The sequence below is a fragment of the Eretmochelys imbricata genome, chromosome 2 (genome assembly GCF_965152235.1).
Source record: "Eretmochelys imbricata isolate rEreImb1 chromosome 2, rEreImb1.hap1, whole genome shotgun sequence".
In the NCBI taxonomy this organism is placed as follows: domain Eukaryota; kingdom Metazoa; phylum Chordata; order Testudines; family Cheloniidae; genus Eretmochelys; species Eretmochelys imbricata.
In genome coordinates, this window is record NC_135573.1 from 67,546,326 (window position 1) to 67,618,414 (window position 72,089).

General features: G+C 44.1%; 1 protein-coding gene across 1 annotated transcript; it reads left to right on the top strand.

Annotated features, from left to right (window-relative positions):
* Nucleotides 1–6,083: 6,083 nt before the first annotated feature.
* Nucleotides 6,084–35,882, top strand: SDR16C5 (short chain dehydrogenase/reductase family 16C member 5). Its single transcript, XM_077808994.1, has 6 exons — nt 6,084–6,413; nt 15,389–15,520; nt 27,997–28,096; nt 30,184–30,328; nt 34,998–35,120; nt 35,753–35,882. Exons 1-6 carry the CDS (start codon nt 6,084–6,086, stop codon nt 35,880–35,882), a joined length of 960 nt encoding a protein of 319 aa, XP_077665120.1.
* The last annotated feature ends 36,207 nt before the right edge of the window (nt 35,883–72,089 follow it).

Below are 72,089 nucleotides of genomic sequence, written 5' to 3' on the forward strand. Positions count from 1 at the left end.
GACTCTACTCTCACTGCTATGGTGTTCAGAATACAAACATGTACTTTCCAAGCTCTCCTGGGCACCTCAGTCTTGGCTTCCCCAAGGTGCAACCAGGGTGTCATCTTTGACTTGGACCTCTCTCGATGGCCTCACAGCCAGGCTCTTTTTAAAACTTGTTAATTCTTTCTGAATAATCCCTCTAAAATACAGCCTTTGCAATCCATCCACACAGCTAAAATTATCATCCAAGCTCTCATCTTCTCCAGTCTCAATTAGTGCAATATCCTTCTCTCTAGCTTTAACAAATGTAGTCTTGCCCTACTCATATCCATTCAGAATGCTGCTGCAAAGATCATTTTCCTAGCCCATCACTTTGACCATATCAACCTTCCCTTTGAACCCCTCCATTGGCTCCTCCTTCTCTAATACATCTAATACAAACTCCTTATAATGACTTTCAGGTCCCTTCATAGTCTCCACCTTACCTATCGTCTCTCATTCACTACCAAACTGTCGATTCTCGCCTCCAATCAGCACATGATGCCAGCTTCCACTGCCCACTTGTTAAATTTTCAAACCAACATCTTCATACTTTCTCCCATGCTGCCCCACGTGCTTGGGAAGTGCTGCCCATAAACATCCACAAAACTAACTCATTACACTCCTTCAAAACGCTCCTGAAAACTCTCCGTTGCTGTGATGCCTATAAAAAATTGGCATTGGTTAAGCTGCGGGTGTGCTGATACCACTGCCTGACATGCTGACCAATATCACCTCATTGTTTCCGTGTTCTCCCTGGTCTGTCTGTATCTATGTTTCTTGTTTTATATTTAAATTGTAGGCCCCTTAAAACAGGAACCACGTTTTTGTTCTGTGCTTGTACAGGGCGTAATGCGGTAGCATCCTGAACCATGGTAGGGCCCCTAGGTGCTATAGTAATACAAATCAACAAATAAATACATTTGCAAGCGGCTACTCTCTATTCTGACTTGACTCAGAGCTGGGTGATGTGTAGGTACACTGTACTCACTCATTGTGGCAGCAGGCAGCCTTGTTACAGAAAGTCGGGCCTCCTATCATGTACCAAGATGGACAGGCCGGTAACCAGTACACCAGAGCTCACACTGCATTAGAGAGGGCTCCAAAGTGCTCACTCGTAGCTCCAGCAGCCAGACTCACTCTGAAAGGACACAGGAAGTCTCCAGACAATATTATATAATGCAACTGCAAGGCACAGGTCATCACAAATGCTGAAGAAATTAAGCAAACTCAGGGTTCACAACTTATTGCAGGCAGCCACTCCATGTAATGAACAATGGCATCCTTCTCATCGGATTAAGTATAACAACCTTGTTGGCAGATTCATGTGGAAAAGTAATAACTGGGTGCACTGGCAAAAGATGCCAGATTTGCTCACTGCCCCACTACAAAACTATACCCTTTGCCAATAACCTGGTCAGGAGAGCAAGCCTGTGACACGCTCAACCTGCAGCAGTGACTCCTGTCCTGTGGGGATGGGCAGGGCTCCCCTCTCTAAGCATTGGGACCAGGCACACAGGGTCACAGCACCACTCAGGTTTGGCCCAGAAGGACCTCCAGCATCACTGAGCCACATGTGAATGGCACTGCAGCCCCATGCACCAAGTCGCAGCACCTCGAGAGGACAGCCTGGCCCAGACCCACAGCACAGGAGCTCTTACTGTGCAGAGTGTGAGGCATACTTGTTCTCCAGCCCTACTCCACTCACCCCAAGGCCTCCTCTCCATCCGGGGATTAAGGGCAGAGCCCCCTCGGCAGTTTAGTAGAGTGCATCTATTGACTCAGGAGGCTTCGTCCACCCCAGTAAGATGTCTGTGCACCATACCGCTCCCATGGGAGCCCTGATGCAGCAAGATAGCATAGGAGGACTCCGCACCTCAGCTCAGGGATGCCTCTTTGCAGAGCAGTGTGGAGGATGGGATGAGGGTAGGGGCAATGCCTTGGTCCTGTCTGCCTTAAGTGCACCGCTGGGGGTAGCACAGTGTTGGCTAATACAACTCCTCAGAGCCACCGTCTAGCCCGCTGTAACTTTCTAATGGCAGCAAGACGCTGATGACCCTAGGGCTCCAGCCCCTTGCTGAGGAGCCCTCTCATTGCTACTCTTTTCAGGCACTATGCAGCCACCTGCGACAACGGCCAGGCACACAGCTGCCTCCTCAGAGTATGTCTACACTGCAACATAAGCCCATGCTTGATTCCAGGCTCAAGCCTAACCCCCCTTCTGTCTACACTGCAATTACACTCACCCAGAACTCGAACCCAAGGTCCCAGAACCCTGCAGGGCTGAGGCTCCGAGCTCAAGGTAAGCCATGATGCAGGGTCCAAGCCTTATTGCTCTGCACTGTAGATGCAGCTGCACCTGACTCAGGCCCCAGCAGTCAGTCAGAAGTATCCCAAAATTCCATGGGACAAGTTTCTTAGTCCTCTTTATCCCAACAATATTCAATCCACTCTATTTAAAACAGATGCCACCCTTCGCCTCCCACGCACCCACCCACCCCCGCCCCCCTTTGCAAACAGCAGCAGCTCAGGTCAGCATTAACCCAGTCGCTTCTGATCACAGATATGCAAGCTCACTGTCAGAGAGTCTCCTTGGTCTGCTGCCCAAACGAACCGAACAAGCCTTTTGCAAAGCAAGCTACTTCCTGGTAATGTGCAGGGCAAGCAGTGAGCTGTTTCTACAGTTCACTGCACACCTAGGGCTAGAGCAGCCATATTCGGGGGAGGAGGCACTAGAGACACTGGGATATGGTTACTTTGACTCACATCCGGGCATTACAGTATGGACACCAGAGCCTTAGGTTTGAGCACAAGTTGGAAAAGTGTTAAGGTAGGTTAAAATACAATGTAGATGCTTAAGCCCAGGTAGGGTGACCAGATAGCAAGTGTATAGACATTTTTTTCAGGGCAGGGGAAGGGAATAATAATTGCCTATATAAGACAAAGCCTCTAATACTGGGATCTTTGGTCACCCTAAGACCAGGGCTCCCTACCACAGGTCAGCGCTGACTCAAGTCCCACTAACCCTGCGCTTAAACTGCAGTGCAGACTCACCCAAAGTGGCCACTGACTCGCCCGCCTGGCTTTAAAACCACCCCCACCCCCGCTGCGGGAGATAGTTGGGGGAAGGGGAGCACAGGGGAAACTGCCCCCCCTTCCAGCCCCCACCCGCCCCTGCTCTCTGCCGCGGGCCCCTGGGTGCCCCCCGGCCGCTGCGGGCTGCAATCCCTGGCCAGGCGGCCCCGCTGGGTCACGGCTGCTGGCGGGCAGCGGGCCCGGGCGGGGCGGCCGCTTGAGGGCGGCGTGGCGGGGGCCGGGGAGCTATTTACCCCGCTGGCGCGCGCGGCGCCCGGCACTAGACGGAGCCCGCGCGCCGCAGGGAGCTGTCCGCGCGGTGAGTGGGGAGCGGAGCTACGCGGTCTGCGGGGCGGGGCGGTGCCGGGTCCCCTCGAGCCGTCCGGAGCCAGGCGGCGGCGGCGGCGGCTCCCCCAGTGGCGCTGCGCCGCCGCTTCGGGGCAGGCGTGTCCCCCCGCTCGCAGCCGCGCCGGCTCGCTGCGCCTCCCGGGATGGCGGGAGCCCGGGGCGCCGCGCGCGGGGCAGGGCACGGGGGGGGGGGAGCCGCCCGCCGGGGCTGCTGCCGCTGCTGCTGAGCGCGCCCGCGGAGGGGAGACTAAACGCGGGCGGGGGGAAATCAGCCCCTCCCGTCTGTCAGGGGGGTGGGCGGAGGAGCGGGCTCTGGGGACTTGTCCGCAGCGGATCTTAAAGGAGGGGGCAGGAAAACTTGATCTTTCCAGTGCTTTACAGTTGTGCATGCTGTTGGTGCCCAATGGGCACGTGCCCGCAAACGTGTGCTTTGTGGGATCTCCTGGGCTGGGAGGAAAATCGGCTGCAGGCTCTGGGAAGTACAATAGCTTCCTCAGCTGCGATTCTGTCAGAAGACAGTTAAAAGTGTGCAGGGGACTAATAAACACAGTGTACCTTTCAGTGGTACCTTTGAATGGTGTGCAGCGCTGCCTTGTACAAGGGAGATCTTCCGTCCCCCTCTCCCACCCCTTAAAGTACAGGCCTTAGAAAGGCAAAATCTGAAAAGTGCTTTTAGCCTTAGGTATAATAGCGGGCAGTCCCCTTAGATCTAGCTTTGGACTACTATTTTTGGTATGTTTCAGAGTAACAGCCCTGTTAGTCTGTATTCGCAAAATGAAAAGGAGTACTTGTGGCACCTTAGAGACTAACCAATTTATTTGAGCATAAGCTTTCGTGAGCTACAGCTCACTTCTGTAGCTGAGGAAAGCTCATGCTCAAATAAACTGGTTAGTCTCTAAGGTGCCACAAGTACTCCTTTATTTTTGATATAGATCCTCTGCCTGTCAACATTGGTAACAAAATCCGCATAAACCTTGGAGGGTTGAAAATTATTCACAAAAACTGTTGTACGTATTTAACGGCCACTGCAACAGATAGAAGAAAGAGGAGACTCAATACTGTACTTTTCTTATATATGTTGTCACTGTTTAGGTCTTGATGGTTTTAAAAAAGTATTGTTAGTACTCCTTTTTATAATGTCACAATATCTCATAGCTTGCTATACTGAGCTTTTTAATGGGATTTAAAAGGACAGAGACAAGTGATTTTTTCTTAGTTCATAATTCCCATTAAAATGGGAAATCTCCTTCCTTAGAGGTTTTTAAGGTCAGGCTTGACAAAGCCCTGGCTGGGATGATTTAACTGGGAATTGGTCCTGCTTCGAGCAGGGGGTTGGACTAGATGACCTTCAGGGGTCCCTTCCAACCCTGATATTCTATCATTCTATGATTCTATGAATGCACAGGTTTTTACAGTAAGGGTAATTAACTATTGGAATAATTTACCTAGGGACTGGGTGGATTCTTGATCACTGAGTCTTTAAATCTTGATGGGATATTTTTTTAAAAACATATGCTGTCATTCAAACAGAAATTATCTGCTGGGTGCAGTAATTGCTGGGTAAGATAGGGCTTGTCTTATGCAGGTCAAATTAGAAGATCATGATATTATGATGATCCTTTCTGGCCTTGTCATCTATGGGGGGAAAAAAGCTTATTTGCTGCTTTGTTCCACTTGACAAACATTATTTTCCATCACATCTTGAGTGATGCTGGAGAGGATGAGATTTCACCCATTTGTTCAAAGTAACTACAAAAATCCAAGATAGTTTTATCACAAACTAACTACATAGAACTGGCTTTTTACATACAGCAACTTCAGAAGTGAAATGTACCAAATTTATAACAGGTCCCTAGAATTAAGAGCCTACAATTTAAAGGCACAATAGATATGTACAGTAGAGAACAATGTAAAGGAAACAAAATGATGTGCTGTCATAATAAAATTGTAAGATTGTAATTCTATGCTGCTTAGGAGCATTGGTGCACTTTACCATAATATAAAACACTGGGTGTGATTTTTAAATCTAGGGCTCCTGGGTACCATGAAAATACAAATAGTAATATCAATGGAAAATTTGCAGTGTTTGAACAAATCATTATCTCCTGTGCTTTGAAACTGTGATTCACATTTTCTCTTGGGAGAAGGAAACTTTTTTAGCAGTCTATCTTCTGAGGTTAATGCAGTCTGAGTGTTTTGGTGGTTTTCACTCCATTTAAACAAACTACTCCTTTTAAACAAACTACTACGAAAACAATCTATTTTTTGGCAGAAATGTGAACAATTACACAAAATGTGTGTATACAAAAGCCCACATATGTATATAAAATGATATTACAGCCAATGGAAAATGGAGTGTTAAAACGAAGTGAATAGGAGACTTGTGGGATCTTGCTCCTCTGGCCTAAGCAGTCTTTAACAGCTGGCACTATTCCATGACTCCCTAGGAAAATACAATAAATATATCTAGCGATAAAATGCATTTTTGCAGAAAAGAATTGTGACCTATTAACTAACTAGATCCTTAGGGTACAAGCTAATTCTTTTTTTTTTTTAACCCTAATATCTCTGAAGTTTCAATGCAGCATTTTTGTTTTATCTTTTTAATCAGAAAAATTATCCTTCGTATCTGAAAAATCATGTGCAAGTTAAACAGCATCTTGGAGACCCTTGAATTCCTGATTTTATTAGGATATTACTACTTTGAGGCTTTCGTTCTGTTAATTTGTCCTCCATGTAAAAAGAATGTTGCTGGTGAAATAGTGCTTATTACAGGAGCTGCAAATGGGATTGGAAGGCAGATTGCCTTAAATTTTGCTCGTCTTGGGGCTACCCTGGTTTTCTGGGACATTGATGAAGAAGGTAACAAAGAGACGACTAAACTGGCCAAAGAAAATGGAGCCAAAGGAGTTTATGCCTACAGGTGTGACTGCAGCAATAGGGAAGAAGTCTACAGAGTGGCAGATCAGGTAATATTTTACGTTGTTTTTGTTTCCAGTATAATATTGTATCTGATTAAAAGATATCTCTTTCAAATAATTAGTTTTAGAAGCAGTAATGTTTAATAAAGAGGACTTACCACTTATGTCCATTTATTGCAATTTAACAAAAAAATTGAAGGTATTTTAAATGGAGCATAATCTATTTTTTGTAATAAAATAATTGGGTTTGATCTAATGTACTGTGGAGACTGAAATACTGTGAGTTTTCCCTCTAAAGGAAATTAGTTGCTTCAGATCAAAACCATGGTAAAGCATATGATAGTAGTTGACTTCACATGTTCATTGCTGAGACTCAAAATTTGCAAATGTTACTGAGAAACAGTAAAACAGAGTAAAGAGATTTTTCTGCTATTTGTCCATGTGATCAGTGAATTATAGTTAAATAAGGATGTCTTGGGATCTAACCATTTCAAAAAAGCAACTAGGAGGGTCTCATCCTAGTTTTCCTGATGTACAGTTTGACTTATTCTTCACTCAGCCTAAGCTGGAAAATAAGACATAATAGAACCTCACTACAAACTTAACTTTTGCTGCTCTGCTGCCCTATTTTAAGTAAACTAAAGCTTTATCTACACTACACAGTTTTGTCAACAAAAGTCAGATTTCATTGACAAAACAGTGGAGGTGTACACACTGCAGTGTTCCTTCTTCCAATGTAACTCTCCTGCTTTGCCAACAAAATAAAACTACCTCGATGAGAGGCGTAGAGCTTTCTGTGGCAAAGTTATATTGAGAGGGCTCCTTCGTTATGTCACTGTAAATGGCCTCCAGGAGGTGTCCCACAATGCCCATCCTGAAACTCTGGTCCAGAGTTTGAACTCCGCTGCCCTGCACCCAGGTATACAGGTTTCTGCCCTGCCCCTTTCAAAGTCCCAGGAATTTTTGAAATTCCACTTCCTGTTTGCTCAGTGTGGAGAGCTCACATTGCATCTGCCCAGCTGACCATGAGAGCTCCATGCAGCCAATGCTCTCACTCTTGGACCACACCTGAGTTGTTGGATCTGCTGGCACTGTGGGAAGAGGAGGCTGTGCAGTGCCAGCTCCACTCTAGCCATAGGAACTTCGGTACCTACAATCAGATTTCTCATGGCTTGTTGGATAAGGGCTATGCAGCAGTGCTGTGCGAAGATAAAGGAGCTGAGGCAGGTGTACCAGAAGGCCAGGGAGGCAAACCATCACTCTGATGCTGCACCAAAGACCTGCCACTTCTATAAGGAGCTGGATGCTATCTCTGGTGGCGACCACACCTCCACCACCAAGAGCCCCATGGATACTTAGGATGGGCTGGAGGCAGTGGACAGTGGACTCAACCCCAAGGATGAAGTTGTGGCTGAGGAGGTTGAGTTGGAGGACAACGTGGAGAACACGACAGGGTCGTCCAGTGGCATGGCAAGTCAGGACCTCTTTTCCATTCCAGAGGGATCTAGCCAGTCCCAGCAGTCCATCTCTGGCGTGCATGATGCAGGAGAGGAGAGCCCTGGTAAGTGATGTTTTTGAGTTGATGCTGCTCAGTTATGTGTGGTAGAGCTGTCCTTTGCTCTGTATAATCTAGAAGTGGGCGAAAGGATAGAAACATACAAGACTAGCTGTGTTTGAGTGTGCTCCACATTCCCCTGTGCAGCTAAGCAGCGCGGCGGAACAATGTGTTAATGCACACTGAGATTTCACGGGAATCTTCCAGAGAGATCTCTTGGAAACTTTCCTGGAGGCACTTGACAATCCTCTGCCGAAGGTTCCTTGGCAGAACTGCTTTGTTCCTTCCCCCATTGTAGGAAATTTTCCTACGCCAATCGGCAATCTCTTGTGCAGGTACCAAAGTGGCACGCAGGCAAGCAGCGTAGGGCCTGGGTCTGAAGTTGCTCTCATGCGGAATTTACAATATTGTCCCTAGTTGCATGCACTGATTCCCTTAAAAAAACATGTAGACCCTTTGCTCCATCTTGAATGCCCAACTCCCACCCAGGCCGAACTCACCATGTGTAAGGTGTTTGCCAAGATGTGTGCTTGCCAAGGGACAGTGGGAAAGTGATTCATATGTTAAGAGGTGTATTTTACTGTAATGATTCAATGCTGTGCATGAACTAACCGTCATGCTTCTGTATATTGTTTCTTGTGCTTCTGCAGATGTGGACTTCAGGGGAACCCACTGTACACTGGCAGAGCACCTCTGCCAGATAAGGAAGCAACCAAGGCGGAGCAAGGAGGACATGTTCCAAGAAGTGCTCCAATCCTCAGAGGCCGAAAAAGGAGAATGCAGGGAGTAGAGAGAGACCCTGAAGGAAAAATTTAAAATAGAAAGGCAGGACAGAAAGGAGAGTGAGGAGCGCATCATAAAGGGCCAGGAGTGGATGATAAAAGTGATAGAGGATCAAACAGAGAAGTCCCTAATCAAGCTCCAGGCCAAACACATGTGTGCTCACCCCACCTGCAGCCAATACAGAACTGCTTCCCATGCTCTCCAAACTCCTCCCATATATTCTTTGCAACTTCCCGGAACGTCTCAGTACCCCATTCACTCCACCCCTTCGGACAGCTTCCAAAGTGACAGCGGACTTACACACAGCTATGAGAGCCTACACTGCCCTGAATTGTCATCTCCCTTCCAACCAAGCCTTTTGTGTGTGTTGTTAATTGGTATTTAATAAAAACAAACTCTCTGAAAGATAACCAATCTTTATTTGTCTTCTACACGTGTGGTTGCTAGTGGTCGTAATACATAGTGGCTGTTTGATCTTTTGCTGACTACAAATCCCGGTTAGGAATCATCACAATTTCATGCAAGGCTGCAAGTTAACAGAGCATGGCAGAGTGCTGTATAGAAAGACACATCACTGGTGTTCATTATCAAAATGACAGGTTTCAGAGTAGCAGCCGTGTTAGTCTGTATTCGCAAAAAGAAAAGGAGTACTTGTGGCACCTTATCAAAATGTTGCCTCCAATACCAGCCTGATTTGAATAGCCCTGATTGTGCCCTTCTAGTAGCCCTGGTATCTGGCTGCTCAATTCAGCAGCAAGGCAATCCACCTCTGCGCTCCACCCCTGGGGGAACTTTTCACCCTTAGCCTCACAACTATTATGGAGCGTGCAGAAGGTTGCTATGACCATAGAAATGTTTTCCTCATTTATCCCTAACCTGCCATAAAGGCACGTTCCACAGTCATTCTGCACCTGTTCAGCCTGTTGTTGAAGTGCTCCTTGCTGCTGTCCAGTTTTCCTGTGTAAGGCTTCATGAGCCATGGAAGTAAGGGGTACGTTGGGTCTCCTGGGATCACTATGTCCTTTCAGCATCTCCCACTGGAATCTTCTGGTCTGGAAAGAAAGTCCCTGCTTGGAGCTTTCTGTACAGGCCAGTGTTCTTGAAGATTCGTGCGTCATGCTCCTTCTCGGACCACCCCGCGTTAATGTCAGTGAAACGCCAATGGTGATCCACAATTGCCTGCCACACCATAGACAAGTACCCCTTTCTATTGATGTATTCCGTTGCAAGATGGTCCAGGGCTGGAATTGGAATGTGTGTGCCATCTATCGCCCCTCCGCAGTTAGGGAATCCCATTGCCGCAAAGCCATCCACTATTTCACGCACATTGCCAAGAGTTGCAGTCATTCATAGCCAGATGCAATTAATGGCCCCGCACATTTACGTTAACACAGCCCCAACGGTCGACTTCCTGACTCCAAACTGATTTGTGACTGACCAGTAGTAGTCTGGAGTTGCCAGCTTCCACAAAATGATCGTCATGCACTTCTCTAGCAAGAGGGCAGCTCTCGTTTTGGTGTCCTTGCACTGCAGTGCTGGGGCAAGCTCCACATTCAGTTCCTGGAAGGTGGCTTTCCGCATCCAAAAGTTCTGCAGCCACTACTCGTTATCCCAGACATGCACAATGATGCAGTCCCACCACTCAGTGCTTGTTTCCCGAGCCCAGAAGCAACGGTCCACCATGTTCTGCTGCTCCGTGAATGCCAGAAGTAATCTGGTGTTTCTTTCCATGGCACACAGCAAGTCAGGCAACTCTGATTCCTGTTCAGAGTGGGAGCTCCTGATATACTGCATGACCATCCACAGTGTGTTCATAACAGTGATCACAATAGTAGAGAGCAGTGCGGGATTCATCCTTTCAGACCGAGAAATGCCATGAAACGCAGTCGGCTCCATTCGTCTCACATCAAGTTGGTTGATACACAACTACTCTCAACCATGCACATCGTAACTGGGACAATTTGACCAGCCCCAGTACCATGGCTTACTGTGTTAAGTAACATCCTCCTCCTCGCATCCATTGTGAGGATGCTAAATACAGAAAGGCTTGGGTTTGCACTGATCTTCACAACCAATCACTTTACGCAGACCTCTTCAACCTCCCAAGAGTGTGCATATTGTTGAGACACCTGTTGTGGGCCTACTTGACACTACTTTCTCTGTGATGTCAATGTGGAATGAAGAATGGTCTGCCATTGATGTCAGAAACCAGTCTCTTACAACTGACTTAACCATGTGTGTATCTGGCTTTGATTTGCCATTCTGCTCATGGGGCCTTCTGAACCAATTTTCAATAAGCCAGGGTCAATGTGCAGCCAGCCTTCACACCTGAGGCCAATGAGAGGATCCCACATGTGGCTGTGTCTAAAGACAGACAACGTCACACATCACTGATGACTGGATTTGATGGTGGTCTGACGGTTCTGCACTTCACTGATGAGGGCTGCTGCAAATTGGTTTGGCAAGCTCCACGTACAATAAGAAGATCCTTGGAATAAAATGAAATAATCAATTAATCAGAGGATTTAACTAAGTACAAATAAAAACTTTCTAGAATTTCTAAGGATTGATTAAGAATGTGGCTGTCTATTTGGTTATAAATCCCAACTAAAGAATTTTACCAACTTTAGTCAAATTTACAACTTGGTACCTGTTGGAATCTTAATACTGAAACTAATTTTTTATTTGTCTGAACCACATCCTCAAAGCCAATTGTAAAGATTTCTTTTTAGAATTCTGTTGCTATGGGGTGGCTAACGCTTTCCTCCTTCCACGCCGCAAAAGAGACATTATAGTACAGACTTTAACAGAACACTCTTCATAAGCAGAAGTTTGAGAACACTTGCTTACCAGAAATTACAGAATACAATTTCAAGCCAATGTAAGCCAGGACATTAAAACACAGAACACACTTCAATGAATGGTTTTATGAGACAACTTTTAGGGTTGTTTAGACCTGAAGAACTTACTTTCTGGCGTCGTCTCTGTTTAGACTTTTGGGGTATTTATACACCAGGTGCATGCATGGAGCCACACTTTCACACTCTAAAATGAAAGAATGTTAAAAAAAAAAAAAAAAAAAAAGCTGGGATCTCTACCAGCTAATAAATGCAAAAGACAAAAACAGGAAAAAAGGAAAACTAAGATACTTAAGATAAAAAAGGTGTTGTGAGCTCTTAAACCTTTGTAGTCTTCTGGACTTTCATAGAGTATGCAGCATTGTTGTAGCCATGTTGGTCCCAGGATATGAGAGCGACGAGGTGGGTAAGATCATGTCTTTTAATGGACCAACTTCTGTTGGTGGAAAAGACAAGCTTTTGAACTGCACAATGCTCTTTTTCTGGTGAAGATCTCTGTGCAGCTCAAAAGCTTGTCTCTTCCACCCACAGACGTTGGTCCATTTAAAAACACTACCTCATCCACTCTGTCTCTCTCATAGAGTATGCCGTCAAGGAACCAGACGATGATGTTACTGGCACAGCGCTTCTTGCTAGCAAACCTTCTTGTAGCGAGACTGGTCAAAGGCTGGCATGGCCTGTTCGTTGATGTCTTGACTTCTTCTCCCCAAGGTGGCTGGGTCTTGAGGATTCAGGAACATCAGTCTTCCCTCAGGTGGCTTGTTGACCCAAAAGGTAAAGGCTTCTCAGCCTTACCCTTGATTATTATGATTTGCAAACTTTGCTTACTTTGCCTTGCAGTGCCTGTCTCTAAGGCTGTCATAAACATAGAGTGCGAGACCTACCTTAGAGCCATGAAACTTGGTTCAATCAGGTTTAAATTAGGTTAGCCTGAGCTAGCATCTATATTGGGGAAAGTCCCACTTAAATCAGCAATTTAAAAAATATTCAGTGTTTCACATACCACAGATAATGTTAGACTGTGTCCTTCCCCCATGCTTCCCCCTCTCCTCCAAAAAAACCCAGAACACAAGACTACTTTTGAGGAAGCTGACATGGTCTTATTTAGGTGAAAAGGTCTTATGATGATATGGAATCACCAGGTTATGAAAAGTTCAACAAAAGTCCTATAAAATTAGCTGATTGTTGCTACAATCTATTTCAATCAGTCACTTAACATTCATCCTTCACAAAATTAAAAATAAGGTTAAACAACTAAGGATCAGTGGCGTCATTCTTCTTGCAAACAAGACAATTTACAGTAATCTTTCTATTTTGAAACTGGGCTGTATGTCAGACAACTTATCTTCTGGAATCTTCATCTTGAAGTTACTTTAAAACCTATCAGGATCAAACCATTTAAGAATACAATTTAAAAACTAATATAAAGTCTGAATTTCCATATACTCTATTTCTCTTGAGAAAGCATATACAAAAGTGGCAGTTAAGCTGGTATACGCAATCTTAACGTTAGCATTTTCTAACTGACTCCTGAATGTAGTGAGTGGAGTTGAGTGAATAATGTATTTTTTGGTTTGCTGGCAATTCTGAAAAAAAAATGTTTTTGTCAAATGACACTTTTCAGCAAATCAAAACATTAAAAAGAGTTGACACGTTTGGGTAATGTCACATTGAAATGTTTTGTTTCATTTTGACCCAAAAAATCCATTATGATTTGCAGGCATTTTGACAAAAGCAAAGTATGCAAAGCTGGATGAGGAGGTGATAGTGGTGTCTCCCTTTATAAGTTTTAGACCTGTGGTTAAAGCACTCACACGGAAGACCTGTGTTTGTTTCCCTGCTTCTGATGTGGAGAAGTGATTTGAACTTGGGTTTCCAGCACTACAGGAGAGTGCCTAGCCACTGGACTTTTCTGGTGTGGGGCTTTCTCAGTCTCTTCTGTTGAAGCTTTTCCACTTTTCCACTAAATAGTCATTGAGCAAGGACTTCAATTTGGGTCTCCCATATCCTACGTAAGTGCCGTAACTACCATGCTATAGGGTCATTCTCAGTCTCATTCCCTGGCCCAAACACTTTTGTATGACTATGAATGACACTCGATACTGTGAATGACAATGGATAGTCATTGGGCCAGGGAAAGTGAGTGAGTATGACTCTATAGCCTGGTATTTAGGACAGTCACCTAAGATGTGGGAGACCCAAGTTGAAGTCAGTGCTCCATGACTATTTAATTATTGATACTAAGGGCTTTCCTTCAAGTGCAGCTGCACCACTGTAGCACTTTAGTGGAGATGCTACTACACTGACAAGAGAGCTACTCCTGTCAGAATAGTTAATCCCCCTCCCTGAGAGGCAGTAGTAGGGTGACCAGATGTCCCGATTTTATAGGGACAGTCCCGATTTTTGGGTCTTTTTTTTATATAGGCTCCTATTACCCCCCATACCCTGTCCCGATTTTTCACATTTGCTGTCTGGTCACCCTAGGCAGTAGGTATGTCAAGGGGAGAAGCACTCCTATCAATATAGCACTGTCTACATGGGGGGTTAGGTCAGTATAACAACATTTCTCAAAGGTGTGGATTTTTCAGACCCCTGAGCGACATAGTTATATAGGTCTGTAGTCTAGACGTGGCCAAAGTGGAACAGCTTCAACAGGTGAGATTAAGAAAGCCCCATCGCCCAATGATTATGCAATGTGGGAGACCCAAGTGCAGATCCCTTCAACACATCACACAGGGTGTGGAATTGCAGCCAGATTTCCCACATCCTAGGTGAGTGGCCTAACTGCTAGGCTAAAGCTTATAAGGGAAACACCTCCTTTTCTAGCGAATTTGTCCGTGCTTTGCTTTTGTCAAAATGCCGAAAAATCAAAAGCATTTTTTCCAGGTCAAAACTAAACATTTTGTTTCAACATTATCAAAACATTGAGACTCTTTCAGCTCAGTTGAAACTATTTGGTGAACTTGACACAAATTTGGAAATAGTTTGGATCCACCCAAAACTGCATTTTTTTATGAATAAACTACTCATCTGAAAAATTTCATCCAATGCTAGTAACGATGTTGTTTGTTTTGTTGTCGTTTTTTAAAATGGAATATAAGAATAATCATATGCGCATAGTACACATTACCAGGTAAACTAATATACTGAAATTATTCCAGGTCCATATGAAATTTCCAACACATTGACTCTACCAGCTAAACATTACGGGATCAAGCACCTTGAATATTCTGCGTTCCTATGAGTATGGATTATTCTTAAAAGCACAGATTTAGGGCTTGTCTACATGTGCAACAATGTGTGCTAAAGGGGTGTAATTTCTAAAGTGTACTAACATGTTATGCACTAACTGGCCCATGTAGACCCTGCTGAAACAAATTATACATTCCCTACTGCACATTAATGTAGTGCTTAGTTCTCACCAGCAGGGTTTACATGGGCCAGTTAGTGTGCAACACTTTAGAAATCACACCCTTAAACTACAGGCAGAAATCTGTTCCTTGAAGAGTTTTTTCATACTCAAGTGTTAGAAGTTGGTTGATAAAATATCCTCAATTCCATTAACTCCTTTCTAGGCATGTACACTAATTGAAAAGTCATGTGTGAATCTGACAGTAATCCTCTGAGAGTGTAAACTCTTCAAGACAAGGGACTGTCTTTCTCCGTGTTTGTAAAACACCTATCAAATGTGGTCTGCTTCCACAGTATTGGTAATAAATAATAATGGCAAATATTCAGGAAGTACATAGAACAGATCACTATATGTTTTTATAAACATAAAGCATGAATATCATGTAATAGCTTGGTTTTCCCTTCTTTCCTTTCAGGTTAGAAAAGAAGTTGGGGATGTTAATATCCTAATCAATGATGCAGGCATAGCAAATGTGAAGACGTTTCTTGACCTTCCAGATGCTGATATGGAGAAAACTATAAGGGTGAACATCATGGCCCAGTTCTGGGTAATATATTTTTTCCATGGATAACTGTGAAAGGGCGCTAGCACCCAACTTCTTCAGAAGTGAGCAAAATGTGTTCAACTTAGGTTGTCTAGTATTCAGAAATTCCCGTTAGAAATGGAGCAATATTTGGTTTTGGTTCAACTTGTGACAAATGCCAGGCTGAAAAAGTACTAGCTTGCAAGCTCTGCTCCTCTATGAGGTATGAATTGACTAGGAGCAGGCACCCAAACTGTCCTCGCAAAAAATGATGTGCACTGACGTTAAAAGCAAAATCTGACAGTGCTCTTTGGTGTACATCTAAAGGCTTTGTATTGCTAAGTCAAGAAACAGAATCTCTCTATACTAGCTGTGACTGCAGTTAGTGATGATAGAATTCTATTTTTTTTTGTCTCTTTTCCTATTCTCACTTTTCATAAAACACAAGCCGTTATATATTTAAACTACACTTCCTACACCAGTATGCAGGACTGCACATCTGTAACTGGTATTTTCCTTTGCTTTCCATAGATTTCAAATAAAATTCTGGGGTATTTTTTTTCTGGTACCATCTGTCCTCAACAGCCAGTATTTGTACAGATCCTTTATTCTTAGGGTCTGAAAGCACTTTTCAATGGTTAATAGAGAATTGTCCCATTTTAGAGATTTGTGAAGTCAGAGAAAGGCACCAAGTGGTAAAGTCAGCTTTTGAAAAGTGTTGTCTAACTCTGGTGCATATTTTTAGAACTCTGGACATGACTTGCAAAACAGCTCAGCAGCCAGTAATTCCCACTGTGACATTTATGGCTGGATTGTTATCCATTGTGCTGAAAGATTTTTTTAAAATCTGGCCACTTATTTTGGTGTTTGAATGGGAGCTGATCTGTTTTGAAAATCTGACCCCTAATGCCTGATCTTCTGAGTTGCTGAGTGCTCACAATTTCCATTGACTTCAGCTGGAGTTTCTGAGTTTTCCAGAATCAGGCCATAGTGTGTCAAGCTGAGCACCCAAAAACTGAGGCACACATAATGAAACAGAATTGAACAAGTTAGCCTGAAGTGACTTGACTTTTGTTGGACAGGAAATCATTAGCCACAATTGACCGCATACAGTCTTGTAGCTGTAGTCATCCCATTTTTTTAAAAAAAAGACTGAAAACATAAGTGGCTTAACTGTGAACAAGGATGATGAGCTTGGGCTAAGACACTGAACTGAGACTTCGGGCAGTCTGGGTTAAATTCCTGGCTCTTTTACAGATGTCCTGTGTGAAATATTTAATGATAGTTTAATGTTCAATGCTTAATGAAAGTTAGCATTACTAAGAGATGTTTGAAGCAGCGTTCTGTCTTGTAGACAACAGGTTATTAGGGTACAGTCATTCACTTGCCCTAGGATCTGCCCCACTTCTCAGAGTTACATTCCCCCTGTCATAATTAATTCATGGTCACAAAGATGTGTGGGAATGAGTGGATATGTGAATGCTGAATAGCTATTAATTATATTTAAACAAATAGGACACATGTCTTGGTCATAAGCAGAAGTTTGCCTACCAGTTCCTTATCACATGGCACCTTCTTGCATCTTGTCTTCGAGAATATCTCTTTGTGATTATCAACAAATTGGTGCAAGACACATACATACCGAACTGGCGTCTTCTAGATGACTTCCAGATCAAGGTGCCAAGTCACTGATGCACAATGAACTACAGCTGACATGCTGGAACCCCTAATTGGACAAGAGTGTCCCTAGGGCTGAGTAGAGGAGTCACTGATCCAAAAGATGCTAACCATGCAGAAAGAAGGGAGAGGCTCTCTCACATCAACCCAACACCCAAAGTTGTATCATGCTTTGTTCCCTGGACCAGACATCCAAAGAAGAAGAGGTGAAAGACTCTGACCGCCAGCTAAGCCAAGCCTGAAATCTACAGCTAAGAAATATGAGACCAAACTTTTCTCACCACATGCAAAAGAACTCCAGGTTACATAGTTCCAAACTAAGACCACTCTTATGAGCTATTTGACAGGTTTCAGAGTAACAGCCGTGTTAGTCTGTATTCGCAAAAAGAAAAGGAGTACTTGTGGCACCTTAGAGACTAACCAATTTATTTGAGCATGAGCTTTCGTGTATGCATCCGATGAAGTGAGCTGTAGCTCACGAAAGCTCATGCTCAAATAAATTGGTTAGTCTCTAAGGTGCCACAAGTACTCCTTTTCTTCTTATGAGCTAAAGACTTTGAGAAGAAGGTATGAAAATCCTTCTGTAGAGCAATTCAAGGACACTCAAATCGCTCCAATGCACGCACATGTGTGTCGCAACTGCCTCTCAAAGTAGACACTAAACCCCTAAGTGTTATCTAAACATAAGGAGATCCTGGGTCATGGCAGTTTTAGAATGACACTGGTTTAAGTATGGGTCTCTAGAAAACTTTCTATATCTGTGTATGACTGCCAGAAAAATGCAGGTATTGTGTTCAAGTGGGGAGAGGAAATAGAGTAAATGAACAAACGCTTGATGTGATTTCTGTGAACACGAAGCTAAGCAGGAGAAAGCAACCAGAGAGAGAAGGCACTAAAAATCATTTTAAGAGCTGTACTTCCTCAAAATCAAGGCAAGAAATAGCCTCTGCCTTTAACGGACCCTTCGCTAAAGGGTTTAAATAAAAGGGAATAGCTTCTCCCATTAACCTTCCTGCTAAATCTTAACAGAATTGTTTTCCTTAACTTGTTCACTGGCAAAGCAGATAAATTGAACCATTGAATTACTGATTATGTTTTAATTATACCCTTAATTTGACTGTTGCATTATACCATAGTAAGTTAAGTTAGGAAAACTTTAACTTAAATTAGCTTGTGACATACGTCGCTTAAATTCATATTTGTTCTATAATTGCTTGCTTAGTCTTTTAATAAATTTATAAAAGGTGCACCAAACTGGTTTATTTCTCACAGCTTCAATCCAGAGTAACCTATATAGAGGTAAAAATAATTAAATGTTATTCCTGAGCCCCTCCTATATTTTAATTACTTAAAATAATACCCTATTTTCCCTATAATGGGAAGTTTCTTAACTTCTTTATACATCAGTTCCCAATAATAAAATAGGGATAGTAATACTTCATTTCCCCCTTGCTTTTGTATCTTACCTATTTAGATTGTAAGAGACAGATTTTCAAAGATTTTAGGAACAATAAGTGCCTAGTGAAATTTTCCAAAATAGCTAAGCAAGTTACATATGCTCCTAGTGGGCACTTAGCCACTTTTGAAAATTCCAGTAGTCATCTATTTGCACCTTTAGACACCTAAATACCTCTGAAAATCTAGTCCCAAGTTCTTTGGAGAGGGACTGTCTCTCACTATGAGTTTGAACAGTACCTAGCACAATGGGCCTTGGTCTTGACTGGGACCTGTAGGTGCTATTGTAATAAAAGTGATTAATAATAAAGTAATAATACGCAATTCATATTTTTCCATTACTTCTCTAACTTCCCGTTCTCTATATTTAATTCATTTGCAAATAAGATTTAATTAACTATCTTATTCCCAGTGCATCCCTGCCTCCTTAAAATTAGAAAACACCTTTAGAAGACATAGGCTCAGAACTTCCCTTACATTGGAGACACATTGTAATGTGAAAACCTACACAAAATACACTGCTATGGTGGCTTTGGGGCCACAAGCCAATCACCCCAGCACAGGGGATCCTCCAATGGCTTAGAATTGGTGTAACAGCTCCTACAGCAACCCATTCCTGCCCTGATGCACACCCTAACTGAGCCCTCTGGGAATGAATGAGGTCAATCAGTAACTTTACTTCCGAGTTCACTAGAACTGAAGCCATTTGCACTTCCCATCCAAGAGTTTTCTCTCATTCTAGGCCAATGATAATTATGACTTTGTCTGCATTAGAGCTGGAAGGTGTAAATTCCAGCTCGAGGAGACATACCCTTGCTAGCTCTGATGAAGCTAGCATCCTAAAAATAGAGTATAGCTGTGGTGGTGTGAGGAGCGGGATGAGCAAGCAGACTCACGCATGTACCTGTCTGAGATGCTAAACGTGCTCCAGGCAGCTCTCCCCTCCCACGTCTCACACCGCCATGGCTACGCTCTATTTTTAGCACACTGGCTCAATGAGAGCTAGCATGAGTATGTCTCAAGGTGGAATTTACACTTCCAGCTCAGCGAGAAGCTGCCACTGGGGGAAAGCATGCTCTATAGTTCCAAGCTTTTAGCCCTCCAGAGATAAAATGTTGACAGCAGTAGCTGAAATAATGTGGACAGTGAATGCCTTTGATAGAGAAGGTAATTGTAGTGGCTCTATGTGCATATAGAAAGGAAAAAGACACCAAGCAACTTCACAGATGTGCTAATATTGTTTTCAGTAGAGAACTCTCTCATCTCACAGCATTCTTCTGCCTGTAGAAACAAAGCAAAACACTCACTTATCCACCTTCAGTGTTTGGTTTCCAGTAATGAAAGATCCAGTTCTCTACAGAGCCTTATTGCAAACAATTCCTTCGCAGAATGTTTCTGCAGGTACCAGGTGGGGAAGAAAATATCTGGAGAATTTGGCCAATTGGGGCACTGGGATTTGGCAGATTAATATTCACAAGATTTTCTTCCACAGGGAAAAATCCTGGTCACTGCACAAAGCCTGAGTAATAGGAGAAGAAGCAGAGATTACTTTAAAGATTCTATGAGACCATCAAGGGTTGCCTCCTCCTCAGACCATGCAAACTCCTTACTCTGAGCCTCTTTTCCTCCACCCCTTTGTGCTGGACTTCAATAAGCCTCAACAGATCACAGCTTCCCAGCATGTAGGACTCGTGGATGTTCTGTGCTGGGTCCTATAATACTACTTCTCCCAATATATGCAGAGGGTCCACACTGATTTTGCAGCTGTCACTGACCTTCATGGCCCTGGAGAAGCTGAAGGAGAGGATTTGCCAAAGAGTGCTTACTTTACAAAGAAGAATGAGTAATAATTAGTAATTGCAAGTTTCAAAGCACTCTGTACCTATTTAACTTTGGCATGCTTGCTCTGACAGAGCACTTTTTATTTTGGTAATAGGTAATCCAACCTGCATCTTCCTGTGTTGGAAGCTAACTTTCATGTTTCAAAGTTCTGGAGAGGAGTCATGCAAAGTGTTCTGCTTTGTCTCCACCTGCTGGAAAATGGAGAAATGAAACAGGCCAGAGCGAACTGAATCTATTAGTGATTGTGGAAAATCATCTGTGACTACCAGGTTCCTCTATTTGATTGATATTTAAGGGCAAAATGGAAAACAGCTTTATTACACTTAAAAGCTTTTACTCAGAAGGTTGCTGCGACTGAGCTCTTCATGGGTAGGAAAATTATAGCCTCATATAGGTGAATGGCAGGCACCACTGATTTGGTCAACTTAACGTATCCTATCTACACACATCCACATTGTACATAATTTAAAAGCTTATTATGTCTACTTAAATATGAAGTATGATGTGGCTCTGTCAAGTGGTGCTGGTACCATAGCAACAAGGATACACAATGACACCATAAATGCAGTAAATTGACCAGTTTGAAATATTTGCATTCATTTCTGTTAGCTTTGTACAGATATAATTTGACATTTCTAGTCATCATTATCATCATGATATCTGTCAAGAATAAGTGGGTTACCACAGTTTTCATTGCCTTGGCAAGTATACAGTTCTGTGCAAGCAAGATTTTCTGACTACAGAGACAGTTGATTGTGCATCAAACCCTACTGGTATAGGCACAAATAAGGTCTTGTAGAAGCTCAGGTGCCTTTGAGCCCATGAAGAATACAGAAAGTAGTTAATCATCCACATTTTTCCATCCATGTTGCAATGTCAATCTGATATTCTATTTACCTATGTGTGAAGACATCCAAATCTTTATTTTGCCAAGATGCTCTTTTGAGATGCTCTTCAAAACTGTCCTCAAATGGTGAGGAGTTTGGCCTGTGACTTGTCCTTTTTTGATGGCTAGATTGAGGTGCAAGCAATTCAGGTCTCTGTGAGTCTTCTATCCTTTCTCACTCCAATCATATAGCACTGCTACCAAGTTCTTTAATGAAGAAATTGTCCATCACACTCTCCATATTTGGCATGATCTCTGAAGAAGTCAGCTTCCTTTGTTTTCACAGCATTAAACACAGATTCCGCCCCCCACCCCCCAAATACCCGTTAGGAATGACACAGTCACCTCCTGTTAATGCATGTAAAGCAGGAAGTATGTTGCAGAAGTCAGGAGTGTGTGCATCACAAACTGCATGCGCAGGTATGAAGTTACATTTGTCCGATGTGCTGGTAATGGTGCCTGTTTCAATCCACATATTATCCATGTGTTCCATTTTTGGAAAGTAGTGAACAGAAAGGTCCAAAACATCTGTGTCAGGTGACATCATTACTATGGTTCCTTTGACCCTAAGAGATCCAAAAGCTGTATTAAAACATACAGCATGAAGAGCATCCTTGTGTCCGCTTCCTCTTGAGTACTGTACAAACCTTGGGGCTTCTTTGATACCTCTACTTTGCTACTTCACCATTGGAAAAGCCGCCAGCAAGAAGGAGTGTTTGTGTTGTATATGTCTCTACACTCTCAGCTGCATTTTGAACCATACATTCACAGAGGAATTTTACAAGTGACTGCTTACTGGATGCCATGTTTAGAAACTTTTTCCATGGATGTACAGGGCATCCACCAATCACCTGATATTTCTTGCAGCCAACCTTAGATCCTGCCTGGTGCTGTTTTTCTGCAATTTTCACAGGGTTACTGTTGTCATATTGGTCAGACTTTGATTGCAGAACTGGCTTTGTCAAATCCTTTTAGGATCTGCCTCAAGTACTCAGCAGCCAGTTCATCACATGTGTGGAATTTGTCTCCAGCCATCATTTTGTATGACAGCCATAGCATCTCTGTACACTGTAGTTTCTCTGTTGCATGATCTTAGGTCATGGATTTTTTCAGCCTGAGCTTTCAGCTGATGTCCTAATTCAGTTTTGTATGTTATTCTCAGTGGTCTGTCAGCATGCAAGAGGGTCTTAGGCACAGGTCCCACTGAGGGACTAAGAACAGTTGCCATTGAAATATCATCTCTGCATCTTGCTAAGGACAGGGCTCTGCAGAAAATTTCTGGACTGATAGTTGCTGTGATTGTCCTTCCCTTACCAGACTTAAATTTGGTTTTCTTGGTCATGGCAGAAAATGTTTTGATGCCAGATTTCTTGACTGGGCTAAAGAAGCAGCATGTCCCATCAGAATCAAGTGCCCCTCTCACAAATCTCTCCATTTGTTCTTCACCAGCATCTGCTGTTTTCAGTAGAGTCGTATACATCTGATGTTACATATACTCCACTGGGTATGTTGATAAGGGCCTCTGGATGTGATTCAGGGTCAAATGGGTTTGTCATATTGTTGTGGATATGGTGGTGTGATGGAGTGCCTGCCCCGCACTGGCCCTGGGAGGGTTAAAACCAGCCTAGGGAGGCTGAGTGCAAGGCAGCCAAAGGAGTGGCTGCAGGGGAAACAGCTAATTAGGATGGCGACTGCGGACAATAAGGGCGACAGCTGGACTAGCCAATCAGGGCCCAGCTGGCCCATATGAAAGGAAGCTGCAGCCCAGAGTGAGGGAGTCTGCTGCAGGGAGCCCTAGGGAGATAACTGGCTTCCTAAAGGGCTCCTGGCAGGCTGCCAGGACTTATAGGCTTGAGGCCCTGGGAAAAGGGCAAAGGAATTGGAGCCAGAGGCAGGAGCGGAAGGAACTGGGGCTGTGGGGAAATGGTCCAAGGAATAGAGACAGTGAGCTGGAAGGAAGAGGCAGCAGGAAGCTGCTGTTTGCAGGGTTCCTGGGCCAGGGCCTCCCCACTAGATGATGAAGGAGCAGCCCAGCGGTGGACTGCCAAGCCGCTGCGAGGAGCAGCTGGACTATTATTAGAAGAGGCCCCCAGAAGGGGGGGAAACCGGATGGACACATGACCAGAGGGCTGTGCCACGAAGCAGACGCTGAGAGAAAGGAGAGAATGGGTCTGTAGAATAATGCAAGGATGGGAGAGCCACCACCACCCGAGGATGCACCCGCTGGGACTGAGCAAATTCCTGAAACGCCCAGCAGGAGGTGACAGTGTGGTGAGTTACCCCGTGACAGGTGGTAAAGTTGTAACATGCTCTTCACCCCTCTTCAATGCAGAGCAAGGACTTGTTGGTGGACTTTGTTTACTACTTTTGTTATGCCACTTCTTTCTCTCATAGTCTTTGTATATTCATAATATGAAGCTATGTATTGTCATCTCTAATACTGACCTATGCATAAGTCAATTAAAAGGCTAGTTTCTAGAATATTTCAAAGGCTAGTACTACATACATAGACAATTACAAATTAAAACCTTCTACAAGGCAGACTAGGAGCTATGCTGTATGTACAAAAGCTTACTAATGGTGAAGCATTAGGAATTTGCGTACATTTCTATCTATCCATTATGCAGTGCAGGCTATGGACACACAGTCTACTGATACTGGTGCAATATCTTCAATGTGGGAATGACCTGGCCAGCAAATTTTAATCAAAAATACTGCATAGAAGCTTTATAATCACTGGTGAGATGTTTTCACATCACATATTCTTAATTGTCAAAGTATTTCATGTTTGCAAATTGCAAAGTGTTGATATTCACCATTTTTGCCACATGCTAAACAGCTTCATCACTTCTGAAAAAAAAAATTTGCCCATGCAAAACCAATAAAAGTCTTTTATTAAATTGTCGTTTAGTAGGTTTGACCAATAAACGCCACAGTAAGGTGTTGAAATTAACTTAAACAGTAGTCATGTTGCAGTGTTTCTGGAACAGTGCAAAAAAATGACACTTTCTCATTCTGGGTACCATTGTTTCACCTGGCCTGCAGGCTTATGGCACCACTAACCGCTTCAGATCATACCTCATCTAAACGTACTGTGGCAAAGTCAGACCTCACAGCTATAAAAGAGTGGTCCTATTGGGATGCAGGAGATGGGCGGTCGGAAGCCCGCCCACTGCTAAAGCACCTCCCCCCAGCCTAAGGGGAAGTTCCACAGGACCTGGAAACCAAATGATTCTGGGGGACAACTAATGAAAAAACAGGGACAGGACTGAGATCAAAGGGTCAAACGAAGGGAACCGGACGGGGACACCGAGCAGAAAACCTCGCACAGCACCCACTGCTCCTCGAAGGCATCAAGGGAGCCAGCAGACGCCGCCCAGAGGAACTCTGCCCAGATGTGTGAAAGAACAGAGGATCGGAAATAGGCCCTACAGTCATAGGAGACCCCATCGACCAACCTTCTCTCTCTGGTTTTATAGATGGCCATTTTAGCCAGGGCTAGGAGGAGGCTGACCAGGGGGTCCCGTGGCTTTGTGGGGCCACGGATAGGGAGTGCATAGATAAGGAGGTGAGGGGAAAAGTGCAACCAGAAACATAACAAAATATTTTTGAGGAGCCGGAATAGGGGCTGCAACCTGGCGCACTCCAAGTAAACGTGCGCCAGGGTCTCCCTCACGCCGCAGAAGGGACAGGTGTCCGGGACAGGGGTAAACCGCACCAAGTACACGCCTGTGTTCACGGCCCCATGAAGGAGCCGCCAACTGATATCCCCGGCGGGCTTCGGAACCAGGGTGGAATATAAGCTGACCCACCAGGGCTCCTCACCCTCGAGAGGTGGCAGGAAGTCCCGCCACTTTGTGTCAGGGTGGGACACAAGGGTGACGAAGTGAAGGGTGTGGAGTGCGAGCATGTATAGATGTTTTCTTGGCGTAGTCTGGAAAAGAACCTGCTGCAAATCATGCAGCCAGCTCATGTTGAAGGTACAGAGGGGCCAGTTGGGTCCATGGGGTAGGGGCCCGATGAAAAGGTCCAGAGGGCCCGGGGTGGAGGGTGGGTGGGGCGTGCCCTCTCGCAGAACCCAGTTGAGGTAAACCCGAGCAGCAGGTGGTAAAGCGGCCCTCACCTCCTGAAGTATGCACCCGGGAGTATGAGGTCTGGAGAGCCCCATGCACTGAGCAAGCATCAGGGGATCCAGCCAGTCTCCCTGGTTGTGGTCCAGGAGGTCTCTGACTCTGGTGACTTCTGCCAGGACCAACCTCTGGCGCACCGAGGGGGACTCTGCCACCTGCACAGGGAGCTGGGAGTTGTGTAGCAGGGGCTCCACCAGGAGATCTGCTCCCTCGGTGGCCGCCATGGACCTGGTCGCCGAGAACAGTTTCCAGGTCCGGAGCAGCTCCTGGTAGAAGAACAGCAGCCAAGAGAGGATGGAGATAAAGGAGCTGTCAGTCGTATCAGAGCCCTCAGAAGCAGCGCAGGAAGGCGTGCGCCAGTGTGCTCCACGCCGAACTGCCTGCACCATAAAGGAGCCTCTGCAGGGCCTGGAGGCAGAAGACATGGACCTGAGTGCGTAGGCACTTCAGGCCCTGCCCTCCCTCCTCCAGGGGCAGGTGGAGGACCTCTACAGAGACCCAGTGCACTCCTGGCCAAAAGAACTCCAGAATCGCCGTCCGGTGGTTGGCCAGGAAATCCGGGGCCAGGGCGTTGAGCCAGTGCCAGAGCATGAACAGGACCAACTGATTGAGCACCAGCACCCTCCCTCGAAGGGAGAACCACCGGAGTAGTCCTGTCCATTTCCAGAGCCGCTCTGTCACCCTGCCTTCTAAACTATGCCAGTTCTCCAGCGGCTGGCCGGATGCGTGGCAGAAAGGTAAATGCCAAGATCGAGCAGAGGACCCACGCTCCACTGGATGGCCTGAAGCATGGGTGGGAAGGAGCTCGCCTGCCACCCGTCCCCAACCACCAGGCCAGAACTCTTGACCCACTTGACCCGAGCGGAGGAAGCTGCTGAGTAGACGCCCTGGCAAGTCTCCACCCGCACCAAGTCACCCGGGTCTTGGACCATGAGGAGCACGTCGTCGGCGTATGCTGACAGGACCAGCCGCAGCTCCGGCTCTCACAGCACCAACCCCATCAGTCTCCGACGGAGGAGACCAAGGAAGGGCTCGATCACCAGAGCATACAGCTGGCCAGAGAGGGGGCACCCCTGCCATACTCTGTGCCCAAAGCTGACCGGCTCGGTCAGGGTCCAGTTGAGCCTGACCAGACGCTCCGCGGAGGCATATAGCACCTGGAGAAAGCCAACAAACCAGGATCCAAAGCCTAACGCTCACAGAGTGCCCAGAAGATATCCATGATCCACCCTGTCGAACGCATTCTCCTGATCTAAGGACAGGAGGGCGAACGACAGACCATCCCTACACCCAAGCTCCAGAAGATCCCGGACCAGATAGAGGTTATCAAAGATGGTACAGCCCGGGTCGGTGTAGGTCTGGTCTGGGTGAATCACGTCCGTCAGCACGGACCCCAGCCGCAGCGAGATGGCTTTGGCTACGACTTTGTAGTCCATGCTGAGTAGCGAGACAGGACACCAATTCCGTAAGTCACGGAGGTCCCGCTTCTTCGGCAATAAGGCGAGCATGGCTCGCCTGCACGAGAGAGGGTGGAAGGCAGATATATCAGCCCTAGAAGGGTGAAGGCCCTTTTCCCTCTGATCTGAAAAGAAGTTCTTAGCTTAGCTAGAGATGCCTGAACCAGTTAAGGGCCTCTGGTGATCCTTAAAAAAAACCTCTTCTAGTGTGAGGGAGGGATGAGAAGCAAGCTGCAGGCGGACTAGTTGCAGCAGGGAGGCAAGGCTTCTCCTGGGTGGAAGACTGCTCCCCTCCCCATAGGTGAAAGACCCAAGTTAACTTCTGTTTGGGGAAGAACTATCAACGAGAAGTCAGCGTAGTGAGGCAATGCCACGGAGAGGGGGCAGGGAAAGGTATTTCTTTTTGCATTGTGAATTTGGTTTTTTGTTTTGCTCAGGAGAGCTCCTCTGGCCTACCCTGAAGTCCACCTTGTAAATACTGAAAAAAAACCCAAAGTGAGGAATTAAAAACTTGCCAGAGTGGCACTGATTTACACCAGGCCCCCACAGCCAGAGGGAGAAACACCAAGCCAGCTAAAGTGAAAGGTGTCTTGCCATAGTACATAAAATAAGTTTTCAAATGATGTGTAATGTGGGCCTGTTTAAGGTAGATACATTAAACTCCAAAAATATGGCCCTTTTTGAGAATTGCTGCATGGCTAACAGGCCTTCTCTGCCTGCGATTACCATCCTTTTGCCTCTGTCTGCCTGACAAGTTGGCTTCTAGCTCCCCCTAGTGGATCACTATGACTGGAGAAACCTAATTTAAAACACTCAGTGAGTCTTGCAAAGTCAAACCGGAAGGAAACACTAAGCGGATGAAATAAGAATAATCTCTGCGCTGACAAATCTCCATGATTTTAGGGGAAAGCTTACTCCTTGAAAAGTCCTTATCTTATATCTCCTAGTTTCAAAAATGAAGCTTTGAAAAGTAATTGAAGTTGTAAAACCTAATTATAGAATGAACTAATTTTAACTGATACCTAATTGTGTGGTTTCTTATGTGTTCCATAGACTTGCAAAGCCTTCCTTCCAGCTATGATTGCCTGTAACCGTGGACACTTGGTTAGTATCTCAAGTGGAACTGGACTTATTGGTGCCAATAAACTGACAGGTTAGTGTGCTGTAGAGCTATTCTGAATTAATGTAAATGTATACTCAGAGTTAACCATTTTACTTCTGAAATCTCATCCAGCTTTTTAAAGGAACGTTGTCTTAATCTATTATGCAAAGATAGTATAAACTCATGAAAAACCTGCAAGTATTTGTAAAAATTATGAGCAGACTGAAGGAGAGAACTATGATGATTATACCTGTTTAGCATAGACAAGCCCCCTGCAGGCGTCACGGACTGGAAAGAGCAGTATGCACCATAGCAAACAGATAATTCAATTATCACAGGGGACACAGCAGTGATCCCTTCAGGAACATTGCCTAATATTTCCCATTATCATTTTTTCTGACATTTTGCAAAGAGCTCTGTTGCCTTCATGGTTTGCAACTAGAACTTTATATTTAGTAGGGGGATGGTCCTGGTGTCATACAGGTGCCTTTTATGATCCCCGTGAAAATCCATTCTGATTCAATGAGTTATAAGCTGTTAAAATTCTCCATTTTCCTTTTGTGTTTTTCTCAGTAGAGCTTGCTATTAAAATTTCTGAACAAACCATCCACATGTTGTATGCTTCCCAACCTCTCACTTCTGCATTCCACACAGACAAAATGGATCATCCAGCTTGTCATATTTCCTCTCAAAATACCATTGTGCTAGCAGCCAGGATATTAGGAGCATGTCTTGCTTCTTCTACTGATTGGTGTTAATAATTCTGTATTCTTCCCAACTTCTATTAGGCAAGACCACATACTCCACTGAGAATCTGAGAATGTAATTATGTCTTTAACATGACAGTCCTAACTCTCAGCCACTTAGTTACACTTCCTGTCAGCATATCTGAGTAGTTAGATTTGGCAGAATCTTTCTGTCTATAAAATGGGGCTACTCCTGCACATGTAACACACTGTTTCAAAGAATAAGACTACACCCGCTGTCATTTATTAAAATTAGTCTTCTAGCACAAGTGGAGGGAAAGGAATATTACACTTGTGTATAATATAATATTTCTCCTTTTTATTCTTTAAAAAAAACTTGTTAAAAGAATGTTGTTAAAGTTGAAAAGACAAACACCAAAAGTTAGGAAAAGCCTGTATTAAGGATGTTTGTGGAACCTTAATGACATCCACATTGCAAGCCTGGGCAATAGATGGATGATGGAGCTGCCATTGGTAATGGAGGAAGATGACATGGGGAGGGATTAGTAGGAAAGATGAGAATTTCAGTTTTGGAAAGATCAAGTTTGACATGCAGAAGGACATCCAAGAGAAGATGTCTAAGACAACTAGAGCCACAAGACTGGACAAGAGTTAGTTAGATTTGAGAGTTCTTGCTACCAGAGGTTAATAATAATGGGAGTCTTGGGAGCAGATGAGTTTGCTGAGGATATATCCAGGGAAGAGAAGGAATTGGACATGAAAGAATTTAGGATGAAGAGACACCAAAGGAGATTCTGAGGGAGTAATGGGTGAGCTAGGGGAAGAATACACTAATGAGAACTTGGAAGAGAAAAAGTGTGGTTTGTTGGATGAAGAGTCTGAAGGGAATCCTCTTTTTTAAAGGCAGCATTGAGAAGGTAGTGCCTTTAGAGTTTAGCAAAGGAAATAGTTTCTGTTCCAGTGTAAGCTTCTTGGGGTAGTACTGGATCCAGGTGTTCTGAAACTAATAGGATGTTTGGTCTGTTATTTGCATGTAAATATCCAGGATGCTCTTTCCATGCATACCAGTGCTGTACCTGAGCTCCAGTAACAAACTGAAATGTTTCAATATCTCAGCGACTCTTGTCAGAGTATGTTGTCAGATTATAAGTCTTATGCCGTGAAAAACTAATGATCCAGTTGTGAAAACCTTATTCATGCTAGTGAGCTCTTTCTTTTATGAATAGATCCATTGAACTCACATCAATAAATGCTCACCAACATGAGTAAGGGTTGCACAACTGGGCCCTTTGACAAAATAGAAAGTAGCGTAACATAACTCATTATCATCAAAGTTTAAGTATTTTATTCTAAAAATTTAAATTCAGGCAGTAACCCTTGCTATGATGCTAATGATGTGTTTTGAATATTCCTTTTTTCTTCTCTTTACAGATTATAGTGCAAGTAAATTTGCAATAATTGGCTTTCTGGAGTCATTAGCTTTTGAGTTACAGGCTGCAGGAAAGAAAGGCATTAAAACCACCATCGTCTGTCCTTCTTTCGTAAATACAGAATTATCCACGGGTATTCGTGTCTCGTAAGTAAAACTTTTTATATTTTGCATATTAAGCAATTGCATGTGGAATACTAAAAATGGTTGGCTTTAGATCTAGCATTTGTCACCATTCAGGGCAACTGCCCTCTCAGTGGTCTAATTCTCCCTCAGTGGTCCAGCCAAGGGCACCCACTCTCATGCTTCCAGCTCCCCAGCTGTTGTATTTCTTGTGTGGAGATCCACATAGCTCTCTCTTCTGACCAAGGTATTTCCAAGCAGCACAGTTCCCTGCCTTCACTCTGTTATTCCCAGCACAGACAAGTTGCCCGAGGACACCTGTTCGTTTTCTCTTCAGAGACAGTTAACAGGTATAATTGCTACAGTAATAAGGTACCACACAGCACTTCCTGTGCATGCCTACTTTATTCTTAAGGTAAAACACTACAGAGAAAACACATTAAAATCAATACAGAACCTAGACGCATGCTAATAAGCTTACCAAATAATTCCCCCTGCTCCCCAATCCTAACATGGGCTCTGGCAGCAGCAGTCCTTCAACACCACATCCAGAGGTTTCCTTTGTGATCACAAGTTCATCACAGCTTGAGTTCAGAACAAGCACAGTTTTATGGGGCCTCAGTTTGCCCAGTCCTTCCAACCCCACCCTAAAGACTGGGGGCCTTCGTGGACCAGAGGTTCTGTCAATTTGTTGGCTCAGGCCCGAGCCAGTTGAAAACCAAGTTATTTATCCAAAAACCTTTTCTTTGTCTGTTGGTCCCTGGATAATCCATTTTGAACTAGTACATGTGAGCCTCTCAAGGGGAGTGGCTTCTCTGAAAATGTTATAGCCTGAGTGCATTTGCCTTATCAGCCCATGCTGTTCTCCTATTTACTCTTCCTATGGAAATACATACAATGCTACAATAACACATACACAATTGCATTTTTAATATAATGGACCCCAAAAGTATTAACGTAATTCAATATGATTTAAATTAATTCAATGAAATTCATTCAGGACATTGCAGGAAATTGTCAGTCTGTCACAGCGTGTATGAAAATATAATTAGTAAACAGTAGAAATCATTTTTTCAGTCTCCAGCCATTTTAAAGTTGGCTTTGTTTTTTAATACCATTTGTATGGCTTATAAGTGCACAAAGCCATGAATAATGAATCCACTTAAGCACACATAACCAGTAACTGATACGAGCACAGATGGCACAGAAATCTTACTGGCTGTGGACTCTTACTCAGAAATGCATTTCTTCAGCATGTGTGTGGTCCAGCTGACTTACCTGTAAAGAAGAGGGACATTGAGGTGCAGCACTAAGTGCATGAACCAAAGCCCAGTGACTTAAACTGGCTTTGGATAATGCCTGAACTGGACACTTCTTTCAGGCAGGTGAAAATTAGGCATGGTAGTGTGTTGATAACCGAAGGCTTGTCTACACAAGAAGTTAAGCTGAATTTAAAGTGCATTAGTTAAAGTGAATTATACCCATAGGTGGATGCTCTAATTAAGAAGTAAAGTGGCCTTTGTTCATTTCAGCTTATTTCACTTTTGCATGTGCCTGAGAAATGCAGAACACTAAACCTCGGTCTACACTTAAAACTGGTACTGGCCTAGCCATGTTAGTGAGAGGTGTGAAAAAGACACCTCTGGCAACGTAGCTCTGCCAATAAAACCCACAGTGTAAACACAGCTATGCCAACAGAAGAGTGCTTCTGTTGACAAAGCTAATGACGTTCAGGGAGGACGTTTTCCAATGCTGACAGAAAAATTCCTGTCAATGTACGTTGTGTCTACACTAGGGGGTTATGCTGGCATAGGCTCTTTAGCATAAACAAAGCCTTAGTGCCTGAACTCATGCCCAAACTTATATAGGAGTATGCAGGAAGACGAAGGGGGAATGTTGCATATAGAAGGGGAAGCTGAGTCTGTTCTAGGATATGGAGTAACCCATAGATGGCTCTGGGAAGTCTGCCATAAGTCAGAGCAGTCCTGGAGCTGTTCTAATTTACATCAGAGGCCATTCCAGCCCTCAGAGCAGCTCAAAATGTGAGAAATACACAGGTGGTTTAAAGCCAGCTTTGCCTCCCATCCTCCTGAGCTATGCCTTAGTGCTGCTTCTCTGGAAGGCGAAACACAGAACTTAGTCAAATTTATTTGAGTCACCCCTTAAAACATCTGTAATGGTCACTGAAGTCAAACATGTACTGGTTTATGATGTTCCTACACTAGAGAATATTGGCCTTGCAATCACTTTTCCAGCCCCCTAGCCACCTGTAACACATCATATGGCCACATACAATCGCTACCAATGGTGCACAGGTGCTCACACTATCATTGTGATTGCTCTTCCTCTGAGCAAGACTGACAACTATGTCATCCACCCTAATGGCACTGCACCATTGCAGTGCCAATGTAGACAAAAGCTCTGGTCTAGCAGCTTCAAGCAATGCAATTGTTCTTGGTTTTTCTGTGCACTACCACAATGGCTCTGCTCATCAGTCAGTAACCATTCGGACAGTTCAGTGTGCTGTCTGCATGCAGACCTAAGCAGCTGAAGTAGTACTTGGCAGGTCTGGGGCTCTGCCCAGTGTCCCCTCCAGGGCTCTCTTCCCAGCCCCCAGAGTAAAGAAGGATGCTGTCACAGGGTAACTGACCCCTGCAGGCTAAGTTGGTCCAACTTCCCGGTGTCAGAGCAGCTGTGGCCAGTAAAGCCAAAAAAAGGGGGTGCGGCTACACCTGGGCCTCTAAAGGCTGTCAGAGGACAGGAGGAGGGGGAGTAACTAGGAGAGAGGAACCACAGTGGAGTGAAGCTAACTCCTGTGGTAGCGGCCAGCTGCCCAGAAAGGATGCCCTGGAGCCGAGCTGCTGTTCCAGAAGAACAGAAGAGCTGGCTGAGAGCAATGCTAGTGAACAAGGAGTGGCTGAGAAGGGAGCTGGCTGGGACTGGGAAGCTGCAAGGAGGGGGATTACCAAAGACCCTGGGAGGGGAGCCCATGAAACCGTAGGGGATAAGGTGAGCGGTTTGACTTGTTTTTGTTTGTTTTACTTGCTTACGTTTGGACAATATACCTACTTCAAGGAGACTGGGCATGGCAGTGTATGCTTGGAAACTAGGGGAAAGCCCTGCCATGTCAGACACACAAACATTCCAGCAAGACCCTAGGTGGAGAGCTTCCCCATCATATTTGCAAGAGTGATGGCTCAGCAGGGTTTAGTCCCTGCCTCTGATGAAGCAGATAACTTGAAATCATCCACTGGAACAAATGAAAAATGTACAGGTCCGAATGTATGGTATATGCAATAGATAGATATAATTATGTAAGTGCCTAAGACTTGGTCTACACTTAAACTATATCAGCGTAGCTACATCAGTCACAGCTGGGGGGGGAAAAAATACACCCTGGACTGACACAGCTATGCCAACAAAACCACCAGAGTAGATGCAGCTATGTCAACAGCAGAGTGTTCTCTCAATGTAGCTACTGTTGTTTATGGAGGTGGTGTTCCTACACTGACTGAAAAACTCCTTCTCTCGGTGTTGGCTGTGTCTATGCTAGAGGGCTATGCCGACATAGCTATGCTGGCATACGATCCATAATGTAGACATAGTCTAATAATACCAGACACTGTGGGGTAGGTACAATTCACAAACCTTGTAATCCTGTGTGTGGACTCCATGCACTGTGTGCACTCAAACGCGGATGACTAGCTTGGATTTGGTAGCAAGATAGAGAGCCTTGCCTTATAGGTCACTATTTCAGATTCCATCTCAAAGTGACCCACATCAATTCAGTGGCCTACTTGAAATAAAATTTTCCTCTTGAATCAGCCTGTAGTGGACACCTGCTGGCATTACAAACTGCCCTCACTCAGGCAGGCAAGAAGCGTTGTTGGCAGATGAGGTGCTGAGGAAGTTATGCTACAGATAGTACTTAGATAAGACCAAATGAAAATCAGATCATAAAAGGCAACCAGTCTGATGTAGGGCCAAATTTTGTCACCTCTTTGTGTGCATGTGAGTGCATAAATTGCCCACACAGCTGCCCAGAGTTTATGGGTGCATTTGCACATACAGAGATCTGACAACTTAGCCACAAAAGAGCATTATTTGGTAAACATTTAACATGTAAACTATGGGTAAGACTCCCATTGACTTCAGTGGGCTCCAGCACGGGCCCTGTATGAATGCTATTTATTAGGTAAAATTTCACAGTTTTCGACAGTTTTTACTAATTATTTTACTTACAGGGGGACTCTAAAGCTAGATCTGCACTACAGGTGCTACAGCAGCAGAGCTATGGTGCTGCAGCTGTGCGGCTTTAGCTCCTTAGTGTAGGTGCTTCCTACAGCAATGGAAAGGGGTTTTCCATCACCAGTTAATCCACCGCTCTGAGAAGCAGTAACTAGGTCAATGCAAGCCCTATGGAAGGTCCGTATAGATCATCTACACTGGGGGTTAGGCCAGCTTACCTATGTTGCTCAGGGGTGCGAATCTTTCGCACTCCTGAGTGATGTAACTAGGTCAAAAATGTTAAGTGAAAACCTGGCCTAAGAATGGAGGATCTTTACTTTTTTTGCAAGAAGCAAAACTTTCCATTTGAAGTGGGAGGAAGAAGGGAAATTATCAGTTTTGATGTAAGTGATTCCAGGAGTAAAGTTTTACAGTTTTATAATAACTACATGTCCTATTTTACCAGGAGGCCACTTTTACTTCCTATTTTGGATGTAGAGTATGCAGGCAGGAAGATCGTGGATGCAATTCGAGAGGAGAAGTTTTATGTGTTCATGCCTCTGACCAATTGCCTTTCTTCTTTGAAAAAGTAAGAATGGGACTTCTTTCCCCTCCCCCACCCCCCAAATACCTGGTAGCTAAACAGAATGCAAAGCTAGTAAAAATGTGCAATAAGATATGATGCTGGGCTATCAATTTTCAGACTAGTTACCTACAGAACTATGAAGAAGGGGTGGTTTCAACTACTGCCTCCAACACACTTCTCAGATAAATATATACACAAGTAAAAGTTATTTCAAGGATTTTCACAAATTATAAGACAGTGTGATCTGCAGGAAGGCACTTGGGGCCATAAGTCAGGAACTCCCAAGTTCTAAAATTGCCTCTGACTAGCTCTGTGCTCTTGGTCAAATGGCTTAATCTCTCTCTTCTGTTTCCTCATCTGTAAACTTGGATTGTTAAATGTGGTGTGAAGACTAATGTTGGAAATGTAAAGTATTATATCATGGAAACATAGGGCTGGAAGGGACCTCAAGAGGTCATCTATACCATCCACCCATGCTGAGGCAGGACCAAGTATACCTAGACCATCCCTGACAGATATTTGATTTTATGTTTATATGTAGTATTAATTTATTATTTCCTTGTTAGTTAGAATTAGTGGGTGGATAGTTAAAAAATACTATCAAGACTAACTAGAAATGCTGTTTGTCTCCTCAGCTTTGTACCTAAGAAAGTGCTACTCCTTGCTGTAGAGTATGCTGGTATTTTCAACAATCTGGACGGTGTCAGAGACCGGAAGAGAAGGGACCAAAAGCACACTGCTCTGAAGATGTCAGATACCAGCTAATCAAAATTCATGTTTAACAGTTAATGGACATAATGGGTTATTTCTTCAGGTTTATTTCTTCCTTAGATCAATTCTCTTCTATATGATACTTTAGGTGTTTAAAGATGTCATACTTGTTCTGATAGCTGTCTGTTACTCAGTATTTTTTATCCTCAACTGTTCTCTCTTCTTTCCATCAGTACAGGCATATTCTCCACTCAACATATGTACGTAATTCATTAAAGCAAATAAAAGTTAATGTAGTGACCTGTCTCAGTACCATAGGTAATGGGTATCGAGGTCACAAATTAACATAGCTGTTACTTTTATGGGCTCTCACAGCGAAGAGATTGTGAGATTTAATGGACATGGAGAGATTGACCCAATCTCATATTGTTAAAGGTAGTTCCTCCAGGACAATAATTGGGGCTGAACAGAAAAAGTTGCATTGCCACTGCCTTTACTTCTTAGTTCTGCAAAATATTTCACTTCCATGCATAGGCAGTAATTTGAAATGTTGTATCTGTGTATCTAAGGCAGTGTTTCCCCAAAGTGAGGGACATGTCCAAGGAGGACAATAAAGCACTAGTTTTGAGGGGTTCATACAGACCTTTCAAATGTTCTTCAGAGTCTGTGCTTTCATTTAGAACGAAATGAAGTCTCTAGCTATTATACTGCAAAGAAAACTGTTAAAATCTGGAGTGCAACCAAAGGAAAGTTGTCTGTCCAAGCTTACAGAGACCTTGAAACAATAGCACTGAAGTGTGAACTGCTCCATGCATTTCAATGGGTGCTAACTCAGATGTTGCTAATAATGCTTTAAATGTCAATGTTACTAACTATCTCACTGCTTGTCAAAATACTTATGAAAAGAGAGGAAGTATCATAGGGCAGTGGCTCTCAACCTTTCCAGACAACTGAACCCTTTTCAGGAGTCTGATTTGTCTTACATACTCCCAAGTTTCATCTCATTTAAGAAGTACTTGGTTACAAAATCAGACATAAAAATACAAAAGTGTCACATCACACTATTACTGAAAAATTGCTTTTTTAACCATATAATTATAAAATAAATCAGCTGGAATATAAATATTGTACTTATAGTACAGTGTATACTCTATAGTGTATAGAGCAGTATAAACAAGTCTGTATGAAATTTTAGTTTGTATTGACTTTGCTAGTGCTTTTTATGTAGCCTGTTGTAAAACTAGGCCAATATTTAGATGAGTTTATGTACCCCCTGGAAGACCTCTGCGAAGCCCTAGAGGTACACATGCCCCTGGTTGAGAACCATGGGTGAAGATCTACCCCAGTATTTCCCGAAGTAGGGGAATGGGCATGAAGGGCTAGCTCAGGAGGGACATGCAGAAGACACATCAATTAAAACTAATAGGCCTTTAATAACACATGGTGTAGCTGTGGAAGGCATAATTGGTTTCATTTCCTGAAGGGGGAACTTACCTTTCAGAAGTTTGGGAAATATTGATCCAAGGTGTAGAGTGTAGATTCCTTGTGTATGCCGATGACACAGCCTAGTGATTTTGTATAAGCATAAAAAGGCAAAATTTGTGGTGTTGTGGTAATCTTGATTCTTTAAATTGCTGGGGCTTTTAGTATAATTTCAAACAATGTTACATTAATTTTTTCATAATCTTCTTGTAAGGAAAGAGGTGTAACCCTTCTGCCCGTCAGAGTTGGCAGCAACAAGGGCCGGGTTCAATATCTAGGGGATCCATTCCAATAACACAATGCAAACCGGCTCGAGCCCCCACCCAGTGACCTGGGACAAATATATACCACCCCCGCTGGGCGCGTCCAAGAGGCAATACTTCCCCTCTCGCAAGCACATAGTCTGAGTGTAGCAAAAAGCCTTTTAATAACAGAGAGAAACAATGTGGCATTATGTTGGGGAAACACCAACAGGATTCATAACACAACCCATGAGCAAAAAAAACCCACCCCAAGCAAATTGGGGCATGCCCCTTTCCCTTTGGTTCTTGAGTCCAGCAACCCCAAATCACCCAAAGTCCCAAAAGTCCAATGTCCCAAAAGTCTCTGTCCCTGGTCAGGGCAGCCCCAGAGTTCAAAAGTTTATCTGCGGGGCTTTACCTCCCAATATGGGTGGAGATGGGACGGGGGTAAGAGGCACCTTACATGATCTGAAGCTGACCGCCCCACAGCTCCATAGGCCTTCGCTCCACTCCGCCAGCTGCCCCACGAACTCCTTCGCTCAGCTCAGCTCCACTCCACAGCCCACAAGCAGCTCCCGCCGTCCCACGAACTGCTCCACCAGCTGGTCCACAAACTGCTCCGCGTCCCACCAGCAGCTCCCGCCGGCCTATGAACTGCTCCACCAGCCTGTCCACAAGGCACTCCAGCCGTCCCGCAAACTGCTCCACAATATATCTTCAGGCTCCCTCACTACTTAACACAACGCTCAGTGATTTCAGCTCTTAGTCAGTTCAGCTCTTTGGTGAATTCAGCTTGTAGTAGGGGAGCCTCAGCCCTGGTGCACTATTAGCCCAAAGTGAGCTCAGCAGCCTATAACTAGACTCCTAATGGAATCAAAATTAGCTCTGATATTCCACGGTGGAGAGAGGAGGAAGTGCAAGTAGCATGTAAGGCCCTCACCAAGGGGCCCATGCCACCAAGTATCAATACTTGTCCCCAGCCTCTCTCAATTCACAGAGTTTTGGAACCCATGACCCTTGCCTAGCGAGTGCCACTTAGTTGATGGTGAGTCCCTCCATCATAACAAAAGGCCAAGTACAGTTCCAAGCACAGTTTCCATAATCAGGGTAATAACAATTTATTCTTCCTGCCCCAATAACAGAGACACTGAGGATCCCACAGCAGCCAAAGTGACCGTTTGGGCAGCTATGGCCTCATTCTAGGCAGGGTGGGTGAGCCTATGCAAATGAGATCGGCCCCTGAAGTTCTTTTCCACAACTTGCCACACCTCACCACCAGATGTCAGGGTGGAGCTCATCCTGACACTGCTTACAGAGGTACTAAACAGTTTAAATGAACAGCGTTTCAACCAGCAAGAATTGTAGAGAGCCAAGTATAACAAATATCTTCACAATAGCATCACTACCACCATTTTTTAAAAAAACCTGAAAATCTTTATTCTCAATGGCCCTGGGCAGCAAGTTTTACTATTTAAACAGTTGACAGGATAACGCTTACATGGGGAAAAACAAACAGTTAATGCATCTGGGCGTGACGGATCATAGAGGCTGTGAAACAGAACACTGGTTAGAACTATGAAGCTCTGCATTCCATTCAGAGCCAACGAGGAGAAGAGAGGAGGTGGGGAGTCATGTGCTGAGTAGGAAAGTTGTTGCATTCTGAACCAACTGGAGTGTTTTCATGGTCACTGGCTCCATAGCCTACTGTGGTGTACAATTATTAAAAACTGCAAGAGAAGGGCAAGGGCAATAGGTAACCTGAACAGGTGAGTGAACAGCAATAAACGCTGTTGAACGTAGTGTAATGCTATGCTGTCTCCCTTGCAGGACATAATAGGTACCTACTACTTCCAGTACTGCTGATCTCTGTAGCACGTCTGCAATCAATAATCATGACACCTAGCAAGCCGGCCTCCTTGCCTCTACCCTGGAACGGAAAAGAACTTGTGGAATTCTAAAATGTAGTTTCATTCCCCACCCCAAAGTAGTAGCTTCCTTCAGCTTCAGCAACCATGTGACGATTGTTTCTCATTCCCCCATATGATGGTATCCAGACAAATCAGACTCACTGAAGGTTTAGAGTAGCTTCCACCTATGATTGATAGTTCCTGTAGAACTAATGATCCAGATGCAGGAGCCTGACTGGTGAGAGGTTCGTGTAAGGGACAAGCCTGAAGTTGCTCCCAGTTCCTTATTCCAAGCTGAAGTTTTTTTAAAAAAAAGCATCTGTGTAAATTTACATTTTTAGAAATTCCACCTCAATGAGACTGAACTTTATAACACTACAGAAGCGTGTTTTTGAGAACATGCTTCACAGAGGCACAAGCAAGTCCCCAGGCGCCCGTGATGTCATTTCCTATTAAATCTGAGTTATTTATTCAAATTGAGGATGTGTAAATGACAAAATACCTCTTGAGTCACCCCAAGTTGCATGTCCCTACAACCATTAGACCAGGCGTTTCAAACTTTTTGCTGGCATAATCCCCTTTCGAGGAAATATTTCCTCCTGGGATCCCAGACAGCATGACCTCACATGCACTGTACATGTGAGCTCACACTGTATGGAGGATGCCATTTTGCTCCACAGGGCATGCCATCCTCCGCAGGGGTGACCTCATCTGTATGGTGTGTGTGAGGTCACACTGCGAAGGATGCTATTTTGTAGAGCAAGTGTGGAGGATCTTAGTTCGCTCTCCTTTTGCTTGAGGGAACACTGCTCCCCTTCCTCTTTGGCAAGAAAGGTGAAGACTCAGCAGGCTAGGAAATCTGAAGTGGGAGAACCATGAGAACCTGATGTCTGGCTGAGGTGTTTCTGGGTATTAGTGGGTGGAGCAGCAGCAGCACCTGACAGCGTCCAGCCAGAAATCGCCTACCTACAAGCTCTACAGAAATATCTATCCCCGCACCTGCTTCTCTTTCACTGTAAGGGGGAAGAGAAAAGAAAGAGATTTGGCACCACAAGCTAGCCACCACCTCCTCTCCCCTCTGGAGGAAAGACCAATAATGTATCGGATAGTCTATGCAAAATCTGTCTTTTGAAACGTTTAAATCTTCTAAGATGCAGGAATTGCTCTGGTTATTTCAAAATTTTCTGGGAGAATATCCCCAGCCCACTATTCTTATCTGGTTTTGCAGCAATACAAAGTCTCATTCTGGTCAAATCTAAATTACACCATTTATAAAAATGAACATGGTGCCCTAGAGAGCTGGCTCTACCCATCTCCAGTTACTATACACACATATATTTCTTTGGCTGCTTATTGACCTGCTTGTTAGATTTTCCCCAAGGTACCATTTGGTGTTTATGCTCTATGGAATGATAGAGAACATGTATTCACTGGCAGTATATGTCTGGTGTATTTCTGGTAGATTTAGCAAACAGTTGAAAGTCACACTTCATCTTACATCATACACAGTTTTCTGCCTTCAAGAAAGCACATCCCATTACCTGACACTGTTCTTCCTACAGATCTTTGGGTGTGTTAGTTCAGCCCATGTGAATATATACTTGTCCCTCTTTTGATTTTAGTAGGCAGCTGAACACCAGATAATGTCTTGTGAGGATCTTCCTAGCTGGACTGTGCCATGTCTGCGGATATTGGCAATGCTTTCTATTTGTCATGCTTGGTTGTGTCTTGCCTCTTTTCCTTTGACTCACTGTTAAAATGAAATCTGCTATGATTGGAATGTACCACGGGGACATAGAAATCTTGAGGAGGATGGATTTATTGCCTGGCCTGGGGAGTCCTGCCAGCATGCCGGCATTCAGGAGTGAAATAGCCTTTTGATGAAGTGTGATCGCTTTTTGATGAAGATGTCTGATCCCTTCATTGCATGGCCACAGCCTAATGAGGGAGTGGACATGTATCTTCTGTATACAGTTTTGTTGTAGCATGTCTGTCCCAAGATACTGGAGAGACAAGGTGCGTGAGGTGATATGTTTTATTGGACTACCTACTGCTGGTGAAGATTCATTAGGTTTAAGGAACAGTTGTGGCCCGAGGGCAGGATTGTAAAATGTTGATACAATATGGAACTGTAGGGTTCCTTTTGTGATAATGATGAGTCTGTTGTAGGAGTTGTGGTTTTTTACATGTGATGCAAGTGGAGTGCTTATGTCAGTGTGGCTAGTCGAGGAGCCATGTTTTGCATGCCTATTCCATGTTGGACCATGCCAGCTGGGCAGCAAACACGTTATTTCTTCTCTGATATTTGTATTGTTTGAGATGCATGTGTTTGACTTCTGGAGGCATGCCCCGGTTGCCACCCTCCAGTGTTGTTACCATCTAGTGTAATACCTTCTCGGAAGCTTTTTCCAAAATGTTTTGGGATAGAAATGACTTGCCCAGGGACCTTTGAGAGCTGGGGAATCAAGTTCTCAGTGTGCAATTTTCCATCTCATAATGCCATCCATATCCCATAAATTTTGCGTCTTTTTTTTTTTTAATCCCACAAACCCACATAGCACTTTTGCTGTTGCCATCTCTTGCAGAAGCATAGAGCCCACACAGGGTCTGCACTATTCTCATGAATGTTGCAAATACAGATAGAACAATCATCCAGTATTTGCAGACCCACGAGAAGAACCACAACAACAGGGGACATGATGATTTCTTCAAGGGCAGCTTGTTAAGGGACATAACGAAAACAATTCAAGGTTGTTGGTGGCATTCCCAGAGCAGCTGCAGATGGTGGAGTGCCACTTCTGGGCCCAACCACTGACTAGTAGGATTGGTTTGTAATGCAGGTTTGGGATGACGAGCAGTGGTTACAGGACTTTTGGATAGGAAAGGCCACATTTCTAGATCTGAGTGCTGAGTTCACCCCAGCCATCCTAGGCAGGGACACAAAAATGAGAGCTGCACTGACCGCAGAGTAGCGAATGGCAATCTCACTGTGGAAGCTTGCAACACTGGATTGCTACTAGTCAGCAAGAAATCATTGTGGAGTAGGAAAGTCATGAAAGTGTGCCAGGCCATTTATCGTCTCCTGCTGCACAGGACTGTGACACTCGGCAATGTGCAGGACATCGTGGTCTTTGTCTTGAGCACCTCCAAGGTATCCATTCCGGTCTGCAGGGTACCGTTGGGGTCTCCACCAAGTATGGTATGCAGTTCCTTGTAAAAATAGCAGGTCTGTGGCTCAGCATCAGATTTATTGTTGCGCTCCCTGGCCTTGTGGCTTCCTTGGTGAAGTTCTTTCACTTTCATATGGCTCTGCTGCTGATCCCTGTGGTACCCCTTTGTCTGCATCCACCATGCAATCTACTCAAAGATGTTAACATTTCTATGGCTGGTCCGTAGCTGCGCTGACACCATTCCTTCTCCCCGCAGCCCCAGGAGATCCGATACCTCCTGGCTACTCCAAGTAGGAGCGTGTTTAGTGCATGAAGCCAGCATGCTCAGTTGGGCAATTGCAAACAACAAGGGAGAGTTGCTAGGTGTGCTCATCAAGGTGGGCAATCAGAAAAAGACATTTCAAAAACACAATGGGAGTTTTAAAGAGTGGGGGAAGTGACTTCCAGTCTCTGTAACAGCCTGGGCAATTGTGAGCACAGAGTTCAGTGCCATAAGGAAGGGGGCATTGTGGGATAGCTGCTGGAGGACTGTTAGGGTCAACACAGGTCGTGCAGCATCTACATTCACCTCGTTTGACCTCCCTAGGTTGACCATGGCTCTATGACGTTTAGAAAGGTGGTTTTACTGCATTGCCATAATGGGGCGCTTACTTGAGCCAGGGACCAATTTGAGTAGACACGCACACGTCCACAAATAGGTTAACACAAGAATTAGAAGACTGCTATACCAACTAAAGGATGAAAATTTAAGAGAAGTCTTTGACTCGCTAGGCATTTCTTGGATAAGATGCAGTGAAATTGCAGCAAAAAGCTGTTTTGCTTTAATCAAATATATAAGTCACTTAAATTGTGAAGAGCAGGAAGAGTTGGAATATAAGGGATTGTCTACTTTGCTGGCTTTAAAAGATAAAAAGTCTGCATCAAGAGACAGATTCTTGAGCAGAAATCTAACAAGTGTTTCCATAAAGGAAGCGAGCACTTAGTCTTCCCAAAGAGAGGTATTAACAAGCAGGAGTGGGCCCCGCACCTAACTTGCCTTCACCAGCAAGGGAATCATGGAGACAGCAAAGTGGCTCCCAGGCCATCTTAACCTGAGAAAGCGACACCTGCTGCAACTGAAGATTAGACTTTGCCTTTGACTCCTCCAGAGCCTTCAGCGCTCTGTTCAGATCTGAGCAATCCCATCTGCAAAGAAACACAAACTTTCCTTGCAAAAACATATGTCCGAATGTATTGGACTTTTGACTAGAGCTGTTCAAAAACGTCTTGTGAAAAATTCAGAAATTTCATAAAATGTACCCATTTCACAAGATTCAAAATGGATGCGGTTTTTTCAAATGGATGACCCTTTCTTCTTGAAACCTGTATCAAAACGATGATTGAAATGTCACTAGCATTTTTTAAATGTCCTTAGTAATGTGTCAATAAAAATGTTATGAAAAATTTTGTAACAAACAAAATTGAAAAAAAGCAAGCTTTATTTCGTGGGGAAAGATAGGTTTGTGAAATTTTATTTTTGAAAAAAGGCCATTTTTTTATGAAAAAAACTATTTGTTACAAAAATTGTAATTAGCTCTGTTTATGATTTTGATTGTGATTTTTGTAATTTTGATCCCTTACCTGAAATCCTGGTTTAATATAAAAGGAAATGCACATATTCACTTTGGCTTTTATCTTATCACTGTCTTAAAAATTTTAATCGGGAACATAAATTGTAAGAATTATAAGGCAGCATGATCGGAAGGAATGTACTCAGGCCTGGGAGTCAGGAATTCCGAGTTCCCAAGAAAAACAAGAACCAATATTTGGATGTTAAAGCCAGACAAATTCAAATTAGAAATAAGGCACAATTTTTAAGCAGTGAGAATGATTACCCATTGGAACAAATTAGCAAGGGAAATTTTGGATTTTTAGTGTCTTGGGGTACATCTACACTGCAGTAAAAGACCTGTGGCTGGCATTGGCCAGCTGACATGTGCTCCCAGGGCTTGGGCTGTGGGGCTGTAAAATTTCAGTGTAGACCGTCCAGCTAGGGCTGCAGCCTGGGCACTGAGAACCCATGACATAGATGCGTCGCAGAGCCTGGGCTCCAGTCCAAACCTGAACATCTACATTGCTAATTTTAGCCTCTCCTTTTGCCACTTCAGTTTTAGGTTGGCCGAGTTTGTCTTTTAAGACGCCTACTCGGTCTTTGTCCCAAGATCCTAATAGTGGCCACTGAATTTTGGGATTCTCCTGAGTTAGTCTTTTGCATTCCCATACACATCTCCCCCCCCACCCCCCCAAGGTCAGCCTTTTGAAGCCATCCCCCACCCATGTCATGAGGTTTTCTGTTCATTGAAACACAACAATGCTAGCAACAAGACAAACACCACAGACAAACAACACAAAACATAGATCCATGGTATTCTGAGTTATTCTTCCGCTGGCGCCAGCTTGCTTGTAGAGTCTAAAAACAAAAGAAACAATTTCCACCCCCCTGGTGGGGACAGATTATTGCTTAATAATAATACCACTTTCTTTTACAAATTTCCTTGCTAATTGCAGGAAAAACAGAAGAATTACCTCCAGGCTGTACTTATTTTGTTCTATAGTCAGGCTGTTCTATAGTCAGGTTAGTGAATTACCCCACTCACTGGTCATTTATGAAATTCATGAGGTGGTGTACCTCAGTTTCCCCTTTTGTGCAACAGACCATGTCTGCAATAGTTTCTCTGCTGTACCAAGCTTTAAGTTTATTCTCAGGTAATAGCTGAGACAGAGCTTCAGATTTTAGCACTATACACACACACACACACAATTCTCTTTTGCCTAACATCCCTTGCACTGTGATTACTCTTTTACACAACTGTACCCCGATTACACTTCCATCTTGTACAACTAGACACAACCAGGAGCAGCCAAGTTAAGTTCCAATAGAAACCCCTTACATCCTTTAGTGATTTTTGTTACATTACCCAATAGTCAAATAATTTTGATCAGATTCTCTCTCTGCCTGCTGCCTGAAGCAGTCCCTTATAGACCATTTCTGTGGGAAAAGGGCCCATTTTCCCTCAGAATAGCTGTAAAAACTTCTGGGGACAGAAGCGTAGTGGTGGTAGTAGCCACTCTACCTGATCCCCTTAGTCTAGATCATTTTTCCAGAAATTTACAGGAGTCCGGACTCTTCCTAAAATACATAAAATGAGCTGGCGTTCCTTTAGGGAACTGTCCCGACTTAGACGTCTGGTTACCCATACAGGAGGACTTTACACACCAATCACACAAGAAGGAAAGTCGAGTTCGTCAGAGTGATACCCAGTGCAACACACAAAAGGAGCCCACAGGATACTGCCTCAATCGCCCTTGCTTTCACACCAAAGGTTTTACCCAAGGCGCGGTGTGGTTGCGATTGTGCAGATTTCACTCACTCAGACCGTGGGGACAGGAACCCTTTGGTCAGCCGATCCCCGGATGGAGACGGTGCCCAGACTCAAACACACCACAGGGAGGACGGATAGACACAGAGACAAGACAGTCCTCAGTCCGGACAAAACACAGAAATAATTACCTGACCAGATTCCTGATGTCAGATCCCAGGATCCCTACCAGAACAGAGTGGGAACCAACAGGTTCGATGGCGAAGACTTCACTGTGGTCATGCACCCTTCTGTTCTGGCAGAGGACCGCTCGGGCCAAATGCCCAGGTGCTGGCTTGCCACGGCCATCCTAAGAACAGTCAGGAGTCACACGGCCCCAGTGAAGACGGTTGCCATCTCGGTGGGACCTCCAAATTGTCAAAGTCAGATTCAGGACTCACATAATTTGTCAAACCCCCCTGTTTATTAGCAAAGCGCTTTGCGAATACACCCAGATGTGAGCCCCTCTCTGAGGCTCAAGATAACTTATTTATACAGCTAAGCCAAAGCCAATTTAACATAAGAGACAAAAGGAAGCAGAAACTGACAAATATACATACATATCTTATTTGCATACTAACGTTTACCAATCTCCTAGCTCAGTAGGAGCTCTGAGTTCATTAGTTTGAGGACCCATTGTCTCACACTCCTTAACGTTTCTCTTCCTGACAACTATATTTCAACAAACCCTTCAAGTAGCATTTCTTTAATGAATTATAATTTCAATATAATTCATTCTACTTTCACACCTCGAAGCCCAAGCCCCGCCACCCCAAGTCACTTTGAGATTCGGTGCCCTGTTTTTTTTATTGCAGTGTAGACATACCTTGAAGTCTTCAAATCAAAACTGGGTATCTTTCTGGAAATATTTACACGTTATATAAGTTCTAAACCTGCTTTTGCTACTGACTAACTCTGTACTCTTGGCCAAGTCACTTACAGTATGTCTGCACTTCGACTGGGAGTATGATTCCCAGCTCGAGGAGGCAGACTCGCACTAGCTCCAATCGAGCTAGAGCACTAATAATAGAATCTAGCCATAGTAGTGCCCCAAGTACAGACCTTCTGAGACTATTGGCATATAGTTGTGGCAGTCAGCCTTTCCCGCCACTCATGCCACTATGGCTAAATTCTGTTTTTAGCCTGCCAGGTCAATGACAGCTAGTGCAATTATGTCTCTTCCAGGCATACTCTTAACCCCTCTGCCTCAGTTTCCTTATCTGTAAAATGAGAATGGGAAATTTGCTTGTGAAGATTACACAGACTAGGAGACATAAAGCACTATGTGTGTACACATTTATTATTTATCTATTGTTGCTCATTAGAATTAGCGGTAAACGGATTTTATAATTTTCAAAACTAACCAGAAATGCAGTGTGTTCTCCTCAGCTTTCTATCTGCAAACATGATATTCCTCCTTGCACAGCACCTTGGGCTCTTCAACAATCCAGATTATTTCAGAGGTCAGAAGAGAAGAGACTGGAACCAAATGCATTGAAGATATCAAATACCAGCAAACTGAAATTCACATGTAACAATTTGTGGAAATACGATTTAGTATTTCAGGTTTCTGACTTCAGTAGTTAAGTTGCTTTCTACATGACACTTAACATGTTTCAAGATGTTGTATTTCTTCTTGCTAGTTGTCCATGTTAATCAATATTTTTAGTACAAGCTGTTCTTTCTTCATTCTGTCACTAGATAGGGGCAAATTCTCTCTCTTCAGCTACCAAGCATAACTTCCATTGCAGCCAATGAAATTTCAGTTAGTGTTCTCTGCCTTCATTCCTTCGTGAATGGGTATCACAATTAGCCCCATTACTCTTTTAGCTGGGGTTATCTGTAAAGATTTAATGGGCATGGAAGCTAACCTACCCTCACATCCCTAGTAGTTCTTGACCAAAAGTTTTGAAATATACCAGTGGGGCAGCATGGGAAAGTTTACACTGCTACTTGCCTTACTGTACAAGTTATACAAAACACAAAAGTACTGAACATTCAGTTCTAATGGTGTTCTGGCACTTTTCATAAACACTACAATTCAAGAAATACTTTAAAGTATAGATGGCAGCAATTAGTTACCATATTTATTCCCTTGATTAAATACAACGTTTGAACCTTTGTGACTGTGGAAGAGAGATTTCAATAGCTAATGGTGTCTGATATATTTTCCAGAGAAATACAGTTAACTAGTGTTTATCTTAACATAACTAGAGTGAGCATGTATGTGTGTGTGTGTATTATTACATACTGTGATGGATGTCCACACCAGACAGGAATGCGTTAAGGAGTTGCTTTGGGCTGCAGCTGGAGCTATTCCTATGCCTGCAAGGCATGTCAGGACTGGAGGAAAAGTTCTCCCCCCAGAAGTGTGGTGGGGGAGCCCAGCTAAGTAGGAGGCAGCTTTGGGAGGAGGATAGACTTCTACAGCCCACACAGCTCCCAGGGAGAAGCCAGATGTAGAGCAGTACCTGTTCCCATATCTATAGAATGTCTGAGTACCTTGAGAGAAAGGTGGGACAGACTATAGACAATTACTTGTCTTAGGGCATTTTCTGCTGGTTGACCAGAGAGTATTGAGTTGGATTGCAGCTTGCCCCAAGAGCATCTTGAAGGCAGAGTGGTCGATGGCTTGTTTGGGGCTGGTAGGTTGTTCCTTTTTTTTTTTTTTCCATTCCCCTCCCCCACCCCTTGACTTCTTTCTTTTTGTTTTCTTGGAATCTCAGAAGGGCAGACTCCAGAGGAAGTCAGCCAGAGGGCCAAGTTTCTGTCCTCAGTCTGGTGATGTTAACTACCCCAACCTGGATAATTGGAACCCAAGTATGTGATCCTGTCACACCCCAATGGGGTGCTACAGAGGGACTAAATCTTTGACACATCCAAAACACTGTTAAAAGAACACTACTAAGGGTGCAAAGTCAAGCACTCAAGTCAAGATATACCAGAATTAAGGTTGCTGTGCTTAAGTGTGTGTTCCTCATTTTCTGGATGTTTGACTTGAACTCCATGGCCTGATTTGCAAAAGTGCTGAGCAGTCAGAGTTGCAACTCAGTGTAAAATGTTTTGACCATATGCAGTGCTATATAATGCCAAGTACTCTGAAAAATTAGGTCCTAGATGTCTCAAATTGGGCACTTGAAATTAGTGGAAACTTTTGACCCTAATCTCTCTCTGCCTCAGTTCTCATCTGCCAAATGGGGATATAATAGGAGGTATTGTGAAAATAAATACATTAAGTTTTGTGAAGCTCTCAGATACTCTAGTGATTAGCACTACACAAAATCCCATGAGGAAATTAATAATTCTATCTTCAGAGCAAGGTTTGAATAATGTGTTTGATTCTGCAACCTTAACAATATTGTGTGTGTGTGTGTGATTATTATAAACAGTTTTGTCTCCAGCCTGTCAGTAGAGGCCACTCTTTCCTCAGGCTGCTGGACAGTCAGGATGTAGCTAGATCAGAGACTCTTTTATTTAGCCCACAATGGGAAGCTAGCTTCAATCTTAATTATTACGTGGCTACTACTACTCCTTCATAAGAAACTAATACCCTAGCTCTTTTTGCAGTATTTTCACATAATTATATGTATTTCCTTTTCCTAGATTCTTAGAAATCTAAAATATGCCACCCTTTTGGCAATCAACATTTATTTTCTCATTCCAAGTTACTACGGAAGCATCGGGAGTGAGTCCGTAGTTAAGTTGCATTGAAATTTGCATTTAAGGTCAAACTAAATGCGTCTGTGTCACCTTCTAGTGATAGTGATTTAATTAAATCTTCAAGATTTAGCACAATACTCTTCATAGAGCAATTGAGTCTTCTATGTAATTTTAGTCATTTTAATTTAGTAAAATATATTTTAAAGAAATTACACACAACGTTCACTTGTCCTGTGGAGAGTTATTGTGCTGAATTTGGAGATTACACTAAATCATGCATAAGTGACACAATGGGATTTTAGTCCAGCTCTGTCAAGGTCCCTCCCCCACTCTGAACTCTAGGGTACAGATGTGGGGACCTGCATGAAAAACCTCCTAAGCTTATCTTTACCAGCTTAGGTCAAAACTTCCCCAAGGTACAAAATATTCCACCCGTTGTCCTTGGACTGGCCGCTACCACCACCAAACTAATACTGGTTACTGGGGAAGAGCTGTTTGGACGCGTCTTTCCCCCCAAAATACTTCCCAAAACCCTGCACCCCACTTCCTGGACAAGGTTTGGTAAAAAGCCTCACCAATTTGCCTAGGTGACTACAGACCCAGACCCTTGGATCTTAAGAACAATGAATAATCCTCCCAACACTTGCACCCCCCCCTTTCCTGGGAAATGTTGGATAAAAAGCCTCACCAATTTGCATAGGTGACCACAGACCCAAACCCTTGGATCTGAGAACAATGAAAAAGCATTCAGTTTTTTACAAGAAGACTTTTAATAAAAAATAGAAGTAAATAGAAATAAAGAAATCCCCCCTGTAAAATCAGGATGGTAGATATCTTACAGGGTAATTAGATTCAAAAACATAGAGAACCCCTCTAGGCAAAACCTTAAGTTACAAAAAAGATACGCAGACAGAAATAGTTATTCTATTCAGCACAATTCTTTTCTCAGCCATTTAAAGAAATCATAATCTAACACATACCTAGCTAGATTACTTACTAAAAGTTCTAAGACTCCATTCCTGGTATATCCCTGGCCAAGACCCAGCATACAGACACACAGACCCTTTGTTTCTCTCCCTCCTCCCAGCTTTTGAAAGTATCTTGTCTCCTCATTGGTCATTTTGGTCAGGTGCCAGCGAGGTTACCTTTAGCTTCTTAACCCTTTACAGGTGAGAGGAGCTTTCCCCTGGCCAGGAGGGATTTCAAAGGGGTTTACCCTTCCCTTTATATTTATGACAAGCTCTAAGTGCAAATATCAATACCATCTTATCTATGGAGAAACTATTGACAATGCTGATTCCCAAGATTGTGTAAGATTTTGAATAATGCATTATCTGAAGTTTTGAAAGAGGGGGCGTATATCATTCAATAAAAGATACTGGAACAAGAGAGAGTATACACATTTTTATGGAGTGGTAGCTGCTGCCTAATCAAGCTTAAAGTTAGTTTCCCATTATGAGCCTGAGGTAAAAAAAAAATCAACAGACAAGTACTCCCCTCACAAGATACTAACTGCCTTGACATTTCTCATGCGGAATCATATTTATTAATTTTTGCAGAAGGAACATTTTAAAAAGCTCCTTTTTTCAAATATTGCCCTGTGCTCTTCACATTCCTTCGCATAATCTGACAACATATGTGACAGTGAATTTTTGGAATCTTACAATTACAAAAATAACTTTGTATGTGTTTAATAGAGCACGCTGGCCCTTTAAGGGTATATCTACACAACCCCTGGAAGGTGTAATTCTCACTCAGGTAACTGTACACTCACTAGCTCCGCTCAGGCTAGTGCCTAAAAATAGCAGTGTTGCCATAGTGGCACATGAAGGGGTTTGGGCTAGCCACCCAGGTCCATACCCAGAAGGTCAGGGGGCATTGTATTCAGGAGAACACTGGGGAGGTGCAGGCAAAATTTATTAGCTGCCATTTGTTTCCATTTATAGAACACCCTAAAAGCTCTCTCTGCCCTGCCATTCCTTAAAATCACTTACAAAATTATACAATAAAATCTCCAATCAGCCTCTCGCACTTTCAGAACCAGCTATGATCAAATAATCTTCAGCAAACTTCAGCATCCCATTTGCTTTATCCTAATCAAATTCCAAAGGTCTGAGAAACAGATGGGTCTTGCTGTACGCACTAGAAGCCAACGGATTCAGGTCATTTTGGACTGAGCCGAGTGAATTTCAAAGTCAAAGGATATGTCTACAGAGCAAAGAAAAACCCATAGCTGGCTGGTGCCAGCCAACTCAGGCTCGCAGGACTGTTTCATTGCTGTGTAGACTTCTACGCTCAGGTGGGAGCCCAAGATCTGGAACCCTCCCACCCCACTGGGTTCTACACTACTAGTGCTTAATTTGTGCCAGGGCTGAGCCCCGGCACCACTGGGCTTGCTGAATCAGTTATGAAAGTAAAAAAATTGCTTGAGCCCCAGCACCTCTTTCATTACAAATTAAGCACTGGATACTACATTTATTAATAATGTTAATGTAGGTTATGTAAGTGTGAATGGGGTTAAATTTATGAATTTGTTGAGGTACCAGTTAGTTTTTAAAGCTGAAATGTAACAAACTAGATATTTCAATTTAATTATAGCCAATATCTGAATTGAATTTAATAATAACCCTTTTTTATTGAGTCCAGGGATCATTAGATTACCAATTTTTATGCTATGTTCGTCTCAGGTCAACTCTTACCTTGGGCAGTACTTCACAGATTAGAATACTTAGTTATTCTTAACTAACCAATAAGTGTATTAAGTCACCAAGAATCATGTAAGAATATAATCAGTTCTTTAGTATCTCTAATGCATTTATCACACTTCAAGTAATTCTCTAAGATGTAATGTTGTACTTTATCTTAATGTGATCCTGATAGGTCTAGTGTTTGGTCTGCAATGGACTAGATTCTCTTAGGTCAATTTACTTGGACTTGCAAATGAGATATAAGCATAGAGCATTGCTTAGTTAGAATCCAAAAATGCAGTTCCTCGATGTCTCACTAGAAAGAGTGTAGACTCAAGAAGGTAACATTCAGTACTTATATTAAAGAACACAAAGAGAGAGGCAATGAAGTCTCACCACTTCTTCTGACTTCTGGTAATCCTGTGAAGGGACAGCCTGTCCACATCACTGGTTCATGTATCTGGTTTCAGAGTAGCAGCCGTGTTAGTCTGTATTCGCAAAAAGAAACGGAGGACTTGTGGCACCTTAGAGACTAACCAATTTATTTGAGCATAAGCTTTCGTGAGCTACAGCTCACTTCATCGGATACACTTCTGGGTTCTGCAGCTTCTTTGGTGGGTTCGGCAAACTCTGAGGTTCCACATGATGGCCTTGGGTTTTATACCTTGTTTCAGGAATTTGTTGGAAGAGGACAATCCTCATATTTCTTATCAGATACTTGCCAATGGGCTAGTGGCACCTTAAAGACTAACAGATTTATTTGGGCATAAGCTTTCAAGGGTAAAAATACCCAGTTCTTCAGATTCATGGAGTGAAAATTACAGATACAGGCATAAATACACTGACACATGAAAAGAAGGGAGTTATCTTACAAGTGGAGAACCAGTGTTAACAAGGCCCATTCACTCAGGGTGGATGTGGTCCACTCCCAATAATTGATGCAGAGGTGTCAATACCAAGAGAGGGAAAATTGCTTTTCTTTTTTCCCTCCTGACAGTCGAAATGACAGACTGGACTTCTACATAGAGCGCGTCCGTAGATGTGCACAGGCTGAAATTGTGGACAAACAGCATCACTTGCCCCATAACCTCAGCCATACAGAACGCAACACCATCCACAGCCTCAGAAACAACTCTGACATTATTAATCAAAGGGGCTGACAAAGGAGGTGCTGTAGTCATCATGAACAGGTCAGATTATGAACAGGAGGCTGCCAGACAATTCTCCAACACCACATTCTACAGGCCACTATCCTCCAATTCCACTGAGGAGTACTAAAAGAAACTACACCATCTGCTAAAGAAACTCCCTGCTACAGCACAGGAACAAATCTACACAGACACACTCCTAGATCCCTGACCGGGGTATTCTATCTGCTACCCAAGATCCATAAACCTGGATTTCCTGGACGCCCCATCATCTCAGGCATCTCTTACAGCAGGATTATCTGGCTATTTGGACTTTCTTCTCAGACCCTACGCTACCTGCACTCCTGGATGTCTTCGAGACACCACTGACTTTCTGAGGAAACTATAATGCATTGGTGATCTTCCTGAAAACACCACTAGCCACCATGGATGTAGAAGCTCTTTACACCAATATTCCACATGAGGATGGACTACAAGCTGTCAGAAACAGTATCCCTGATGAGGCCACAGCACACCTGCTGGCTGAGCTTTGTGACTTTGTCCTCACCCACAGCCATTTCAGATTTGTGGAAAACTTCTACCTTCAAGTAAGCGGCACTGCTATGGGTACCCACATGGCCCCACAGCATGCCAACATTTTTATGGCTGACTAACGCTTCCTCAGGTTTCATTCCCTAGTGCCCCTCCTCTACTTGCACTATATTGATGACAACTTCATCATATGGACCCAAGGGAAGAAGGCCCTTGAATAATTCCATCTAGATTTCAACAATTTCCACCCCACCATCAACCTCAGCCTGGACCAGTCCACACAAGAGATCCACTTCCTGGACACTACAGTGCAAATAAGTGATGGTCACCTAAACATAACCCTATACCGGAAACCTACTGACTGCTATGCCTACCTACATGCTTCCAGTTCCCATCCAGGACACCTCACATGATCCATTGTCTACAGCCAAGCTCTAAGATACAACCGCATTTGCTCCAATCCCTCAGACAGAGACAAACACCTACAAGATCTTTATCAAGCATTCTTAAAACTACAATACCCACCTGGGGAAGTGAGGAAATAAATTGACAGAGCGAGATGGGTACCCAGAAGTCACCTACCACAGGACAGGCCCAACAAGGAAAATAACAGAACACCACTGGCTATCATGTACAGCCCCCAACTAAAACCTCTCCAGCACATCATCAGTGATCTACAACCTATCCTGGAAAATGATCCCCACTCTCACAGGCCTTGGGAGGCAGGCCAGTCTTTGCTTACAGACAGCCCCCCCAACCTGAAGCAAATACTCACTAGCAACTACACACCATACCACAGAAACATAACCCAGGAACCAATCCCTGTATCACCATCAGAGCAACACCATCACAGGACCCAACCATATCAGTCACACCATCAGGGGCTCATTCAACTGCACATCTACTAATGTGGTATATGCCATCATGTGCCAGCAATGCCCCTCTGCCAGGTACATTGGCCAAACCAGACAGTCTCTATGTAAAAGAATAAATGGACACAAATCAGACATCAGGAATGGTAACATACAAAAGCCAGTAGGAAAACACCTCAATCACCCTGGACATTCAATAACAGATTTAAAAGTAGCCATCCTTAAACAAAAAAAACTTCAAAAACAGACTTCAAAGAGAAACTGCAGAGCTACAATTCATTTGCAAATTTAATACCATTAATTTGGGCTTGAATAGGGACTAGGAGCGGCTGCCTCACTACAAAAGCAATTTTCCCTCTCTTGGTATTGACACCTCCTCATCAATTATTCAGAGTGGACCACATCCACCCTGACTGAACTGGCCTTGTTAACACTGGTTCTCCACTTGTAAGGTAACTCCCTTCTCTTCACATGTCAGTATATTTATGCCTACATCTGTAATATTCACTCCATGCATCTGAAGAAGTGGGGTTTTTTACCCACGAAAGCTCATGCCCAAATAAATCTGTTAGTCTTTAAGGTGCCACCAGACTCCTCATTGTTTTCGTGGATACAGACTAACACGGATTCCCCTCTGATATTTGCCAATGGGCTCTCATTTTTGCCTTCAGTTTCTCTGCTATGTCCATCTATATCCAGTAGATGGCAACAGTGTATAACAAATTTCTTTATCCTTTTATCAGGGTCTTTTTTTGTTTTATTCATTTCAGCGATTGTATTTCTATATTCACCCAGACTAATAACTGGAATTTCCCCCTTTTAAGCAATTTAATTTAATATTTCAATGTCATACCTTCCAATAATCCTTTTTCTTCTTCTTCCATGCAATTCATATCATTTCTAGGGTGCAACATTCATTCTGAGGGAAAACAAACATAATCCTCAATTCTTCCAAATGTTGTGGACATATGCTGTACATTCTCTGAGTATAGCTAATACCTTTCACTTCACTTTAGGGCTTACAAGAAACTTTGTCTTGAAGGAACAAAAAATTATTCACATATAGATAGCAGTATAGCTGAGTCATAAGACAGACAAATGTACAGTTTCCAATTTTGGGTGAAAACTATACTGGACACCTTTGGGGGGATCAGTAAATTTGATTCCTGGACTCTTCAGCTTTCTATGTCTTTCAGCTATTATATTATAGCTATTGTTTATAGCTATTCCTACCGTTTAAATTTACCCTCTTTCCCACCCACCCCTCCAATCTCTGTAACTTGATTAACAGCACAGAATAGACCACTGTGCACTGGAAATAGGGCATTACCCCAAAGGCTGACAATTAAGGGTATGTCTTCACAGCAGGGTTAGCCTGGGCTCTAGCCTGTGTGTTACTCTCAGCCCCTCTTCTATCCACACAGGGTGCTTTAAATCCAGGCTAGGAGGTGTGGCTGAGGGCATAGGCTTGAGCTCAAGTTTCACTTCAGCCCAGACTGGCAACCTGCCTACTTTGCAGTGATAATACAGGCTAATCAAGCCTGTGTGCTGTTAGTCCTCCAATACTGTCTCACAAATCCAACTGAGCTGCATCTTCTTATCTCCTAGTCTACCCTGGAAACCACCTACAGTAGCTCAGTATTTCTAGCCTGCATTTGTCTGCTCCATTTCTGCTGTGCTTCCACATCATTTGAACAGCGATCCTCTTTCCTTGCTGCCAGTTGGCCAGAAGCCAACACCAGCCTTCTGCTAAAGTTGGGGTGTGATATCAGCAAGATCCATAATTTAGGAAATGTATCCAAAATGACATTTTTATGTTTAATGCACAGGGCAGAAACAGACAGAGAAATCAGTCGGGTGCGCTACAAATCATTTTGTGGTTTGCAGACTGAATTGCTTAATTACATTCTCATTAAAAAGTCTTGCTGCCAAATGCAGTTTACTTTTTGCCTTCAGAACTGTCTGCATTAATAATGAAGAACTGCACTTGGAAGTTAATAACTTAAATTATTGTTCTCATGTCACTGTCACAGACAGTATGCTAGGCAAGCTGCTTCCATGCTAGGGCAGAGAGAGCAAGAGTCTCTGCGAACAGGGCCAGCCCACAACATTTTGGCACCTGAGGTGGGAAGCTCAAATGACACCCCCAGGCCCTCTCGCTTGGGACAAAACTCTGAAAGGTCTCAATGCTGCCTTCTTCCTGTTCTACTCCTCTCATGGTACTGCTCTGCTACCTACCCCAATAAAGGAGAACTAACAACTTAAAATGCCTTGTTCAAAAATTTTAAGTAACACTTAACTTTCAAACACCTGTACAGCAAATGTAACTTTTCTTGTCTGCATAGTAAACACTGGCATTTTTATCTGTTTGAATAATCAAAGTGGTGCTTTCCGTGCCTTCTTGGCTCCAAAGATTTGAACTGCTTCCTGCTGAAGGTCCACAGTCTGGGCCATCTATTGAGATGGTTGCAAGGCCAACCAGCCTCTCCTGTGTCATTGTGGAGCGTAGATGTGTTTTTATTTACTTCAGCTTGGAGAATCGGCATTCTCCACTGGCAACTGTTACAAGAAGTGTTAGAAGTACGCGCAGAGCAACAAAAGCATTTGGGAAGAGGGTGGTCATCTTATTTGTGCACATATATTCCAGAACAGCCTTTGGAGTTGGTCCTGCTTAAATGTATCTTGAAATGGCTTTCAGTTCATCACCTAACTCACTCGCATCAATATCGCGCATGTCATCATGTGTCAACACTGTCTCTAGTTCCTGCATTGCTGGTGTAGGTCTTCTTCAGGAATAGTGAGGAGTTTGGGAATATCATACAACATCCCAAATATACTACTGTGTTCCTTGAGCTGCATGAAACATCCTTCAACTGACTGTAACGCACAATCTAGCACCTGGTTAAAGAATTCAACTTTGAATTGTTGTTTGGGGTCTCTTATGGGATTATCCTGTGCCTCGTAATCAAAATGTCTTCTTCTTGGGTGACTCTTGTATTCCTGAATGGATGGGAAAATAGCTTCAGTGTGAAGTTCCTCTGCCAACTTCTGTGCACTCTTCAGAACATTTTGAAATCCCTCATCTGACCAGTAAGACTGTAGGTATGACTTTGCTTTGTCCAGTTGTTCCATTGCTCCAGATATATCAAGGTCAACACCTTGGAGTCTCTCACTTACAACATTTATTTCAAACAGTATGTCATGCCACAATACTAAGCCACGCAGAAATTCGAAGTTACGTATGTTTCTGGTGATTCCATTTCCCACTGCCACTGTTCTCCCACGAACAGTTCCTGTCATAGCATTATCCTCCATAATGGCAACTATGGCATCATCTATCTTCCCAGTTTGGTGTTTGATAGGCTTTATCACCTCCACTCGACTTTCCCATTGTGTGGCACTCAGTGGTTTCAGTGTCAGAGAGGATGTTCCCAGATATTGCTTCAAACTTTGCCATCAATGAGTGGATGCAGAGAAAAATAGATAGATGCTTTGAATTATATTAAAAAATTCAGCAGCCTCACTAGAAGCTGATGCTGTATCACTGACCACCAAGTTGAATGAATGAGAACTGCATGGGACGAAAAAAGCTCGAGGGTTTAACTCTCGGATCCATGTCTGCACTCCTCTGTTCTTTCCTCTCATGTTGGCACCATTATCGTAACCCTGACCTCTCATGTCAGCTATCGCAATTCCCGTATCTTCCAGCTTTTTAAGGAGCACATTTGTCATACTAGCTCCTGTAGTATCATCAATGTCACTAAAGTCTAGAAAATGCTCTCTGACAGTCACCATTGCAGGGACATTTTCACTGGGTTCTGTTGTTGTTACAGAACGCACCATTAAAGTCATTTGTTCCATATGGCTGATGTCAGGTGTGCAGTCCAGAATAACAGAGTATTATCTTGCTGACTTCAGATCTGCCACAATCTTCTGTTTGACTTTTGTTACCAGTAACTGCATGATCTCATTTTGAATTGTTTTTCCAAGGTAGTGGGGTATGTACATTTCTTGGGTGGTGACTCTTCTTAGATGCTCCTGGAGTACAGCATCAAACTCAGCCATCAGCTCCACAATTTTAAGGAAGTTTCCATTGTTTGGCACATACCGCTGATCTGAAGTGCCACGCAGTGCTAGGTTCTGGGTAGCAAGCATTCTCACAATGGCAATGAGCCTTTTCAGAACATTTTGCCAGTAAAGAGACTCTGATGCAATCTTCTCTTGATGCTGATCATCTCTGGTGGCCTTTAACCTTAGTCTCATCTCAAGCTCTTTCCGCCTATGGAATGCTCTCTGGTGATTTGCTGCCTTCTCATGGCATGCCAGATTTCTAGCCAGATTTTTCCAGTCCTTTGTTCCTGTAGAACCCAATGTGGCTGGAACATTAGACTGGAAGAGTTTGCAACAAAAACAGTACGCAGCATTCTGGGTTTTTGAGTACATAAGCCATGGCCTCTCCACTTTGCCACCATTGGGGATTTCACGCCAGTAATATGTTGGATGGAAACTTCTATTTTCATTGTCTTTGGGGAACATGGAGTTTTTCACTTGCTGTGGCCCATGCAGTACAAGGAAGTCCCTCAGGCTACTGCTCAAGTTGGTCCAGAGTCCTGGATAATCTAGACTGAAGGAACTAAACTCAGCAGCAGCTGTTTCTTGCGCCTCCACCACACTCTTCTCTGATCTACATTTTTCTTCAGGAATGTGCATGGTTATATCCCTTTGAGATGGAGATATGGATGGTGCAGTAGCTGCCAGGTCACCTGCACTCTGACTAACTGGAAGAGCAGGCATCTCCTCACCACTCACATCCTCACTGGGGCCGGAAGGCTCACCGTTAACATTTGTGTCTATGTATCTCAGGAGAGCTCCTTCCTGCTTAGATAGAAAGCAAAGGAAGCTTTTCTTTCTTTTTCTGAATGCTGCCCCAGAGGGGCGTTTTCTTCTTTTACTCATGACTGCTGTTTTGTGCCAGCTACAGTGGCTCTCAACACTCAGTTGAAGTGGACAAATAAGTAGGCATGTAGCAGGGCCTGAGTGAGGGAAAATATCAGCGTCTGAAGGGCCTAACTGGCTCCTACTACTTCAGTTGACTGCCTGTTCTCCTCAAGTGGATTAAGGAAACAGCAGCAGGAAACAGGAAGCTCCCTGAGAAGCTGGTGTTAATCAGTCCAGGCTCCTGGGGGTGCTAGAGAGGTACATAAGCAGCTCCTCCTCCTCTCTCTCCCTGCAGCTCCTGCTGCTTTCTGTTATTCCCTCTCACCTTTTCGCCTGCCTGCCTGTTATATCTCTTGTGCCTGTTATATCCCTTCCTCCACCACAGCACTCCACCATCTCTGTGCATCTAGAGCAGAGAGAATACGTATACCAGCAGACACAATTTTCTACACTCTGGGTCCTAGTGGCGCTCCCCACCCCACCCCCCCCAAGTCTGGCACCTGAGGCAGCCACCTCAGTTCACCTCAGTGTAAGGCCAGCCCTCTCTGCGAATGAATTCGTGGAGCCACCCATGGTAATGCACTGCAAACCATGGGATAGCCCACCAGAAATCCATCCCAGCACATGGGCTAGTACAGCACCATTTTGGACACAGTTGCATAGGAAGGACTGTGCAGTGGGGACACTCCACCCATGCTAGGCTACCTTGGGCTAACTCTTCAGTGCAGACATACCCTTTTTAGCTAGACACTGGAAGAGAGGGAAGTTCCATCCACATGTAAATTATAAGATTCTTGCCTAAATGACGAACAAAAGCTTGAAGATTTTATTTCATCATCCCATTTCCTATTCCTGGGGGAGAAGAGATTCCAACTTCAGCTTGGCTGGGATTCCCTAAAGATTGTCTCTCACACATTTAAGATGTGGACTGCCTTCTTAGACAGGACAAACAATTGCCCAGCACTCTCCCTGAGGTTCTCTTAGAACTTAAGAGCCATGACACTCTGGAGTATATCCATCTACTGCAGATGTCCCCAAACATCATTATTCTTACTGCTGTAGCTGATCACTATGGACACTTAATCTTTGTTCATTGCTAGTGGGAAATAATCTCCAAAACAGATAATATAGTTTGTCTACCATAATGAGGCCTGAAACCAGTTTGGATCAAGGAAAAGGATCAAGGAAATATGAAGCCTCCAAATATTTCTGGAGTTGCCTCACCATAAAGTCTGTCAAAAAGGGAGTTTGAAATAGGTCTATACGGCTGGGACTGTCTGCACCAAGAGACAGATTTTTAGCAGAAACCTAACAAGTATTTCCTTAGAGAAGCTGGCAACTGGTCCCACCAAAGGGAGGTGTTAGCAATCTCCACAAGGACTGGATTGGGTACTTAGTTGACCTTCACCAGAAAGGAAAACCATGAGTTCAGCAAGGTGATTCTAGGACCATCCAAAGTTCTTAACCTAAGAAAGCAACACCAGCTGAAACAGAAGACTTGGGTTCCCATTTGTCCTCTCGGCCTACTCTGCTGCCATGGAGACAACTCAATCAGGTTTCAGCAGTTTCAACTGCAAAGAAACACAAACATTCCTTGTGAAAATACACATAAGGATATATTGGATTTAAATGTGACAGAGGATCGTGATCCCTTAAGTGAAACCCTGCTTTAACATAAAAGGAAATGCATCTATTCTTTCTTGCTTTTTTTCTTACCAGTGGTTTAAAAGTGTTAATCACAGCTCATGAAGAATAAAAATTAAGGCAGCATTATCTGAAGAAATCCACTTCGGGCTTGGAGACAGGAACTCACTGGCTCTAAACCCAGTTTTGACAGAAACGGTCTGTGCTCTTTGTCAAGTGATTTAATCTTTCTGTTAAACTCAATCTGTTTCCTCATCTGTAAAATAAGAACATGAAATGAGTTTAGAAGATGAATGTTCACAAAGATTTGGAGATGTATTATACGTATTAGTGTATTATCGTTAGTCAGAATTGGGGAAGGGGTAGAAGGGTCTTTTAACTTTCAAGACTATCTAGAAATGTTGTGTCTTTCTCCTCAGTTTTGTACCTATATGTGTTATTCCTCCTTATAGATTACTTCAGCAACATGGATTATTTCAGAGGTCAAAAGAGAAGGAGTTGAAACCAAGCTACACTGAAGAGTAAATGAAATCCAGGAAAAATGAAATCCACACATGACAATTTATGGATCTAATAGATTATTACTTCAGGTTTATTAATTTAGTAGATAACTGGCCTTCTGTAAGGTACTTAGTGTTTCATGATACAAAACAGGTTCCCCTCATAGTCTTTCATAATTTGTTAGGGCTAGGTTTAGATGAGCCCTAATACAGCTCTAAAGGGGAAATGGAGATTAATGCCCCCTGGTACCTGCTCTCCCCAACTCCCTTCTTCAAGGCCCTGTCTGGGCTACCAGACTTTTCACTCCAGTTCCTGAGCATAACACATATGCTGTATTGCAGCAGAAATCAAGTGGGCAGGGAAAGGGCAGAACCATGGCTTCCTGCCCCACTCCTCTTGCCACTAGAGCCAGTTAGGGACATGTGGTAGAAGTATGTTGCATCTTTGCTCAGGGCAGAGCCTAAGGAGTCTAGTGAATGAGTCTGGTGAACAAATATCCACACCACAAACTGTTCTTAATTGGCAGATTATTGGATACTCTCTGCTAAGGGAGCAAGGATTTAATAGATACAGAAGTTGACCTAAGTTCACATTCCTAAAGGTAGTCCCTCTAGAATAGTATTAAAATACATTGGCAGAGCAGTGTGAAGAAGTTTACATTACTGTAGTCTTCGCTGTGCTAGTTCTGTGGATAATTAATGTAGTTAGCATTTAGGTCCAGATTCAGCAAGGTATTTAAGCACAGGTGTGACTTCAAGCATATGAGTAAGTTCACTAAAATCAACACAAGTTCCTAAAGGCCTCATTTTTTAAAGGTGTGCGGGCACCAAAGAACGCCCAGTGGGAGTTGGGTGTTCAACTGCTCTTGAAAATCCTGATAGGCACCTATCTGTATCTGCAGTTGCCGAAATATCATTAAAAATCTGGCCCGAAGTGCCTTTTTAAATCAAGGCTTTAGCATCCAGTACTGTTTGATTATTTGCACAAGAAATAACTCTGAAGAGCATTTTGTTAGAGTAAATGTAAAATCTTATGAACTGAGAGAATTCTCCATAGTTGCTAAATTTACCCTGATCAGATTTACTGTTTGTGTCTAGGGACAAGAGATTTCAATAGCTAATGTCTATAGATATAGATCTTCCAAAGAAGCATAGTTAAGTGCACAAATTAATGTGTGTATGTTTACCTATTTATGTAATTTTGTATATAAAAAAGGGACAATTTGTAGCAGGACTATCCGGGATATCTTATGAAAATATGTGCGTGTAAAATATGGAAACTCTTAACACTGTTTTAAAACAAGCTATCTAAAAAGCACATCATGTGCTAATAAGAGTAAAAGGCACCTTTTAAGAAATACTTTCAGCTAAAATTACTTATAATCTCTATTAATATGCCACTAACATTTGGCAATAAATAAATTATATTGGAGTCCTAATATACCTACTGAAATTTTCTTAGATTGAGAGGGGAAAATACACTAAAATTATACTTTGTCCTTCTGTTTGCTCACAATCTGCGTTACCTTATACCTATTGTACATACATAAGCACTCCAGGCTACCTTCACAAAGGGACTTATGTGTTGTGATTCTGAGAGGCGCAATGCCTAACTTTTAGGTGCCTAAAATCAGCATTCAAGCTTCCTATATGTAAGCGGGGGAATAGTCCCGCTATTGTGGGAACTTTCCTGACTTCTGCACTACCCCGGTGAAGTGGGCTAGTGAAAGGATCTGAGTCCTAGCTCCCACTTCTTTTTCCCAGTGGCCTCCCTGTCCTTGAGGACTCCCCTTCCACTCTCCTGTCTGGCAGAGTCCTTGTAACCCCCACAAGGCTGGGCCTAGGATTCCTGGGGGGCTCGACCCCCCAACCCTGCTGTGGTCACCTAGGACAGGGGCTAGGGTGTCCCCACTCCGGGTTACTCTCTCTGCACTGGGCACTTCTCTGATCCAAGGACTATTACATACAATTTAAAGCAAATGCAAGTTATTTAATCAACAATTAATTTTAAAAAGAATAAGGAAAAATGGGAAAGGTTAAAGGAAACACATCAACCCGCTCTGTGGCAGGGAACATCACAAACAGTGTCTCTGGAACGTCTGGGCAGTTCACAGTCTGTTCCTTGTAACTCCCAGGCCCCCTTCTCAGGCCCTGGCTGTGCCGCAGGGATGCTGTGGGTTGGACACTCGCTCTGGTGGTGGCCTCACGCTCTCAGGCTCTAAGTGGTAGGACCCTTCTTCCCAGTGTCGCCACACCCTGTCGGGGTTATGATCCAAGCCTGGCCTGCAGAGCCTCTTGGCTGAGGTGTCTCCCTGTGCTGGGCCCGCTGCCCAGGGTCCCCCTCAGTCTCTCCAGCTGCTCACCGCACTCAGCTCCAGCCCCAGCTCAAGCTCCACCACTCTGTCTCTGCACTGCTGCTGCTGCTCTGCCTCCAGCTCCCTGGGCTGCTTCTTTGGCCCTTCTGGCTCTGGTTGCTGCAGCTCTGCTCCCAGGACAGGTCTGCTCTGCAGGCTGCTTCTGTGACTCTGCTCTCAGCACTGACCTGCTTCCTGGGCTGCTTTACTGGCCCCTCTGGCTCTGGTTGCTGCAGCTCTCCTCCCAGGGCAAGTCTGCTCTCTCTGGGCTGTGCCTCTGGCTTTGGGGCTGCAGCTCTGCTCCCAGCACGGGGTCTGCTCTCTCTGGATCTGGTACAGCTCTGCTCCCCAGCTCAGCTTGCACCCCTGCTTTCTCCTTAGCTTGGCCCCACTCTGTCTGACCCAGGCAAATCCAGCTCACGTGGAGGACGGGACCGCCCTGGCCTCCTGACTCCCTGATTAGCCTGCCCGCCCTGTCATTCAGGCTGACCTGGAGCATTGGCCTCTCCCCATTGTTCCTGGGGACTATCAATCTCAGGGTCCTGATTTCCCATAGACCCTTTCCCTTTTAGTACTGGGAGCTAGCCAACCAAAACACCCCCCACTGACTGTTAGTAAGGGGGCAACAGTCCCCTTACATATGTAATAAACGGAGGGAGATTGGTGCCTAAGAGCAGGACTTACAAAAGTTAGCATGCTGAGTGGAGAGTCACCTAGCCTAGCCACCAGGAGAGGCTAAGGAGAGGGGTATGCAATAAGCCCTGCTCCTCTCAGGGAGTTCAGTGCCTAAATCCAGGCTGCAGGGGGTCTCCTCTCTGTGCTTGGGACTCAGCTGTGAACCCTCTCCTGGAGTTAGGCGCCTAAGGTGCTTTTTGTGATGATGGCCACCCAAACCTTTAGCCCAGTGGTTAGGGTGTTCACCCACCGTGTGAAAGATCACCAGTTCAGTTCTCCTCCTCCTCCTTCTGAGGAGAAGTGATTTAAACAGGGATCTGCCACCTCTCCAATGAATGCTTTAACCACCAGCCTATGGGATATTCTGATGTAGGGAAACTTCAATCTCTCCTATTGAAGCTGTTCCACTGTGGCTAAATGATTAGTCATTGGAGCAGGGGGACCAGATCCTGGGTCTCCTACAACCCATATGTGTGTGCCAACCACCAAGCTGTAGAGCCATTGTTGCTTGCTCTTCGGCCCCATTACTGTTTGTTTATCCAAACTGGAACAGTTTCAACAGAAGAGCTTGAGGAAGCCTCACCTCACAATATCCCACTGCCCAGTAACTGGAGTTCACATCCCTTCTTGTCGGAAGACAGAGGAGGGGGTGGGGACTTGAACTAGTGATCTGCCACATCCTGTGTGAGTGCTCAAAACACTGGGCCAAAGACTAGGAAGGATGGCCTACTGCTGTTTTGTGCAGAGTTAGGTGGCCTCTGAGCATGCCTGTCAGATCAGGCCCTGAGTTAGGTGCAGGAACACCTATTTTTCTTCAGTTTGTGAATCGCACTGGGGCTTAGGTGGGAGACAGGCATTCAGTCACCTAGAGTAAGGCAGCAGTGCCCATGCTCAGAGGCAGAAACTTTTGCTGCAAAACATAGGCACCAAGTGAGTTTAGGTGCCCACCCACAGGGTTAGGTGGCAGCTAAGCAGGGGTTTTGTGAATACCTGTGGATCAGACTCACCTGCGGTTACCTACTTCTGCTGCAGGAAGCTTTGGGGCTGGGCAGCAGCCCTGGAGCTTCCTGGAGACGCAGGGGATTCCCAGAGGTGGGTCTGATCTCCCCTGTACTGCTGGGAGCACCCCAGCAGGGGCTTCTACCTGCCACCCCACCCACGCTGGGGAGGGACAGGACATCCTCTTCCCCTACACAGCCGCTCTTGGGGACCTCTCCTGGCTGCAGAAACATCCGCACTCCCAACTCACTTCCTGTCCCGAGAGATCTACAGCTGCAGGGAGCGGGGTCATTGTTTGGGGTGCGTCCCCTGTGACATTGCACTCCATATGATGTTCTGAAAATATGCTAAAGAGTGTGAAGATAACGTAACTGGAATATGCTTCATGCAAAAGGTCTCTTGTAAGGTATCATTGCAAAGCTTATAATCTACTGAGTGTGTTCATCCTATTTGTATAAATATATCATTCTTGTATCTGAAACTAGAATTACTGTATGAAATATAACTCTGAGGTCCTATTGTAATTATGCAAAGTGTGGGCCATTAATGGTGGCTTGGAATCTTGATGGCTCCCATTAACCAGGGCAATTGGTTGTAAATGGCTCTGTTTACTTGTAAGTCTTCCTGTATACCTGTGTGCTGGCAAGTGGGTAATGAAGTGACAGTGACATGTGATCATGTCACCTGAACTGGAATCCATCTTTAATCTGGTGCTTTTCCATTGAGAAGGAGGGGTGGGAACCCAGAGAGGGACAAAAGATTCCCGCCTTGTGCAAAAGCTACATAAGCGGGGGTGTCAAGGTTCCTTCCCCACTCTGAACTCTAGGGTACAGATGTGGGGACCTGCATGAAAGACCCCCTAAGCTTATTCTTACCAGCTTAGGTTAAAAACGTCCCCAAGGTACAAAACTTTGCCTTGTCCTTGAACAGTATGCTGCCACCACCAAGCGTTTTAAACAAAGAACAGGGAAAGAGACCACTTGGAGACGTCTTCCCCCAAAATATCCCCCCCAGGCCCTACACCCCCTTTCCTGGAGAAGGCTTGATAATAATCCTCACCAATTGGTACAGGTGAACACAGACCCAAACCCTTGGATCTTAAGAACAATGAAAAATCAATTAGGTTCTTAAAAGAAGAATTTTAATGAAAGAAAAGGTAAAAGAATCACCTCTGTAAAATCAAGATGGTATATACCTTACAGGTAATTAGATTCAAAACATAGAGACTCCCTCTAGGCAAAACCTTAAGTTACAAAAAGACACAAAAACCGGAATACATATTCCCTCCAGCACAGCTTATTTTACAAGCCATTAAACAAAAGAAAATCTAATGCATTTTCTTGCTAGATTACTTACTAACTTTACAGGAGTTGTAAGGCTTGCATTCCTGATCTGTTCCCGGCAAAAGCATGACACAGACAGACCAAACCCTTTGTTTCCCCCTCCCCGCGATTTGAACGAATCTTGTCCCCTCATTGGCCATTTTGGGTCAGGTGCCGGCGAGGTTACCTTAGCTTCTTAACCCTTTACAGGTGAAAGGATTTTGCCTCTGGCCAGGAGGGATTTTATAGCACTGTATACAGAAAGTACTTCCCTTTATATTTATGACAGGGTGGAACAGAACAAAGGGGGCTACAGTCATGAGAAATCCCCTAGCTACCACCTGAGCTAGAACAAGGACTGCACCAGGGGAAAGGATTGGGCCCAGACTAGGAAGGCATCCAGTCTATGAAAGAAGCTTATTAAAACATCTCTGAGGGTGAGATTTTATCTGTATTCAGTTTTCCTACTGTATTAGGCTGAGATTTGGGTGTTTTATTTTATTTTGTTTGGTAATTTACTTTGTTCTGTCTGTTATTACTTGGAACCACTTAAATCCTACTTTTTGTATTTAATAAAATCACTTTTTACTTATTAATTAACCCAGAAGAAGTATTACTACCTGGGGGGGCAAACAGCTGTGCATATCTCTCTGAGTGTTACAGAGGGCAAAAAAATTATGAGTAAAACAGATTTATTTGGGGTTTGGACCCCATTGAGAGCTGGATATCTGAGTGCTGAAGACAGGAGCACTTCTTAAGCTGTTTTCAGTTAAGCCTGCAGCTTGTGGGGGATATAGTTCAGACCTGGCTGGCATCTCTGGCACAATCAGGCAGGGCACTGAAGTCCCAAGCTGCCAGGGAAAACGGGCTCAGAGGTAGTCCCAGCACATCAGGTGGCAGTCCCAAAGGGGTTTCTGTGACCCAACCCCTCACCCCCCCCAATGCAATTATTAGCTTGTTTCAATTAAAATAAAGAAAGGTCATGTGAACTTAACAGGATTTATTCACTGGCAATTTACAGCAGCAAATAACACTCATGGCTCAACTGCCTGGTTGGTAGATATGGGCATTTGAGACAGTTTTGTAGGGTAGCGATCTCAATTGGCAGCCTCAAACTTGAGAGCCACTGCCTTAAGTTAACAAAAGCAAATGGAAAAAAAAAAAAAAAGGAAGTTCTGGTTTCTAATGTCATCAATTGAATGTCACCATGGAGCATTCAGCAACTGTGTCTTTCTTCATTCCCTGTCACTGTGCTGAAACACCTGTCCATGTTTAGACACGGCTCTCTCTGCATCCACAGAGTTCACTGGACTTGTCAGACAGTGCCAAGCTAGCCTTGCGAGGTGGGGGATTCTGCCTTCCACTGAGTTCCAAACTGTAGCACAGGCAAACTACAATCCACTTCTTCCGCAATATTTTTGTAAACAGGAATCTCCAGCCTACAATACTTGTCAAAGCCAGGAATTGTATTAAGCAAGGTTAAATCCATCAACAGGTGCATTTGTGCAGGGTCAAAAATATGCACAGCTTTTAGGAACCCTGCTACAGGTTGTTGAAACTTTTGAGCCATTTTTGCTGCATCGCTTGACTCTTCCCCGTAGCAGTAGTATTGTCTGAGCTTCTTTGCCATGCAAGAAAACATCTGCTGAGCACTGGCATTTAACTCAGCATTGTCTGAGTGATTTTCATTTGGCTGCACTTCAGCCCAGAACCGTACATCCATTCCTTTGTTGTACTTTCTGTGGATTGTGACATGTCAAGATTTGAACCAAGTGATTCAGTCCATCAGTGCTGTGGCATTTTGGCAACGAACTGAACTTTCTCATTCAGGTTTCAGAGTAACAGCCGTGTTAGTCTGTATCCGCAAAAAGAAAAGGAGTACTTGTGGCACCTTAGAGACTAACCAATTTATTTGAGCATGAGCTTTCGTGAGCTACAGCTCACTTCATCGGATGCATACCGTGGAAACTGCAGCAGACTTTATATATATACACAGAGAATATGAAACAATACCTCCTCCCACCCCACTGTCCTGCTGGTAATAGCTTATCTAAAGTGATCATCAGGTTAGGCCATTTCCAGCACAAATCCAGGTTTTCTCACCCTCCACCCCCCCACACAAATTCACTCTCCTGCTGGTGATAGCCCATCCAAAGTGACAACTCTTTACACAATGTGCATGATAATCAAGTTGGGCCATTTCCTGCACAAATCCAGGTTCTCTCACTCCCTCACCCCCCTCCAAAAACCCACCCCCATACACACACAAACTCACTCTCCTGCTGGTAATAGCTCATCCAAACTGACCACTCGCCTAAATGGCCTAACCTGATGATCAATTTAGATAAGCTATTACCAGCAGGACAGTGGGGTGGGAGGAGGTATTGTTTCATATTCTCTGTATATATATAAAGTCTGCTGCAGTTTCCACGGTATGCATCCGATGAAGTGAGCTGTAGCTCACGAAAGCTCATGCTCAAATAAATTGGTTAGTCTCTAAGGTGCCACAAGTACTCCTTTTCTTTTCTCATTCAGCTGAGCATTGTTTAGAAGCGTTGAAATTTCTATTAAAATGTGTTTTCAGTGTCAGCTCTTCTGAGACGAACTCAGAGTAGTATTTCAGCTGAGCTGCATGGTACTGTAAAGCCCTAGACCAGGAATTCCAGAGAGTAATTATTGGCTGTGGGGAAATGCAATTTTTTGTTCTCCAATTTCAGTCATTTCAGTCGTGTTTGCAATGTGCTGCCGTGTAGAGATGTAAGCCGGGGCTCACCTCTCTCTGAGGTGGTGGGGACCCCAACCGTCTCACTAAGTTCAGGAAAAGGTCTAGCAGAGAATTAGTCCGGCCACAGGAGTCTTCCTCCGCAGCCTTTGTGAGGGTGGAAACAACATAGTTAGTGATCAGGGCGGGGCAATGGTAGGTCAGGGGCTTAGGCCCCAGGCAAGGGTTGAGCAAGAACAGTATATACACAGTGAGCCCAGGCCCTGGGGTCAGGGCAGGGCAATGGTGAGTCAGGGGCTGAGGCCCTCAGGCAGTGGCTGAGCAAGAACAGTATATACACAGTGAGCCCAGGCCCTGGGTCAGGGCAGGGCAATGGTGAGTCAGGTGCTCAGGCAGGGGCTGAGTAACAACTGTTTATCAACAGTGAACTCAGGCCCTGGGTCTGAAGGCCTGGAAGACGGGGAGACTGCCACCCACGAGTTGGGTGGCAGGGGGAACGCAGGCCCTTCCACTCCATTGTGTCCCAGCCCGGGGCCCTAGCAGGAGCAGAAGACCTGCTGCTGCATCAGTGGGGATCCTGGCCGCAACACACTGATGTGGGTTCCAGCAGTGTCAAGGCCAGACTAGGGGTGGCTGTCCCCGGGCTACTTCCAGACTCCCCCTCTTGAGGTACCTGGGTCAGAGTGGTGTCCTCAGGCGGGTCCAACACCATGGGTTCCTCGGGATTGCTGGTGCAGGGTAGGCGCAGCCCCTCCTCCAGAAAGCTGGCACAGGGCAGGCTCGGCAACTCCTCCGGGTAGCCGCCTCACTACATGCCTGTATCGAAGTTTGCAACTAGATCACTGTTTTAAAGATCTTTTTAATGTAGCAGACCAGTTTATCAACTTTACCAAACTTGCATCTGTACAGCTCCCTGACAAAAGAAATTATATGTGCATTACATGTAATATGGACAGCATTTGGCATTACACTTTGGAAAATAGATTTGAAAGATTTTGTCATGTAAGTTGCATTGTTGCTTATGAAAGCAGATACTTCGTCAAAGTTCGCACCATATTTTGAAATGACTTCAATTATCACTTGAGAAACTGTAGTGTAGTTAACAGCATCCAAGTAAACGCAATCAGTGAGCACTGTTGTTAATTTTCCTGCTCATAATTGTAGACTCAGATGGGAAGAGTGGTTCCTCCCACCCATTAAGAAGACGATCAAGACTTAATGGGCCATTTGGGACAAAAAGCTTTGTTAGTAACTTCTTCATGGGTGGATGAGGCAAAGTGCAGGAGCCCTCATCCCATCAATTTGAACTGGGGGTGGGGAGAGGTCATATAAAGATGCTTACAAGAAGAAATGGTTCTCTCTTTGCTATTTGAACTCTCACAGCACCAGAGACACTAAACCAAAGCAGAGATCTCCAAGGTCAACCTGGGTCTGCCCTGAAAGACATTTTGAATGGACAGATTAGTACATCTTCACCATTTTTTAGGAATCATAGATGGTGTCAAGGTTCCTCCCCCACTCTGAACTCTAGGGTACAGATGTGGGGACCTGCATGAAAAACCTCCTAAGCTTATCTTTACCAGCTTAGGTCAAAACTTCCCCAAGGTACAAAATATTCCACCCGTTGTCCTTGGACTGGCCGCTACCACCACCAAACTAATACTGGTTACTGGGGAAGAGCTGTTTGGACGCGTCCTTCCCCCCAAAATACTTCCCAAAACCTTGCACCCCACTTCCTGGACAAGGTTTGGTAAACAGCCTCACCAATTTGCCTAGGTGACTACAGACCCAGACCCTTGGATCTTAAGAACAATGAATAATCCTCCCAACACTTGCACCCCCCCCTTTCCTGGGAAATGTTGGATAAAAAGCCTCACCAATTTGCATAGGTGACCACAGACCCAAACCCTTGGATCTGAGAACAATGAAAAAGCATTCAGTTTTTTACAAGAAGACTTTTAATAAAAAACAGAAGTAAATAGAAATAAAGAAATCCCCCCTGTAAAATCA

Bases quoted from the DNA above. Each gene is read 5' to 3' on its own strand.
- SDR16C5 (XM_077808994.1), top strand. From the start codon at position 6,084: ATGTGCAAGTTAAACAGCATCTTGGAGACCCTTGAATTCCTGATTTTA. The intron at 6,414-15,388 runs GTAATATTTTAC...CTTTCCTTTCAG, and splicing joins TCTACAGAGTGGCAGATCAG to GTTAGAAAAGAAGTTGGGGA. The intron at 30,329-34,997 runs GTAAGTAAAACT...CTATTTTACCAG, and splicing joins TCCACGGGTATTCGTGTCTC to GAGGCCACTTTTACTTCCTA.